This window comes from Lolium rigidum, chromosome 5 (assembly GCF_022539505.1).
Source record: "Lolium rigidum isolate FL_2022 chromosome 5, APGP_CSIRO_Lrig_0.1, whole genome shotgun sequence".
Taxonomy (NCBI): Eukaryota; Viridiplantae; Streptophyta; class Magnoliopsida; order Poales; family Poaceae; genus Lolium; species Lolium rigidum.
This window is the reverse complement of record NC_061512.1, coordinates 215,652,725-215,724,813: the sequence shown is the minus strand read 5'-3', so window position 1 is coordinate 215,724,813 and position 72,089 is coordinate 215,652,725. Positions and strand designations below refer to the sequence as shown.

Sequence of the window (72,089 nt, the reverse complement as noted above, 5' to 3'; positions counted from 1 at the left end):
ATCTTGCACTTGAAGCACACAATCTTGGCGGGGTCCTTCACATGCCCATGACCCTTCTTCCGCTTGTGCGTGGTGGACTTGTTCTTGTTGTTGGAGTTGAATCCGAGTCCACTCATGTCATTGGGGGATTGCTTCCCTTCATGACCCTTTACCAAGTCCTTCTTCAAAGAAGTGACTTGGGCCTCGAGCTCTTCGATTTCCCCTACATGGTTAGTAATAACACAAGTACTAGAGGAAGTGGAAGCTTCATTGTTAGAGCAACAAGGAAAGGTGTGTAATTCACCACAAGATATAGCAATAGCATGGGTGGGTGAATTACTAGCACTAGCACATGGATTTTTAGAGCAACAAGGCATAGAAGGTAGTTCACCACAAGATAAATCAATAGCATGAGTGGGTGAACTGAAAGCACTAGCACATGGCAAAATAGCATTTTGTGAGGTAGTGCTAGTACTCACATGAGGCTCACAAGATTTTACCTTTGACATGATAGCCTCATGAGCTAACTTTAGCAAATCATGAGAGACTAGAAGATCATCATGGGAGCTAGAAAGCTTTCCATGACTTTCTTCCAATTTCTCATAATTGCTTGTTAGCAAAGCAAAGTTGAGCCCTTAGCTCAACATTCTCCTTCAAGATGGATGCTTCACAAGAGGTAGAGTTAGTAGCACAAGCATTATCAATTATAGCACAAGGATAAGGCAACTTAGCAAGCTCTATTAGGTTGAGAGCGTTAAATTGCTCATGTGACTCGGTGAGTTTGATGAGCTCACTCTCAATGGTCCTAGAACCATTTTTGAGAAGCTCAAAATCCTCAAGGAGTTTAGCATGAGCAATTACTAGCTCATCATTTTTAATTTTAAAATCATGTGCCACCTCTAAAGCTCTATCATGAGATTCCTTTACTTTAGATAGCTCTAGAGTAAAGGTCTCCTCAAGAGATTCATTGGTGGTTTGTTGTTCTTCAAGAGCTTCACTAAGAGTTGCAATCTCGTTTGCATACTCTCGCTCATGCCCTTCCATTTTCTCAATAAGTTTTGTGCTCTCAATGGCAAAAGCCAAGATTTTTATGAAGTTAGAACAAGCAAATTTCTTATCATGGAGAGCATGGAATACCAACTCACCCATCATGTTTAAGGAAGCAACATTAAGTCCTTCCATATCATCATCCTCATCATCACTAGATATATAGGGTTCCAAGGAAGGAGATACCTTACAAGCCTTAGCCATAAGGCAAGTATAGGAACCGTGCGATGATGAAGAAGATGAACTACTTGAAGCTCCATCCAAGATCTTGTCTTGGCCCATAGTATCTTTGGTTTCCTCTACATTGTTAGTCACACAAATACTAGAGGAAAGCAAAGTATTTTCATTATGGCAACAAGACAAGGCAAGCATATCAACATGGGATGAAGACATGCAAGGACTATGAACACTAGCATGTAAAGCATTTATAGTGCTACAAGTGTTCAAGTCCAAAGATGAAACATTGCAATGAGATAGGGATGTAGAATCATCAATAGAAGGCTCACTATCAACAATGCAATGTTCATCACCACTCACCATATCATTACCTTGTGTCTTACCACACATTGCTGAAGTGGAAGGAGTGCGATCATCCTCAATGGTCTTGGACCCACCATATGTATCTCGAAGCTTTGTACAAAACTCATGAGCACTCAGGAAAGGCGCGATGGAGGAAATCACTACATGACTCACAACATGGCAAAGCACTTTAGTAGCTTGAGCATCTAGATAAGAGTTTTTCTTCTCCTCAAAAGTTGGATTTTGTGGATCCTTAGGAGGAGAAAAACCCATATCAAGAATTTGATCCACATGTGGGTGCATGCCCCTAAAATAATCAAGCATGTAGAATTTCCAAGCATCATAATTAGTGCCATCAAATGTAAAGGTGGAAATGTGCACTAATACGCTAGCCGACGTCATACTCTCTAGGCGGTGAAGCCCAACAAGATAAGAGAGCCCTAGCTCTGATACCAATTGAATGTACTAGGACGTCGCCTAGAGGGGGGGGTGAATAGGCGGTGTATAAAAACTTCTACTTGAGAGCTAAACTAGGCGGAATAAAACTACACATGTGTTTACTAGTTTAGCTCAAAGCCTATCAACTAGGGGTTTGCCTAAGAGCACCAACAACCTATGCTAGCATGATGAGCAACAAGGTGATAACAAGCTAGGTATAGCACATCAAGCAAGATAGATATAACAAGGTAAAGCGCATAGGTAAAGGAGCTCGGGTTGAGAATTAACCGGTGCACGAGGAGATGACGATGTATCCTGAAGTTCACACCCAAGGGTGCTACGTCTCCGTCTGGAGCGGTGTGGAGGCACAAAGCACTCCAATGAGCCACTAGGGCCACCGTATTCTCCTTGAGCCTTTCCACCAAGGGGAAAGCCTCGATCCACTAAGGGACCCTTGAGGGTGGTCACCGAACCCGTACAAGCTTGGACAAAACCCCAAGTATCAAGCTTGAGGCAACTCCACAACACGGAGGCTGTCAAGTACAAGGCCACAAGAGGCTACAACACGCCACACCGGCAACAAAGCCACCAAGACACCAACGCGCCACAACCGGCTCCAAAACCACAAAGGCTAACACACTCCACAAAGGCAACAACGCCACAAAGACGACAAGGCCACAAAGGCTACAACACCACAAAGGCAACAAGGCCACTAAGGCAACAACACCACTAAGGTCAACATGCCCTCTACGAGATCGAAACCCCGGAGAGAACCCAAACCGATGCACCTAATGCAATGGCTAAGAACACCACTAAGATGCCCAAGTTCTTCTCTCCCAAATTCCAACAAAGCTACAAAAGCTATTGGGCGAATAAGGGAGGAAGAACAAATATGTGGAGAAACACCAAATAACTCCAAGACCTAGATCTAGCAAGATCCCCTCACTTGGAGAGGGATTCAATTGGTGAAGCTCTAGATCTAGATCTCCTCTCTCCTTTCCCCCAAAAATATGCAAGAAATAGTGGGGGATCAAGAGGAGGAAGAAAACCTTCAAGGTCAACAATGGAGGAGAGAGAATGGAGGGGAAGAAGTAGTTGGGTCGGAGGTGGAAGAGAGGTATAAATAGGGGGTCCACAATATAGCTGTTGGAGGCAGAAAAATGGTCAGATTCGCGCCCGAGCAGTACTACCGCTTGTCAAAGCGGTACTACCGCTCGCGCGCAAACCGTGCGAAAACGGTCAAAAATCGGCCCAAAGCGGTACCACAAGCGGTACTACCGCTCGAGCGGTACTACCGGGTCGGTACCGGGTCAATACCGGACCAGATCCATTGTCTCACAGAGACCAAAGCGGTACCTGACCGGTACATGACCGGTACTACCGCCCTCCCCTTTTTTTTCTTTAAACTGCGATACGAAAACGACAATATCTTGAGCTTGGAAACTCCGATTGAGGTGAAACCAATTTTGCCGGAAAGAGGACGACGAGAGCTACCACTACACAATGTGAAAACATGCAAAAGAGTGAGTGATGATTTTCTCATGGTCATAGAGGTGTAACCTCTCAATATGGTATATCGGGAAAATCATCACCCTTGCACATGCAACATGCGATGCATCCGGAATCCGTTTCCGATGAGCTAGAGCTTGTCATGAGAATGAACAGAAGCTCTAACTTATCTCATGGATAAGAACCAAGAAGAACTAAGAAACACGATGCAATGCATGCAAGGTTTGAGCTCTCTCCGATGATGTGACCTACTATCCTATCGAGCACAAACCTTAACCTTGCGCGTTCCTCTCGAGTTGGCAAGCTCCGTCTTCACCCTCTTTGGCAAGCTCCGTCTTCACCCTCTTCATCATTGTACATGCCACCATCTTCTTCGATCTTGTACGCACATCACCGTCTTCATCCATCTTCTACGACGTCTTCATCTCTCTTCATCTTCAACACCGTCTTCATCTCTCTTCGACACCGTCTTCGTCATTGTACTCCATATTCTCCATCTTGAAACCTTGAGACCAACACATGGCTATGGACTCGACCTAAGATAGATTCTCAATGCAACCGTTAGTCCATGGGGATTGTCATCAATTACCAAAACCACACATGGGGGCTCCATGTTATTTCACTATCTTCGGCAGGCCCATTGGGGATGCCTATGTTAGTCGTGTAGTTGTCAAGCACAAGGTTTCACGTAAGTAAATAAACACAAGTAAAAATAAAGCGGGTAAAACTAGATGAAATAAAGTAACTAAGCAAAAACTGTAAAGGGGTTGATTATTTTTGGTGTTTTAGATGCAAATAAGAAAAATAAATATTTTTGTAATTTCAGACTAAAATAGTGTAGCAAATAGAAAACAAGATAAAAACAAGATAAATGTGTTTCTTATGATAAAAAGTAGACCGGGGTTCATTTATTCACTTGACTATTCTCTCTTTTAAGTTGTAGTGGACAAAAAGTAATTCATCAATGAGATATGAGATTGCAGAAAAATAATATGAGTATGATACACATTCATATGGACATCACGTCCTAACATATAGAGATGATGAAACACATCTCTCTTATACTCTACAAGAAAGGGAAAACTCCATGCAATCGTATATTAAGAATTAATTAACAGAGTATAGCCATAAGTACTTTGACATGATGTTTAAATATCAAATATGGTACCTTGACCAAACAATCATCACTTTTATCACATGAAGAACATATCACGTGCATTCACTTTATCCCTAGTGAGGTTGCAAAAGTAAACACAAAGCCATAATAGATCATGAATTTGTTGTCACTATTCAATCACTAAAACCATGCTGCTCCATCTAATACACACATCACCCCACACATTCTCTTGCATAGATGTTGGATCAGAACAAATACTAAAGAAACGTGATACATAATATGCATCTATCAATAAATCTTACACATAATACAATTAGATATCATAGCACAATATCATGAAATAAGGATCCACCACATAATTATTACAAATATGGCCATAATAATGTGAGGCAGCTCATATGACACTAAGAACTATGAAGAACATGAGAGAAATAGATCAAGTTACTGCCACAAATCCGTAGTCTAGAGGTGGACTACTCTCCCTTGATCATGGTGATGATGATGAAGACATTGGAGAAGGTGGAGATCCCTCCGGCGGTGATCTCGGCGGAGTTTCCCCCTTCAATCTTCTCTACTCAGCCTCCATTTTCGTGTTTATGTCTCTCTGCGCTGCTCTCCTCTCGAGAACTCTTCGGGGCCATATATATAGTGATGTTTAGGTCAAAATACATCGGTTGGCAAAAAGATCACGCGATTTGGATGATCGGTGACCGAAAGAGTGCAGGTGGCGTGCCCTAGATGTTTGGGCACGCCACCTGGTCTCTTTTGGGCCTCAGGCCCATCCAGGTGTGCTTCCAGGCCCCAGGGTGCTTCTCCCGATGAAAAAATGACACTCCAAAAATTCCAGGTCAATTTGACTCCGTATAGGTCTCTGAAAGTGAGAAATACACAAAACAAAGTTTTTCTGTTTTGCAGGGTTATAAACCAAATAAAGGGGATCATTGGTAAATCCCCATAAATCAATGTAAAACATGGTATTACCATCATATATGGTGCAAATATGTGGGAATTCAATATGATAAAGGACAAAGTTCATGTATGTATTTTACATGCATCAACATCCCAAGCTTAACCTATGCTCGTCCTGAGCATAAAGGTGATAAAATTAACATGAACTTTGGTGTTTATTATATATAGCTTCTAAATAATCATGCAAAGTATCACAAAGTTCAGTGAATAAAAAATGACAATAAGTAATATGAATTCATCAAGTGGTACCTCTTACATTCTACAAATAATGCATAATAGTAAATAACATTGTAAGAAACATGAATGATAAGTAGTATGAATCATAAAGCATGCATAGAAGAATCCTATAAAATTGTTGAAAGATTCTTTGTCCACTCTTTTTAGGAATATTTCTTTTGACTCTTGAACATAAGAAAGTAAGCAAGGAATGTATGTGCTAAAAATCCAACAAATAAAAAGTAGAGAGCATAAAACATGGTTTTTAGCTATGCAATTCATGTCAACAATAATTGTAAGGATGGTGTAACATCCTAGTTTTTAGATTTGGGTTTTGCATCATGCATATTTTGAAAAAATCATTTTTGTCAACTGAAATCTTCCAAATAGCAATTAGGCAATAGCCTAAAAAAATTATTTTTGAGTATTTACCTTGGACAGAGAAATAGTCTCGCATCGTCCTAAAATAGTATTTGGAATTTTACAAATCTGTAGAAATTTGTTTCAGTCAAATCAGACTTCTAAATCAAATTCTACAAAAGAAATAAGGAAGAGAAATAAACTAGAAAACAGAAGAAAAAAATTACCGCATGTCTGTTGATATGGGCTATGACTGAGCTTAGTAGGTTGTGGTAGTTCAAATCCATCGTGGCCAGAGATGTAGAATAGTGTAGGTTGGTACGGCACGTGGGCGATTTGTTCTACTACTTCTCCAAAAGCTTCGGCTTGGAATTCATCTAACCTTTAAACAAAATGCGTGTACTGGTAAACGTGGGTTGTCTGGGTCGTACGGGTAAAGAACACAAACCTCTCGAGAATGTAAAATCCGAGTACTTAGCCGTGTTCCCGGTTATGGACAATTTGAGCAATTAGACTTGGAGCTATGATAATTTCTCACTCATCCCAATTTCATAATTACTAAAATTTTGTGGTTGAACAATTGGGTAGGAGCACCTGATGTCTATCAGCGTGTCCATGTTCTCGTTTTGAAAATAAAATTGTTTATAAAATGATAGGATAAAACTATTGCTTTATGCAAATGTGCCTTGAACTCTACCTAGCCAAATAAGCATGTAGCTGCTAGGATTCCTTACAACTCTTTGAATAAGCACCCTTTCCAATACAATTCCAAAATGTATTGACCACTCGTGGCTGTAACCTTTTTATGTTGCAGGTTATTATTCTGAGTGATCGATTAGGGCGCGAGTCTCCACTCAACTCTGTTCGCCTGTGGCACGTTGAAGAATGGAGCCTCTTTTACCGTTATTTGCTTCCATTGTTTGATACTCTATTTGAGCTAGCTTTATGCTATGGAAAGTTGTAATGAATATTTTGGATCTTTCGTTAAATAATGATGCACTTGTTACTTTGATACCTATGGAAACTGTGTGTGCTGGTGAACTGATCCAGGGATTAGCACTATACACAGAGACACTCAACCTTATCAGGTCGTGTCGCATCAGATGGGATACCAAGTATCTCATGTATGAAGATATCTATGTGTCATGAGTTTGACCTCTTATCAGTAAGTGTCGCCTCATTTTTTTGAATGCTAAGGACTAAACCTCTCGTTTCACAACTTCGGGTTACCAAGACTTTTCAACATAATATTTCAACCAAATATCGCAATAGGGTACCTTCATGCCGCATGTACAAAGGACCAAAGGTCATGGTATCTGAAAAACATATCTCCTTAAGGGGTTTTGGTGTTGATCATAATGGTTGTGTTTAACTAACTATTTGTATAAGAATTGTAGGATTTTAGCGATGATAATAATTGAAGAATTATTGCTCAAACGGTTGAAGAGCTTTATATGTGCCTTGCTATTTCTCTCTATGTATGATTCATGACATGAGAGAATTATGTGGAATTCATTATTTTATATTCTAAAGTGTTATAGTTGGGCAATTCTATGTGCATCACTATGTCCAAGAGTGGAAGAATAAATGGGGAGGAAATGATAAGAAAGAAAGGAGATGTTGCGGGCGCAGGGAGCAGGGAGCACTGATACGTCTCCAACGTATCGATAATTTCTTGTGTTCCATGCCACATTATTGATGTTATCTACACGTTTTATGCACACTTTATGTCATATTCGTGCATTTTCTGGAACTAACCTATTAACAAGATGCCGAAGTGCCAGTTCCCGTTTTCTGCTGTTTTTGGTTTCGAAATCCTAGTAACGAAATATTCTCGGAATCGGACGAAATCAACGCCAAAGATCTTAGAATCCCCGGAAGCATCCAGAACACACGAGAGGGACCAGAGGGGGGGCACAGGCCCACCACACCATACCCTGGCGCGGCCTAGGGGGGGCCGCGCCCCCCTAGGGTTTGGCCAGCCCTTCGACCCCCTGGCGCCGCCTCTTCGCCTATAAGAAGCCCCTGGATCAGAAAACCCGATACGATTGACGAAAACCACGAAAACCTTCCAGAGCCGCCGCCATCGCGAAGCCAAGATTTGGGGGACAGGATCTCTGTTCCGGCACCCTGCCGGAGCGGGGAAGTGCCCCCGGAAGGCTTCTCCATCGACACCGCTGCCATCTCCACCGCCATCTTCATCACCGCTGTCTGCTCCCATGAGGAGGGAGTAGTTCTCCATCGAGGCTCGGGGCTGTACCGGTAGCTATGTGGTTCATCTCTCTCCTATGTAGTTCAATACAATAATCTCATGAGCTGCCTTACATGATTGAGATTCATATGATGATGCTTGTAATCTAGATGTCATTATGCTAGTCAAGTGAGTTTTACTTATGTGATCTCCGGAGACTCCTCGTCCCACGTGTGTAAAGGTGACAGTGTGTGCACCGTGTGGGTCTCTTAGGCTAGATTTCACATAATACTTATTCACTGTTGAATGGCATAGTGAGGTGCTTATTTATATCTCTTTATGATTGCAGCATGTTGTATCACAATTTATCTATGTGCTACTCTAGTGATGTGTTATTAAAGTAGTTTATTCCTCCTGCATGTGTGCAAAGGTGACGATGCGTGCACCGTGTTAGTACTTGGTTTATGCTATGATCATGATCTCTTGTAGATTGAGAAATTAACTATTGCTATGATAATATTGATGTGATCTATTCCTCCTACATATGCATGAAGGTGACAGTGTGCATGCTATGCTAGTACTTGGTTTAGTCTGTTGATCTATCTTACACTTAAGGTTACTAAAACATGAGCATTATTGTGGAGCTTGTTAACTCCGGCATTGAGGGTTCGTGTAATCCTACGCAATGTGTTCATCATCCAACAAAAGTGTAGAGTATGCATTTATCTATTCTGTTATGTGATCAATGTTGAGAGTGTCCACTAGTGAAAGTGTAATCCCTAGGCCTTGTTCCTAAATACTGCTGAGTTACTACCGCTTGTTACTCGTTTCACTGCGTTACTACTGCTGCGTTACTACCGCTACATTACTACCGCTTGTTTACTGTCCCGGGCAAAGCACTTTTCCGGTGTCGTTGCCGTTGCTACTGCTTATTCATACCACCTGTATTTCACTATCTCTTCGCCGAACTAGTGCACCTATTAGGTGTGTTGGGGACACAAGAGACTTCTTGCTTTGTGGTTGCAGGGTTGCATGAGAGGGATATCTTTGACCTCTTCCTCCCCGAGTTCGATAAACCTTGGGTATCCACTTAAGGGAAACTTGCTGCTGTTCTACAAACCTCTGCTCTTGGAGGCCCAACACTGTCTACAAGAATAGAAGCTCCCGTAGACATCAAGCACTTTTCTGGCGCCGTTGCCGAGGAGGAAAGGTAAAAGGCTCTCATACTACGGTCCCAGGTAAAGTATTTTTCTGGCGCCGTTGTGTGTGTGCTCAAAGCTATTTCCTTTAGATCCTGCAATTGCATCTTGTTGTTTCTTGTCTACACTAGTTTGGCATAATGTACAAGAGTGAGCTTCTTATTCTATTTCCTGATTTAAAACATGGATTGTTTGATGCGAAAATTAAAAAACCTATGAAATCTTCTTTGCATGCTGGTAGTAATATTAGTATGAACGCTTTGAACACCATTGTTGACAATAATATAGAAAGTTCTAAGCTTGGGGAAGCTGGTTTTCATGATATTTTTAGTCCCCCAAGCATTGAGGAGAAAATTTTCTTTGATGATACTTTGCCTCCTATTTCGATGATGATAATGATAGTAGTCTTTTTGTGCCACTTACTGCTGAGAGTAAATTTTGTTGTGATTATACTATGCCTCCTACACTTGATGAGAATAATAATGATAGCTACTTTGTTGAATTTGCTCCCACTACAACTAATAAAATTGATTATGCCTATGTGGAGAGTAATAATTTTATGCATGAGACTCATGATAAGAATGATTTATGTGATAGTTATATTGTTGAGTTTGCTCATGTTGCTACTGAAAGTTATTATGAGAGAGGAAAATATGGTTGTAGAAATTTTCATGTTACTAAAACACCTCTCTATGTGCTGAAATTTTTGAAGCTATACTTGTTTTATCTTCCTATGCTTGTTACTTTGCTCTTCATGAACTTGTTTATTTACAAGATTCCTATGCATAGGAAGCATGTTAGACTTAAATGTGTTTTGAATTTGCCTCTTGATGCTCTCTTTTGCTTCAAATACTATTTCTTGCGAGTGCATCATTAAAACTGCTGAGCCCATCTTAATGGCTAAAAAGAAAGAACTTCTTGGGAGATAACCCATGTGTTATTTTGCTACAGTACTTTGTTTTATATTTGTGTCTTGGAAGTTGTTTACTACTGTAGCAACCTCTTCTTATCTTAGTTTTGTGTTTTGTTGTGCCAAGTAAAGTCTTTGATAGTAAAGTAAGTACTAGATTTGGATTACTGCGCAGAAACAGATTTCTTTGCTGTCACGAATCTGGGTCTAATTCTCTGTAGGTAACTCAGAAAATTATGCCAATTTACGTGAGTGATCCTCAGATATGTACGCAACTTTCATTCAATTTGAGCATTTTCATTTGAGCAAGTCTGGTGGCCTAATAAAATCCATCTTTACAGACTGTTCTGTTTTGATAGATTCTGCCTTTTATTTCGCATTGCCTCTTTTGCTATGTTGGATGAATTTCTTTGATCCATTAATGTCCAGTAGCTTTATGCAATGTCCAGAAGTGTTAAGAATGATTGTGTCACCTCTGAACATGTTAATTTTTATTGTCCACTAACCCTCTAATGAGTTGTTTCGAGTTTGGTGTGGAGGAAGTTTTCAAGGGTCAAGAGAGGAGGATGATATACTACGATCAAGAAGAGTGAAAAGTCTAAGCTTGGGGATGCCCCGGTGGTTCATCCCTGCATATATCAAGAAGACTCAAGCGTCTAAGCTTGGGGATGCCCAAGGCATCCCCTTCTTCATCGACAAATTATCAGGTTCCTCCCCTGAAACTATATTTTTATTCGGCCACATCTTATGTGCTTTTTCTTGGAGCGTCTGTGTGCTTTTGTTTTTGTTTTTGTTTGAATAAATTGGATTACATCATGCTTGTGTGGGAGAGACACACGCTCCGCTGGTTCATATGAACACATGTGTTCTTAGCTCATAATATTCATGGCGAAGTTTCCTCTTCGTTAAATTGTTATATGGTTGGAATTGGGAAATGATACATGTAGTAATTGCTATAATGTCTTGGGTAATGTGATACTTGGCAATTGTTGTGCTCATGTTTAAGCTCTTGCATCATATACTTTGCACCTATTAATGAAGAAATACATAGAGCATGCTAAAATTTGGTTTGCATAATTGGTCTCTCTAAGGTCTAGATAATTTCTAGTAAGGTGTTTGAACGACAAGGAAGACGATGTATAGTCTTATAATGCTTGTAATATGTCCTTTATGTGAGTTTTGCTGTACTAGTTCATACTTGTGTTTGTTTCAAATAAGCCTTGCTAGCCTAAACCTTGTATCGAGAGGGAATACTTCTCATGCATCCAAAATACTTGAGCCAACCACTATGCCATTTGTGTCCACCATACCTACCTACTACATGGTATTTCTCCGCCATTCCAAAGTAAATTGCTTGAGTGCTACCTTTAAAACAATTCAAAATTTATTACCTCTTATTTGTGTCAATGTTTTATAGCTCATGAGGAAGTATGTGGTGTTTATCTTTCAATCTTGTTGGGCAACTTTCACCAATGGACTAGTGGCTTCATCCGCTTATCCAATAATTCTGCAAAAAGAGCTGGCAATGGGATTCCCAGTCCCAAATTAACAAACTAAAAAAGGTACTCCTTCATGGTATGAGATTGTTGGCAGGCACCCGAGGATTCGGTTAGCCATGGTTTGTGAAAGAAAGGTTGGAAGGAGTGCCATCCAAAAATAAAATAAAATGGGAGCCGCTCTTTGAAGGTTTGTCTGGCAAGGGGGTTAGAGTACCCGCTACCATTCGTTGACAACAACATACACCTCTCAAAACTTTACTTTTATGCTCTCTTTATGTTTTCAAAATAAAAGCTCTAGCACAAATATAGCAATCGATGCTTTTCCTCTATGGAGGACCATTCTTTTACTTTCATTGTTGAGTCAGTTCACCTATTTCTCTCCATCTCAAGAAGCAAACACTTGTGTGAACTGTGCATTGATTCCTACATACTTGCTTATTGCACTTATTATATTACTCTATGTTGACAATATCCATGAGATATACATGTTACAAGTTGAAAGCAACCGCTGAAACTTAATCTTCTTTTGTGTTGCTTCAATACCTTTACTTTAAATTATTGCTTTATGAGTTAACTCTTATGCAAGACTTATTGATGCTTGTCTTGAAGTGCTATTCATGAAAAGTCTTTGCTTTATGATTCACTTGTTTACTCATGTCATACACATTGTTTTGATCGCTGCATTCACTACATATGCTTTACAAATAGTATGATCAAGTTTATGATGGCATGTCACTCCGTAAATTATCTTTGTTATCGTTTTACACCTGCTCGGGACGAGCAGTAACTAAGCTTGGGGATGCCGATACGTCTCCAACGTATCGATAATTTCTTGTGTTCCATGCCACATTATTGATGTTATCTACATGTTTTATGCACACTTTATGTCATATTCGTGCATTTTCTCGGAACTAACCTATTAACAAGATGCCGAAGTGCCGGTTCCCGTTTCTCGCTGTTTTTGGTTTCAGAAATCCTAGTAACGAAATATTCTCGGAATCGGACGAAATCAACGCCAAAGATCTTAGAATCTCCGGAAGCATCCGGAACACACGAGAGGGACCAGAGGGGGGCACAGGCCCACCACACCATACCTCGGCGCGGCCTAGGGGGCCCGCCCCCCTAGGGTTTGGCCAGCCCTTCGACCCCCTGGCGCCGCCTCTTCGCCTATAAGAAGCCCCTGGATCAGAAAACCCGATACGATTGACGAAAACCTTCCAGAGCCGCCGCCATCGCGAAGCCAAGATCTGGGGGACAGGATCTCTGTTCCGGCACCCTGCCGGAGCGGGGAAGTGCCCCCGGAAGGCTTCTCCATCGACACCGCTGCCATCTCCACCGCCATCTTCATCACCGCTGCTGCTCCCATGAGGAGGGAGTAGTTCTCCATCGAGGCTCGGGGCTGTACCGGTAGCTATGTGGTTCATCTCTCTCCTATGTAGTTCAATACAATAATCTCATGAGCTGCCTTACATGATTGAGATTCATATGATGATGCTTGTAATCTAGATGTCATTATGCTAGTCAAGTGAGTTTTACTTATGTGATCTCCGGAGACTCCTCGTCCCACGTGTGTAAAGGTGACAGGTGTGTGCACCGTGTGGGTCTCTTAGGCTAGATTTCACGGAATACTTATTCACCGTTGAATGGCATAGTGAGGTGCTTATTTATATCTCTTTATGATTGCAGCATGTTGTATCACAATTTATCTATGTGCTACTCTAGTGATGTGTTATTAAAGTAGTTTATTCCTCCTGCATGTGTGCAAAGGTGACAGTGCGTGCACCGTGTTAGTACTTGGTTTATGCTATGATCATGATCTCTTGTAGATTGAGAAATTAACTATTGCTATGATAATATTGATGTGATCTATTCCTCCTACATATGCATGAAGGTGACAGTGTGCATGCTATGCTAGTACTTGGTTTAGTCTGTTGATCTATCTTACACTTAAGGTTACTAAAACATGAGCATTATTGTGGAGCTTGTTAACTCCGGCATTGAGGGTTCGTGTAATCCTACGCAATGTGTTCATCATCCAACAAAAGTGTAGAGTATGCATTTATCTATTCTGTTATGTGATCAATGTTGAGAGTGTCCACTAGTGAAAGTGTAATCCCTAGGCCTTGTTCCTAAATACTGCTGAGTTACTACTGCTTGTTACTGTTTCACTGCGTTACTACTGCTGCGTTACTACCGCTACATTACTACTCGCTTGTTTACTGTCCCGGGCAAAGCACTTTTCTCGGTGTCGTTGCCGTTGCTACTGCTTATTCATACCACATGTATTTCACTATCTCTTCGCCGAACTAGTGCACCTATTAGGTGTGTTGGGGACACAAGAGACTTCTTGCTTTGTGGTTGCGGGGTTGCATGAGAGGGATATCTTTGACCTCTTCCTCCCCGAGTTCGATAAACCTTGGGTATCCACTTAAGGGAAACTTGCTGCTGTTCTACAAACCTCTGCTCTTGGAGGCCCAACACTGTCTACAAGAATAGAAGCTCCCGTAGACATCAAGCACCCTGGCCGGTGGTACCTCCGGTAAAGGGCCGGTACCACCGACGGGCCTCCACCAGAGCAACCGCCCGCGGTACCGGCTGTGATACCGCTAAAGGGTCGATGCTTGCAGTACCCTTCCAGTATCCTGGGTCGCGCAGCCGGTACCATGGCCGGTAGTACCGGCCTCCCTCTTCCGTGGCTGCCTCGCCTCCCCTCAGTCGCTGTCGTCGGCCACGTCGACAAGGGGGGCGGTAGTACCGGTCCAACCTCACTGGTACTACTGGCCATGGAGTCTCCAACGGCAGGATTCTAAAGGGGGGTATAAAATGCCCCTTCTTCCCCAATGGAGTCAACTCTTCAAGAACATCTCTTTGAACTTCATTGCTAGATCTTAAATCTTCCAGATCTCTCTACCCCAACCCAAATTTCACCATATTTGACGATTTGGTAGTGGAGACCTAGATCTATACTTGCACCAAAGGGATTTGTGTTACATCATCATTCTTAGTGGATCTTTGTGAGGTGACATCGAAGCTACTCTTCGTGTGAAGCTTCGTGGTTACATCTTGGGAGCCTTCAATTCGGTTGTGGATGTGTGCCCCAAGCTTTGTGTAAAAGTGCCGGTTGCGACCTCAAGGCAACCACTTAGTGGAGCGTGAGCTAGGTCTTTGTGGCGTTGCTCACCAGAGAATAGGGTGAGGCCTTTGTGCCGTTAGTTGGCCTTCGTGGCACCACACCCCTCCAACCGTATACGTACTTCCCCTTACAAGGAAGGAACTACGGGAATCATACCCTCATGTTTCCGCGTGCGCCACCTCGGTTACCTCTATCCTTTTACCGCACTTTACTCGTGTATTTTGTATTGAGTATTGTTTGCTTATATCTTGTCATATAGGTAAATTCACATAGTTGCATATCTATAAAATTTACCTTTGTGGCAAGCCCAAATTGAAAAATAATTAAAATTTTAGATATCACATATTCACCCCCCTCTAGGTGTCATACGATCCTTTCAGTATCTCAACTATAGGCCATCCATACCGGAGCAACATGAACAACATACGGTGAGCATCCTCTCTAAATTCTCTCACTTTTTTCTCATACTATTTTTTATTTCTTTTTTCTTTTCTTTTCCACTCTTTTTTTCAAAACTCTTTTTCTCTTACTTTTTTACTCTTTCTATTGAGGATGCTTGTTGTTGAAACTTTCACCATGATTACGCATGGCTTCGGTTAGCGGCCCATTGCTGTTCTCTAACAATGTATGCATACTTACTCTTAAATAACCTCCATTCATTTCACAAGAGATAGACATCAATAAAACAAAAGAAATGATGATCAACGCAGAGTGCAATACCCCGAAGGTGCAATGTTGAAAGACTTCCCCAGTAACCATGGTTACGGTCTAGATCATTACTCATAAGCATTCAAACCCACAACATGCATAGCCGTATTCTCCTTCCACATCTTACTTTCTTATGAGCTTTAAATTATACAAAAAGATATTTTGAAAAGGTTGGAGACAAAAAAAACACACACATTATACTTGGAATAGCAAGTGCTATATAGGTAGGTAAAATATACATTGGATTTGAGTTGAGCTTGGAAACAAGTCTATGCTTGTGTAAGAATTCAAATATTTTGGCTAGCAAGAGATCTAAAAGCATGCAATAGTATCCATAGAATATTCATTCATAATCAAAAAATGATACTTAATATTAAAAATCTATGTATACTAGCAAGAAGTAGCACTGAATAAGGCACATAACAAATCATCACTCAATAGAGCATGTGAAACTTGAAATACCATACAGAAAATAAATTTCAGCTTTTATGCACTTCTCCATTTCTTTTATAAGCATGCAACTTATTTAACTTTTAAAATTCAGAGATAAAGAGTTTGGTATAGTAGCTCATGAATATGCATTACGAACACTCAATATGACGGTCCTTTCATTTTAAAAACAAAACTAGAGTCAAATAAAACAAGGATGTTTCAAGTTTTTGCGAAAATTCTATATTGCTTAAAATACAGAGTTTAGAGGTGCTCAAACCATGAGTTTTTGAATGAGTCCAGTGGGGTGTAATGGGCATCCCCAAGCTTATGATATTAATCATACTTGAATTATCCTAGTGTGATATATTCCTTCATTCCCTGTGAAAAAACTTCAACACAAACTTTTCTTCCCATTTTTTCTATGGGGTGACATTAGAGGTAAAAAAAAATCATGCTTGCTGCTACTTTTCTCAAAAATAAAATTATATATTAATGAATCAGAGAGAACATAATATTCCATTCATTCCAGAATATCAAAAGTTTCAAGTAAAAATAATTTTGATACTCAAAAGAATGGATCTAACAGAGCAAGACAGACTCTGTCCAGAATTTTGCTGCATCAAAACTGAATTTTTAGCACGACCTAGACACGTCAGAAATTTTAGAAAATTTACGTGCATATAGAGGATGAGAAGTTACAACTACTGTGATTTTAGCAAGATTTTAGAAGATACCAAAAAATATGAAAAATCATGTAATAAAAAGTGCAGCGCAGAAAACAACAATTAATATTATGTTTGCAACTTTAAACATACAAATGGGTAAAAGCTTGATACTTTATTTAAAAACCAGAGAGTAAACTAAAATAGAACTAATATGCTACAGAAATCATGAAAAAAATAAACAACCAAATAAAACATGTCGGGTTGCCTCTTGTAAAGCGCTTTCTTTATAGCCATATAGCTAGGGCTTACTTATTTGATTCAAGTGTCATGGTAATTGTGTGGTAGCATGAATGATGCTACCTCCTTATTTCTCGGAAACTGTTCCATACATTTCTTGTGTGAGAATTGAAACTTGATATTCCCTTCTTTAGAATCAATGATAGCTCATGTTGTCCTCAGAAAAGATATTCTAAGAATTATAGGACTAGAGGTATTTCTCCCCATGTCCATCACGATGAAATTAACATGCACATATGTCATATTCAATTTAACCATCACATCATTTACTTTACGTAAAGCATTTTTGGTCGAATCATCAATAAATAATACTCCCTCCGTTCCTTTCTATAGTGCCTATTGTATTTTGGCACGGAAATTAGCGCAAGCCATTTTTGACACAAAACCCCCTAGCGATCTTAGAGACAAAATAGGAAACTGAAATTAGATCTCTGAAAATAATCCTATTTCCATAACCGATCGCATCATGTACTCCCTCTCTCCTGCTATTCTTTCCATAATCAGATTGGTTTCCACATTTTCTGGATGGTAACATATTGGTTTCCAGATTTTCTGGACAGGAATAGATTCATTCCCAGATTTTCTGGACGGGAACAGATCGGTGGAAGGGGTTCTTTGTAAAAAAAACATAGCTTTACTCTTATATTCTGAAACAAAAGCGAAAAAACAATAGGCATTATAGAAAGGAACGGAGGGAGTATATTAATAGAGCATTTTTCCATATTTTTAAGATTAAATAATTCATATAGTTATTTTGATATGGCAGAAACACTAGATCCTAAACTAGAATTGCATGATGTGTTTCATTGTCAATAGATATTAAGATCCTGGAGATCCATGCATCCCCAATCTTAGGTGGTATCATAGCATCATCCCCAACACAAGTAAAAATAAAGCGAGTATAACTAGATGAAATAAAGTAACTAAATAAAAACTATAAAGAGATTGATTGTTTTTGGTTTTAGATGCAATTAAGAAAAGTAAATATTTTTGTAATTTCGGATTAAAATATTACAGCAAATAGAAAACAAGATAATAGCAAGATAAAGATGTTTCCAATCATAAAAAGTGGACCGAGATTCATGGGTTCACTTGGCTATTCTCTCTTTTAAGTTGTAGTGGACAAATAATAATTCATCAATGAGATATGAGGATGCAGAACAATAATATGAGTAAGACATGCATTCATATGGACATCATGTCCTAACATAGATATGATTCAATACATCTCTCTTATACTCCACAAGAAATGGAAAACTCCATGCAATCTTGTATAAAGAATTAACAGAGTATAGCTATAAGTACATTAACATGATGTTTGAATATCAAATATCCTAACTTGACCAAACAAGATCATCACTTTTGTCACGTGACGAACATAGCACGTGCATTCACTTTATCCCCAGTGAGTTAGCAAAAGAAAAGGCAAATTCATAATAGATCATGAATTTGTATCACTATTCAATCATTAAAACCATGCTAATCCATCTAATACACAAATTACCCACACACGCTCTTGCATAGATGTTGGATCAGAACAAATACTTAAGAACATGGTACATAATATGCCTCTATCAATAAATTTTACACATAATACGATCATATCTATCAATAATAAGTACCCACCACATATGTATTACAAATATAACCATAATCTTGTGAGGCAACTCATATGGTACTAAGAACTATGAAGAACATGAGAGAAATAGATCAAGCTACTGCCATAAATCCGTAGTCTAGATGTGGACTACTCTCCCTTGATCATGGTGATGATGATGAAGACGTTGGAGAAGGTGAAGATCCCTCTGGATGTTATTTTGGTGGAGTTTCCCCCTTCAATCTTCTTTGCTGCAGCCTCCGTTTTCATGTTTCTGTCTCTCTGCAACGCTCTCCTCCCGAAAACTCTTCAGGGCCATATATATAGTGATTTTTAGTGAAAATACGTCGGTGGGTAAAAAGATCACGCGATTTGGACGATCGATGACTAAAAGAGTGCGGGTGGCATGCCCTAGATGTTTGGGCGCGCCACCTGGTCTCTTTTAGGCCTCAGGCCCATCCAGGTGTGTTTCCACACTCCAGGGTGCTTCTCCCGATGAAAAAAATGACGCACCAAAAATCTCAGGTTAATTTGACCCCGTATAAGTTTCTGAAAGTGAAAAATACACAAAATAGAGTTTTCTTGTTCTGCATGGTTATAAACCAAATAAAGAGGATAATTGGTAAATCTCGATAAATTATTGTAAAACATGATATTATTATCATATATGTTGCAAATACGTAGAATTTAATATGATAAAGGACAAAGTTCATGTATGCATTTTACATGCATTAATATCTAGTCACTATTTTAGACACTATTTATGGAGCGGGGGGCATTACTTTTCAACTAATTTCAGTTTCCTGATTTTCATTATCTATTTGTCTTTTTAACCAACTAGGCTGTCGCCTGTGCCAAAATCACCATTACATCGCGAAGAAAAGTTGTTTGTGACTTGTGATGCAAGCAGTGTACGTGCAATGTAGTTGTCTCACAGAAGAATGTCTCTATCAGCAATTACATATTCATGAAAGGACATTGACTACTCTTGGTCTACTACATTTTGGTTTTTGATTCTTGACATGTACATGTGTCATGATAAACACACTAGGTGCTGATCGAACAAGGGATTTATTTTCGCGTCAACAAGTCAAATGTCATGGATGATTCATTCTTCATACTACATACCTAAATCTGTTGAAGATCTCTTTCGCGACAGCTGAAACTTCCCACAACGGTACAAACTTTGCATATATATACTCCTGGGATACAAGTTCTACATTTCACCTTATCGAGTCTAGTCAAGGTACAACTAACATTAACTGAATTAGGTATGCGTTAATTAATTCTTTGTTTCGCTATGGGAGGTGTTGAATGATTTGACCTGGCTCACCACGATTCTTGTGTTAGTACTTAGAACAAGAACGCAGGCCCGACAATTTTATTTCTTCTATCTTTGCCTGCACTAGTATTTGCTCCATATGTAGATCTTCCAGATGTGTTCAATCTTATGCATGTGTAAACTCTACTTGTGTGTATGTGGTTGTGATCTCGGTAATTAAAATCACTCGGAAAATGTGTAATAACCTAAGTTCCTAGTCTTCCGTTTCATGAGGAATGATGCTTTTTTTTTTTGCGAAAATTCCACCGATCTATTAATAATCATCAATAGTAGTACAAACATATCCAAAAGTAATAAAAATTACAAATAGGTCTTCCACGTTTAGCCCTTTTTATTTTATTTTCCACTGGGCCTTGCGAGTGCAACTACGGAAAGTTCTTAATATGAAACCAACATTTTACAGATGAAATTCTGAAAAAACACATCTTTACTGCAACATGATAAAATGTGACCACTACGTACTAAAACCAAATTGACGATGAATTGACAATATTTGTAACTAGTGAGACCTAGTTGCCAGTGCCAATTTCCCGAGGTGGAATGGGTCCCACTTTTAGCCCAATTAAAAATCAAAACAACTAAAATAATAAATAGATAAAAAAAATCTCCATCTCTATCTTCTTCCTTCAATCTTATCACCCCTCTCCCTACCATGCCCGAGGCCACCACCATCTCTGGCCGCCAAACATAGAGAGCTTCGAGCTTGGCCGGACATAAAGGTCATTGACCTGAGAGATGTCCCATCCCCACTTAACCATCCTCCACCACAACCACTGGCTCTCGCGAGGCGGAAACTGGTGCGGGGGTGAGCGAGCAGAAGCAACCAGTGACCCATCAACCGTCGAACCCTACGTTGTCTCGAACAGTCGTCCGCCGCACCTCGGAAGGGTGGTGTCTGCCATCTCAGGTTGTGTAGTGAGAGCCAAGCCGAAAGATGCAGGATGCGCCCACGAACACCACTGACTCCTTCCTCCGGGGTAACGCACGAGAGGTGCTCCGTAGATTTCGATCGGCCATGACGGGCTCGGGGCGGGGTCTGTAAATAGTACACCTGGGCAAAGTTCGGGCCAGGCCTAAAACAGTCCGGTGGTAAAAAGTCAGGCTCAGCCCGACCCAACTATCGGGCCTACAATTATGGCCCGAACCTAGCCCAAATGAACAAAAAGCCCAGCCCGACCCAAGAAGCCCAGCCCGATCCCATCTAAAACACGTAAAATAGAAAGCCTGAGCCCGGCCCGGCCCAATGTCTGGGCGCGAATATCAGGCCCGAGCCTGGCCCGAAGTGCAAGCCCGACCCGGCCCGGCCCGGGATTTTCAGCTGGGTCTGGCCCGGTTGTCCGGGCCGGGCTGCCCATGCCCAGCTGTAATAAATAGGAACCCCTTCTTCCCAAAGAAAGCTTCTTTCTTCTCTCCTTCATTAATGCAAGTCTTGGTAGATCTCCCTCTTTTGTTAACTAATGAAGACCCCATTTGGAAATCAGAAATACTATACCTACGAGATTTTTTTATACGGGATTGGCTTATGGGAGGACGTGACTGTGGTGGATTTGTAGAAAATCGGTTAGGCCCCGTGATTTCAGGCCGGTGATGGCTCCACAGATCCACACCTCAACCCGTAAGAAAATTGCGTAGGATTCTTCCCATAAGTGTAATGTTATTGTTTGGAAATCGAAACCAAAGGTATTTGAATTTCCCTTTGAGTCCATTGTGAAACTTGTAACTCTATGTCTTCATAGTAGAGAACTCTTGTTGAGAGACCATTCGCAGGCTTTCTTAGTGTTTGTAAGAGCTTGAAGATGGTGTTGGGATCCTCCAATTGAATTGGGGAGTGAGCCAAACCTTTTATGAAGATTTATTTGCCACCTCGACCGACACCGCCTAGTGGAGTGTGGATTCACCTTGGTGGTGGGTTCACCGGAGAACAAAGTGAAGGCTTTGTGGCGTTAATGGTCTTTGTGACGCCACACCTCTCCAACGTAGACGTATTTACTCTCAAAATGAAGAAACTATGGAAACCAAATATTGCGTTTCGTGTCCACTTCGGCAGTTACATCGAACCTTTGCATTGCATTAAAGAACTTTCTTTTCGTGTTGAGCCTAAATTGAAAATGACTACAAATTTTCTATTCAGCCCCCTCCTCCTAATCGCTCATACCGGTTTTTCGAACATTATGTGGGTAAAGTGGTAGTTTCATGCTAAGAACTTAATATGGACAGTATTACCCATCCTAAGTAGGAACCGAAAGTTAAGATGCGTGCATATACAATACTGCACCATTTGCTTAATCAAACCTACTTGCTCAACTTGTAGTAATTATTCGATCTGATATCAACTAGAGGGGCTAATTTAATCAACCTGATTACGATTTAATCCCGAGGTCAACTCGACGAACTTCGACTACACAAGATTGACCAAACCAGGGCAGATACGGAGTTACATGCATACTCAGTCACTGGTTTCTGTTCGACGTGCCTGGTCGACTCTTAACTATCGCCAGCCAGTCTACGTAGGTGTACTTGTTTTACTTGAAACATCGAGTGTAGTACAGATGCATGTAAACATATTGTTATACGGATAGTACGTATACACGACGCAAAAATTAACAAAATGTTTACGGACGACTACACTACAGGCGTGGACTTTTAGGGTTGATGAAGTTATTACACTAGAGGCGGCTATGGGAGTGACCAAAATGATCATGAATGAATCACGATCACCAGCATTTTTCTACTTATCTGAAATTATGTGATGAGTGTGGCGGCGAGTGCAACAGCAACGCAACGCAATGATGCCACATGGCGCTGGGCAGTACAGATCTTGAGGTGCATGGATTTGGATGTAAAAATGGGCGCGCGTACGGACACCGGCGCCGGTGGATGGAGCTATCTACCCTTCAACTTGATCCACGTCTCGCTGTCTTGGGAAGGAGAGATGTAGCCAGGCGTATGTAAATATCCGTATACTACATGAAATGAAAAAGTCTAAGAGGATGTATAAGGTCGATATAGGATGTATCTACAGAGGAGACGTACGTTTCGCTGTCGTGGTGTCCAAGAGCACGAGCGGCGCCGGCAGGACCGGGAGGAGCGGTAAGAAGATGGACCAGAATTAATCCTCCACGGACTCACTCGTACTACTACCTTTATTTACCATTTTGATTTTGACAAGTCATCGTTATGGTTACTCAAAGTCAGAGAAGAAAGAAAAATAATAATTCACCGTCTTGGAGACCATTGTAATCCGATGCGTCCGACGTGGCAGCTAGATCACCGGCGTTGCCACGTGCACCGACTGATAGTCAACGGCGATCAGCGTGTTGGTGGCGATCCCCAAACGACGACGGTCAAGCGAAGGAAGCCGGCCGCCGGCAGGCACCGTGGGCAGCTAGGCTAGCCAGTAGCCACACGACACGAATCTTCCCTTCCGTTTGGGGAGAGCTGGCTGGCTAACCACGAATCGGGCGTACGGTCTGCTTCGCCTTCGCGCACGGCACACGGGTTTCACTATACCAGGAGGATTAAGCTGGAGTATTTTATTACTTGGAGAGTGTATCATACACATTTATATCGTCAAGCACGTTGAGTGGACCGCTGGGAGTCCATGCTCAATAATCCGCGCCAGCTAGTTCTGATTCACAAAGCATTTTTTTGGGCTGACGTGACATGCTGATTGTTGATGCCAATGTGATTTTCTTTTAAATATGGATGTATCCATGTTACTTCCTCCATACCGGTTTACAGGATAATTACGTATTTTGAGAAAAAATTAACTACTAATTTAGTTAGTAAACAATGGTATAATTTTTGTGGCATATATCTTATATTTTGTTAACTAAATATATACTTAATTTTGTTTCTCAAAATACATAAATGCCCTGTCAATCGGTATGGAGAGAGTACTGAAAATACGTCTAGATATCTAGACAACGACGAGGGCATACCAATTTTGTGGGTGCAACTAGGACAGAATTAGGGTAAAATACAAAAGTTAATGCAAATTATACACTAAAGATGGCAGAGGTTACTTTAATATTGACCCACTTGCATTCCTATGTAGTACTATACAGCTGCTAAAACATACTCTGGCTGGGATATGTCTTTCAAGCTCACTCATAAGACGCCAAAATCCAGTCCAAACCCTCATCATGGGGATGGAAGTCTAATTTCACAAAAGGAAGAACTATGCTGAACTAGCTCTAGAGGCGACTAACATAGTACAATGCTGAATATATCCTACACCACTGTTCGAAATATTCTAGAAATATTCCATGTAGACAAGGAGCCCTCGAATCTCACATTTCCGGACTAGGGTAAAATGTGGTGTGAACGACACAAACAAGATAATGCCGGTGCAATAGGCATGAGAAAGGGCACATAAGACATCAATCCAATGGTAGAAACACGCCAGACAAGAAACCATCACTCATGCCCTAAACACCACACCACCACGACCACTACATGTGTAACGAACATCCAACCTACCAATGTTGCATGCCCACCACCGGATGGCACATAACCGCCAGGGAAAGACCAATGGTCAACCTTGCATTGATGATACGCTAAGACACCGATCCAAGCCACGTCTTCAGATGCTACACCATGAGCTCCTTCTGCCGCTAACAAAAACACATGCCAATGAAGATCTATATACAAACCATATCAGGTCGCCAATGTTCCAAGAGATTGCTTCTACGTTTCGTAGCCAAGACGTAAAAACCCTCGTGTTGCATACACATGGGAGCCTCATAATGCTTGCTCCTGCCCTGGAGTCATCCTAAATCAATGGTTGCCAAACATCGCTAACCTACCCAACAACTTCTATGTCCACACATGCGCACAACCTCCATCTCTCCCTCATTTTTCATAGAGACCAGTGCTTGCGCACGAGTATGCTCTACTCCCACCAACTCATGGCACAAGCCTATCCTACCGGAGGAGTGATCCAACTGCAAAGACTTGTCTGCGCCTCCCAAAGTCTAAGGCATAATGATGGCACACGATACAACAAAATCATATGAAACATTATTCGTTCAGTCAGAGCTTCGCCACATGGAACGATCATGCCACCTAGCCATTCCCTACTTGGTCCTTCACCCATTTAATTCTATGGCCCTGCCGATCTTTGCGCATGCTTGAGGCTTGACATTTAACCGTGGTAGAACGAGAATAGCATGCTTAAGCCCCTACAATACCAAGCCATGGAGAGCCAATCAACATTGCGGGACATACATTTTTTTTTTTTGCAAAAGCACACCTAGAATTAGCACCAACCGTAACATAGTGGGAAAGTGAAAATAACGTGACATACAAGTTGGCGATCAAAGCAAAGAGTTGTGGAACACACACCATGCTCCCTAGGCGAGCATATAACGAACCTAAGGGTACAAGACAAAACCCTCATCATCCATGGAGATGGGGGGCTGTTCTCTAAATTCCTTTCGTTGATATGGGAGGCACAACTTGGGCACAACCCTTTCTGATGTGTCCCTCATTGGAAATAGAATTCGACCATTCTTGAATGGCGACGTAGTCAACATAGGAGTCGATGCTTCAGCCTCGACTATGGTTCTTGAGGCCATAGTGCACAAAGAGACTTTTGTCTAACTGTGTGCATTAAGGTCACGTAGCTGACAGTTGCTTAACCGCCACCTGCTTAACAGCTCAGTCCGGAGAAACTTTCACATTAACCTTGTCACATCATATTTCAGGTAAAGACTTATACTTTCACAACAAAAATAAATCTCAAATTAAGTTCATTCATATTGTGTAGAAAACACAATTCATATGTCCACACTAACAAACATGAATATCGCTATCATTCATTGAAATGACAGTTCGAAAAATAAGTTGCAAATATTAAAAGTTGTTGATTTGTTGGTCATGTCGATGCACACACGTACCACTGTTTCTAGAACATCCTTCCGGTCTCTCCTTACAGGATAAACGAATAGGTTATCAGGTGACCACACAATGTCAGCACCACACTAAATGCCGGGAGGCAATCCAGCAGTAGTGTCTGAACATGAGCACCAGTATAAGTGCATGACTAAAGGCAGAAGTCTTGAACTTGTCGCAACAAGGCAACAATTTGATTTGTCTGCAAAAAGTTGAACACCATCTCCCAAAAGAAAAGGAAGTTCAAAACTACACGTACAGGACAACACACAGGTGGAAGGAAAGCACCCCTTCCTCTCTTGACCCGCTCTCCCGTGTTCAAAAAGGCGTTCAAGGAAACTAATTCTAAACCCACTTGCGACTTGAGTAAATCATGCACTCGACCAGCTCATCTCCTCTCTATTTAAGCACCCCCTTTCTTCACACTCATCCTTCACGACCACCCTGATCCATCCAAGGACGAGCAAAGAACCCATTTTCACACCATCGAGCGCTAGCTCCTAACCTCATCGAGCCGGCTACACATGGCGGACCAGCAGCTGCTGCCTGCGGTGCCGAGGTGGAAGCCGAGCCCGCCGCGGCGGCAGAGCCAGCCGGACGACGCTGCCGGCGACGAGGCGGCGTCCGACCTCGGCAGCTCCCTGCGCAGCACCGACGGCGCCTCTTTCCCCTTCGGTAGCGGGAGTTCATCGTTCCCGCCGCCGTCGTTCGTGCCTGTGCTGCCGAGCTCCTCGCTGGAGATCAGCGTGGAGAACGGCGCGGACGGCCCAGGGCGCGGCGTGGCCCGCGAGCCGTCGCTGCGGCGAGTGGACCAGGGCGTGGTGCTTTCTTGGGAGGACCTGTGGGTGTCGGCGGACGGCGGCAAGGCCGGCCGCGTCCCCATTCTCTGCGGCGTCAACGGCTACGCGCGCCCCGGCGAGGTCCTCGCCATCATGGGGCCCTCCGGCTGCGGCAAATCCACCCTTCTCGACGCTCTAGCAGGTATACATGCACGAGAATCTTAATATACTCGTGTCCGAGCTGGTCTTCCGATCAGCTTCCATGATAAACTAATAGAGAGATTTTTGTTAGCTAGCGAGCTAGCGTACGTAGCGAGATGATCTGATATTCTTGTACTCTACCTGTTTTTCCTGGTGAGGAGATGAAGAATTAACTAATTCGTGCGTGTTTTCTCTGTGGAACACAGGACGGCTAGGCTCCAATGTTAGCCAAAAGGGAGACATCCTGATCAATGGCCGGAGACAGAAACTATCCTACGGAACATCGGTAAGCCTAGCTAGCTAGTCCATGTAATCATGCATACAACTACAACTATATATATAGTTCGGAGAATCTCATTCTAATTAGGTTAATGCTTCGTCCAAACTACTATATCGTTCGGAGAATCTCATTTTCATTAGATTAATGCTTTATCGATCGTGAATCAACAAAATGTTTTCTGCGAGGGATGAATGAATCAATAGTAATTTATCCAACGTGTACGCGTGTATGTGTGCAGGCGTACGTGACGCAGGACGACGTGCTGATGACGACGCTGACGGTGCGCGAGGCGGTGCTGTACTCGGCGCAGCTGCAGCTGCCGAGCTCCATGTCGGCGGCCACCAAGCGCGACCGTGCCGAGGAGACGCTGCGGGAGATGGGGCTGGAGGGCGCGGCGGACACGCGCATCGGCGGGTGGATGCACAAGGGGATCAGCGGGGGCCAACGGCGGCGCGTCAGCATCTGCATCGAGATCCTCACCCGCCCAGCGCTGCTGTTCCTCGACGAGCCCACCAGCGGCCTCGACAGCGCCGCCTCCTACCACGTCGTCAGCCGGATTGCCAGGCTTGCGCGCCATGAGGGGATGACCGTCGTCGCCGCCGTGCACCAGCCCAGCACCGAGGTCTATGGCCTCTTCCACGGCCTCTGCCTCCTCGCCTACGGCAGGACCGTCTTCTTCGGCCCCGCCTCCGACACCAACCAGGTACGCCGGCTATACGTATATACTCCTACATACGTTTGTATCACGTGCGTATATGTGAGTAATATACGAGCACAGTACTGCTGTTGATGCTTGATTGTTGTTGTTGCTATCGAGTTTTTTAGGGATTGTACCTTGTTGCTATCGTGTCTCGTCAGCGGCCGTCAAGTATTAGACGTGTTAGGACTTTGGACATGCATGGTTGCCGTCCTAGCAAGTAGGGTCTCGCACAAACGGGTAGGCAAGTCGCATCATGTACACATAACACATCTAGAGTCCTTTTTAAGTCCATAATATACCTGTTCACTCCTTAATGCTACTACTAGCTAGTTGTTCAAGTCCAATTTGCATTTCAAGTTATGTTCTTGGTCATATGTTCTAGGCACCCCTGTACTCCTAATGGGTGATAAGGGGTACACATTTTTTGGCGGGGATAAGGAGTACAATTCAAATTTAGCCTTTGAATAGGCTTATAAACGACTTGCAGATTAAGTGCATCAGATTCAGATTTTTTTTCTATCTCGAATGGATAGTCCTTCTTAAGTCCATAATACACCTGTTCACTTCTTAATGCTACTAGTTATTCAAGGCCAGTTTGATTTTCGGGTTATTTTCTGGTAATCTTTATGCCGTCCTCTCCAAACGTGCGATGAATTTAGGTATGCCCCGCTAGGCGATAAAAAGTACAATACAAATCTTGCCATTGAATATGCTTGAGTGAGACGTCATCTATATGAAAAACGAAAATATTTTAGATGGAGTGGTCATTATCCATGAGATGTCTCTTGAGCTTAGGAGAAGGAAACAAGAGGGGGTCATACTAAAGATAACCTTGAAAACAATTTTTTTTTGCAAGAGGCTTTGTTAAAAAGGGTTTTATTTAGTGAGAACCTAGTGGAGAGGTTGGATTAAACAAGTGATAAAAGGAGGTGCATTCCGAATGTCAAATGTCAATACTAACGGACAGGTTGGCCTATATTTTAATAGCCACAAAGGATTGAGACATTGATATCTCACCTCTTGGCAAACTAGAAGTTCGCATGGACACTCCAATGAGTGTGTCAAACGTGCGGAAGCAACGTTTTAAAGTAGGCCAAAATAAAATTTTCTCAGAGATTTTTATTTTCGCGGCATATGAACAAGTTAAACACCACACTGTGGATAATATTTGTTTTTAAAGAAGACGTTTTGATATGGATTGAGAAATAATATTGTCTTAGTCAAGTGAGACATACACATATTGTTTATCTATAAAACATGGGTCATCACTTTTTAAGTTAATTTGTAGATTATTCTATGAACATTTCATTGCCTACCACACTATTAGTGAATTTTTTCTTCGTGCAACCGCTGGGAGCTCTGGATATTTTGCAAGAATAAAGCATTCATCCACTTTATAAGGAAAATCAGATAAAAACCACACTCTTTATCGAAAAAAGATAAAAACCACACAAACTTCGGGGGACAAGAAGAAGAAAAAGCCCACATGACATGTGACTATTACAAAAAAAGTTTAAACAACAAGACAACGGGTCTAGAGATGCTAGCACCCACAACACGCCACTTCTATGAACACTCGACGCCTAATGGCCTAAGTCGCAGCATCACGTAAATGCCCACGTCGACTAGCGGCAACTTGAGGGAGACAAATCAGCAATAACAATGATCACAACAAGTTCCACACCAAAAACTCAATCTTTATTTTTGGACATACATAGATGCACATATTTTATCACATACACGCACTCACGGCGTCTACTTAAGATTGAAGTTCTATCCGCGAAAATGTCGATCTCCGCTAAAAATTCCATTTTTTATCTACATCAAACCTATGATTTGATCCTTAGTAGGTAGGTTAAAAATACCACACACTTCTAACTATCCAATAATTAGTTGGTTCAACTATTAGTTAGTATTATAGTTAAGACCAATTCACTTACACTTTATATTAGATGAATCCATGCATGAGGTCTCTCTTAGTCATACGCTTTTTTTTTGTGAGAAACACAGTACAAACGCAGATACTCACATACACACGCGTATACACTCATCCCTATGAATGCATACACGCACACCCTATCCCTACGAGCACCTCCGAAAGACTGAGCCGGTGGATTGGATCTTAAAATTGACGAAATCACAATAGACACCTCGTTGTCAACGGAAACATCTTGGGTCTATACGTTATATATATTGTCAGTTATTTGTAAATCTTCTGTACGACACGTCGGCACCTAACTATATACTTGAAAATGAGTAGAAAACGGAGAGCAGATTTGGTGCACCCAGGTGCCAGTGCTCCTGATTTTTGTAATATTTTAAAAATATATTTATGTGTTTCAAAAAATTATAAACTTTATTCCACAAATACATACACATGTTCTGAGTACTCGTATAAATTTTTGGTAGAAAATGCCTTGTATTTTGAGCTGAGGAAAAATAACAAATTTGTAGGGATGGAAACTTTAGATTTTTGTCAGAAATTTGTCTTTTTCGTATAGCTCAAAATACAACATATTTTCATCCGAAATTTACAGCATACCTTCGGAATGTTTATAAATATGTACGCATTTAATTTCAGATTTTTTGGAATTACAGAAATATGTTTTTCAAATACTGGGATCACTGGAGCTCATGTGCCAAAGAGACTTTTCGTAGAAAACGTGCATAAGCAACGCATGCACGAACGTAGTAGTACTCCGTGTAACGATCACACTTAATCAGTCGGCACAAAACTAGCACTGTAGTGACCAAACAAGAACTGTAGTCAAGTCACTGGTAGGTACAACAGCCGAATGGAGAACACTGCACACAATCCCATCGAAGACTGGATTACATACAAGCACGGGGAACATTCGTTTTGGCATCAACACATTTATTTATGACGCTAATTAAGCTAGCTTACTTACTTCCAGAATCAACATTAGCAAATGTCGCTAGCTGCGTGCATCGCGATCTTTGCCGCTTAATTGCGTTTGACTTGGTGCATGTACGTGTTGGCTCTGCCGGTGCCGGCTATGACGCGCAGGCCTGCGGCATCACGTTCGTAGTACAGTACCATGTACAGAGATGAAGATGCGCTCATTTAGCAGTTTTTCAGTGCTGACAGCTGAGGCTGAAAGCTCAGTTTTTTTATTTTTTATTTTCTGAAAGCTAAGTTTGGAGACGGCTCGGCCCTGCAGAGATCGTATAGTCCTCGTAATAGGTAAACCACTGTGCAAAGCAAGTCCTGATACAACACAAACTAGAGTGTCTGATTATATCGGGAAGTGCATATTAGGTTACCCGTATGAATAAGAAAGTGATTTTATGTGGCAACTAATTGACCACCCCGTTTGAGACTTTGAAGTAGGCGTATAAGCACCGAAGAGAAAACAACAAAACATGCATGTCCTGGTCGGTCAGTGTTTGAAAAAACATCTAGCATCTTAGACTTGCTTGAGTTCTACAGTCGGATTACAACGATCATGTATAGAAGTACAAAACAAACTTTTATTTGATTTGGAGTACTGAATTTTGTTCACTTCATTTTATTTCCACAGTTCTTTGCTCTGAGCGGGTTCCCTTGCCCGTCACTGATGAACCCATCTGACCACTTCTTGAGGACCATCAACAAGGACTTCGACAATGTGAGCACATCACCACTATTTGCCTTCTTGACTGTCTATATGAAATATTGATGAATTTAAAATCCTAACCACAAACTCCATCAATTCCTCAGGACATTGAAGAAGGCCTTGGCGGGAAGAAGACGACCACCGCCCAGGCCATCGACACGCTGGCGACCGCATACAAATCCTCCGTGCACATGGAGAAGGTGACACGACAGATCGCTGACATACGCAGCACCGTAAGTGGCCTGCTGCCCACCACATTCCGAAGCTTCTGATTGGAGAACTGGATTTTCCCGGTTTTAACTATGGCGTGTGTACATGATCTGTTTTGTTTCAGGGAGGAGATGTGGTGAAGATGGAAGGTCAGCAGCCGAGCTTCCTCACGCAGTCCTTCGTGCTGACCAAGAGGTCCTTCGTCAACATGTACAGGGACCTCGGCTACTACTGGCTCCGGTTTGGAATCTACGTCGCGCTCTGTCTCTGCTGTGGCACCATTTTCTACGACATCGGACACAGCTACGGATCCATCCAGGTGACTCTCCACAACCATACACAAGTGTAGTGCACGGGACAATTGCCGCCACATTCAAATTGCTTTCTTGCTTTGCGATTCGTGTCGATAAGTAGTATTAAGATTTGTCAAGTTTCAGATATCTCTAACGTATTGGAACGCAACGAAACAAAGTTGTTTCATGCACACGATGTCCCTTGCACAGGACAAACTCATTTCTCTTGGTTCTAATGCTGATCGTGGAAATCTCTGCAGGCTCGTGGCTCCATGCTCATGTTCGTCGCTGCCTTCCTCACCTTCATGGCTATAGGAGGTTTCCCATCTTTCGTGGAGGATATGAAGGTGAACCTTTTGTTCTCGAGTTTAGCAAGCGGCCGGTCTATCTCAAGTTCTCAACTGACAATACAATGTACATCGATCTGATGTTTGTGTGCATCCGCAATGCAGATATTCGGGAGGGAGAGGCTGAACGGGCACTACGGCGTGTCGTCATTTGTGATCGCCAACACCGTGTCGTCGACGCCCTACCTGCTGCTCATCTCCGTGGTGCCGGGTGCGCTGGCCTACTACCTAGTGGGCCTGCAGAGAAGCTTCGACCACTTCGCATACTTCGCGTTGGTGCTCTTCACGACCATGATGCTGGTGGAGGGCCTGATGATGATCGTGGCCAGCGCGGTCCCTGACTTCCTCATGGGCATCATCACCGGCGCCGGCATCCAGGGCGTCATGATGCTCAACGGCGGCTTCTTCCGCCTGCCCCACGACCTGCCCAAGCCCGTGTGGCGGTACCCAATGTACTATGTCGCCTTCCACAAGTACGCCAACCAGGGCTTCTACAAGAACGAGTTTCTGGGCCTCACCTTCCCCAACAACCAGGCCGGCGGCGCCGCCACCATCACCGGTGGCGAGATCCTCAGGGACTACTGGCAAGTGGAGATGGGGTACAACAAGTGGGTGGACCTTGCCATCCTGTTCGGGATGGTTATACTGTACAGGGCGCTTTTCTTGGCCATCATGAAGACTACCGAGAAGGTGAAGCCCATGGTTAAGGGGCTCAGGTTCAGGAGCACCCAGCCATCTGTCCACGTCGCCCAGAATGGCTCTGGTAGCCCATGATGCAAAGATCTGAGAGAGCACGATGGTTTTGTATGCAGAGGAGCTCACTTTAGAAAATGAATGAACTGAGTGTCATGCAGTCTTAGTGTTCGGCGGTGTATTTGAGTATGAAATCTTGTCAAATTCGCATTGGCAGAACGATGTGATCATTATTCTTTACAGAAATGTAATTAGTTTGTAGGCTGGCCATAAGCTACATGATTTGTCAATATATGTTCTAGCAGTGTCGTGCAGTTTGTAGTGGACATGTGCAATATTCACAGCTAGTACTACAATCAATGTTTTTGAACTCGTCACTAATACACAAAATGCTTACACACATGGCTAAAATAAACCGTCGCACATGATTTACCGAACCGTCACCGGACGCCTCCGAACCAGCAGACGGGTACGGGTAGGTGTATTCCTGCTTCCTCATGGCGGGCATGGTGTTGCCGCTCTCTGCGTTCATGGTGGCAGTCCTGGGGGAGTATGGCCTGCTCCTGTCACACCTCCACCCGGACGGCCTCCTACCGATGTCGGTGTTCCAACATCTCTATGAGGCTTGCGTGTGGATTATTCCCAACATGGCCTTATTTCGACACTACTTCATCCCCGCTTGGTTAATCACGTTGTAACCGTCGATGTCACCTTCACCCTCCGAGATGCCAAAGAGTACATCTCGTGGCCGGTGGCCGAATGGCCCCACATGTGGTGCTTTGTGATCTTCTCCAAGGAACTGAGAGGCTTCGGATCTCAAAACAACCAATTGAACTATCTTGTTTATCACGCTTTCAGCCGGCCTCCCATGGCCCCCGTTGCAGCTAAATCTGGGCACAGTTTGGTCTCAAACCGGCCTCAAAACCGCGGATGCACAGGCTTAGTTGCAGCGTATCTCCCAGGGTGCTTTTTTCTTGTGCGAACATGGTGTTTGACTTGTAAGAGATTTAAACAAGTTTATTCTTTATTGAATAACCAAAAGGGCTATGGCGTTAACCGTTACAACCACTTGGTCCACCATAATAGAAAATGTAGCCCTTATTAATTTCCACTGTAAAGTCAGTTTCATTGTAGCAGTCTTCCCTGTCAACTAAAGAGATCATGCGAGTTGTAATTGGGTCCCAAGCATGACCTTTAGCATCGTAGATCTTAATATGCTTAAAGTATGCACATTTCTTGTCATCTTCGTCATCCGGAAAGTGTCCGCTACCCATCGGAGGACCATGTGTGTTCCTTAGGTAATTCACGAATCCAGTCAATGCCTGTATTCGCAATGTTCCCGGGCAAAGCTGACTTCGAAAATGCCCCAAAAATGACGGTGCTTCTAAATCATGCCGGTACAATACCCAGTCTCCAGAGTTTGGATCCTATATACAATCAACAATGGCTCATGGTCATAACCAGATATTTTGATATGATAGAAGTCTAAAGAATGAGATTATTAGGAATAAATTCATGATCAAAGTTAAAGATCCTTACCATCCATGTACTCATAGTAAAACACACCATAAGCTATTAATTAGCATCCATCTAATTATGTAAATTAATACATAAGTTTTTATTTTTCTGATAAAGCTCCACGTTTAGGAATTTAATTGTCACATAATTAATTGTGAATTCCCGTTTTTACCCCTTATTTTGTTTGTTTTTTACAGTAATTACCTCATTTAACAACTATTCATCATAGTTACCCCATTTAGCAAAAGGTTTGCCAAGTTTTATATACTTGATGATTTCCCGCACGTTGTTGCGGGGACGCTTGTAAACATGTAGCCATGGAATACTTTTACTGTATGCCCAGCAATAATTACAGAATTGATAGAAATTCTTTATGAAAAATTAATTTAGTAATCAGTAATAAACACCATTTTGTCAAGCATCTGTAAGGCAGAAGCAACATCAGGACGTACTACACCAATGTAGGATACCAAAATTTAATGATGAGCATCAACCATGAAGGTGAATGGGTATGCATTGAACTTTTACCAAGCGACATTTTGTCAAGCATCTGCAAGGCAGAAGCAACATCAGTAGCATAGCACGTACTACTGCAATCTACAATACAGAAATTTAGTGTTGAGCATCAACAGCATCAACCATCAGGGTGAATGCGTATGCATCGGATATGGATGAGTCGCCTGAATGAGTCACAATATGGACAAAAATAACAGACTACCTGGTCATGCACGCTGAAGAAAAAAAAAAGAATAGATGTGCGAAGGCACTGCTAGACGATGACCTTGGAGAAAGGAGCTGCACCATGGGCAGGCCAGTCCGGGAGCAGATGCCCTCTTGGAGCCTAGCAGGATGCTACCAACCCTGTTACTGACGATTTCAGGGTCAGCGATGATGTTTTTTACAACCAGAGATAGGCGGTAAGATTGGCCTTATAAGCGTCGTCCCCAAACCAATACCTGAGCAGTAAGCACGACAACATAAACTTCCAATCGTAGCGGAGTGGGGAAAAACTCGGATCTCTTGCTTGAGAAGACCACGGGAAGAGGAAGGAATGGAACGCTAGAGCAGCTTCTATATATAGAACAATCCCCTCGGTCCTCCTGGGAAGACGAAAGGAAGAAAATCCATGAATGCTCCAGTAAATGGAGGCCAAAGGTAAGTAAATGGAGGCCAAAGGCAACTGAAGATGGTGCGTTGGAAAAAAGGAGAAAAAAACATAATTTGATGACGCCACTATCCTTCCGCATGTCCGTCAGTTAGGAATCAGTTTCTTTTTCAAATTAGTAGTGGAAAGATGTATTGTACTTAATGCAAACATGTGGTCGTAGAGGAAGGAGATCAATGGGACTTTGAAGTGAAAGAAACTGAATTGGACCAACTGATGACCTAGCTTAAAAGCATGACGTGGAAGATTGATGAGGTGGCATAGCTGCATGCTGAGAGAATTACCCTTAATGGGTTGCTCTCATTTAGTTATTATAGATACCCCTCCTAATAAAGATTTTAAAGCATATCAAACGGTTGGTCCCAACAGTCTGGTCGGTTTGCGAAGTTTTATATACGGGCCCTCCTAAGATCTTAGGGCACGTACAATGCGGTGATGTCAGCCTTCTCTTAGAGATGCCACAATTTTTGTTTAGTTGGGGATAGAAAATGAAGAGAGAAGGTTGTCTTCCCTTAGCTAAGAGCATGTCTAACATGTCCCTTACTTTTCTGCCCCGTATATCGCGATTATTTCGCCCCGTATAAAAAAAGTGCTCGTTGATACACCGTTCCGTCTAGCAGACCCCGTATTTCACCCCGTAAATTCGTAAATTTAAAACCCCGGGAAACTTTCATATTCATAGTTCGTCGATCATACATACGGATCAACGCTTGTACATCCAAAATGTGCGATCCTAAATGGATCGCGACTTTTACTCGGAGAGGTCGACGATGTACGAGTCCGCCTCCGCCTCCGCCTCCCGCAACTGCGCCTCCTTCACGGCGGCGATGGCCGCCGCCTCCTCTTCCTCCTCCGCCCTCTTCCTCTCGGCGTCGTCCTTGAGGGACTCTCGTATCGCCTTCAACAAGTCGGGGTCCTCCTCCTCCTCGCCCGATGCTCGCGTTCCAAGCCGCCTTCGCCCAGCGTCGGCGCTCCCACTCGGCGTGCCACTCGTCGAACTTGGGGCCGCTCATCGGCTTCATCGGCGGATCCTGGTTGTACCAGCGCCCGCCCGCCGCGAAGTCAACGAGCTTCGGCCGGACGTACGCGGCGCCGGCGTACCTGCACGCAGCACGCCGGCTCCCGGCGGCGGATCTCTTGCATTGGAGACGCCACGCATTCTCCACGTTGTCCGGCGAGCGGGATCGCTTCGATCCGCTCGCCGGCGAGGCGGTACTGCGGCGGCGTGCGTCCATGCCGAAGCTGGGGTGAAATGTGGAGGTAGGTACTGAGGGATTGCTCGCCGGAGCAGGATGGAGGAGGCGGCGGCGCACGGCGGAGCTAGGGTTGCGAGTGAGGGGTTATCCCCTCACTCGCACCTGCGCCCAGTGTAAGTAGGGGGCGGCGGGGCCGTTTTCCTGGGCCCCGTATTCCGCCGAAACGGGCCGGCCCGAATATGGGGCCTGCTAGACGCTCCAAATCGCGCCTGCCCCGTATCCCGCCGGCATTTTACGGGGTGGGCGGGTTATACGGGGCCTGTTAGACATGCTCTAAGGGATCATCTCTTGAAACCTTAACAAGCGAAGGAAGCCCCCCGCTACCGTCGCCCCCCCCCCCCCCCCCGAGGCGGCCGGGGCGCCCCTACCCTCCCCTCCAGCCGTCCCCCGTCACCCCTTTCCCCCGCCAACGCCGCCGGCGTGAGCCGCCGGGCAAAGCCCGCACGGTGCCGGCGGCGGTGGAATCTCTCTTCCCCGCGCGCGAGACGGTCCAACGGGGCGGCTCCCGATCTAGTGGTGGCGAAGTTCGGCGGAGTGGGCTTCAGCAGCAGCTCCTCCGGCCGTGTAAAGTGGCCAGCCCGATGGCTGCGACAGCGGCGCCTCGGGCGCGCCTCTGGTCTCCCTTTCCCGCGCATAGGGCGGGCCCGTCGGGGCGGGCCGCGACCGCACGGCGGCGCGGTGGTTCCTGGCCGTCGCGGTGGCGGCTGGCCAGCGCGGAGCTTCTCCGTCTGGCCGCTGGGCGGGGGCGGGGGGCGCCTGGCGTGTCGTGGCCGCCGCTGGCTGTGTTGGTCCGGCCGGATGGAGGCTGAGCGCCGGAGGCGTGCCGGTCTCTCCCAACCCACAAGGTGTGGCTTGTTGTGCGCCATCACCCACCACTACTACGTCACGGTCACGTTCGACCAGCGAATGGATCCCCACTGGGATCATGACAACGACGCGACTTGGGACGCTTTCTTCGCCAATCAGCAGGAGAGTAAGCTCACCAGGTACGAGGGGGATGAACCACCTCTTGTGAACAACAACGAGGTCGGCGCCGGCTATGGTAGGGTGGTCGGACTCTCAAGAGCGTGATGGACCAGATCATGGCGGGCGATTACCCCCGCCTGAGCTACCCTCAGTTTCAGCCGAGGAATGGTGGCAGCAGGCGCGACAGCCTTGACATCCGGGAGCCCTCGCCTCTACGCATATATCTTTGGCTCGTGTGGCTACGACTGGAGTGGCAGGTTCCTCCGGAGTACGCCATGGCCGTGCACCATTACAGACCACCGGCGATCCGGAGGTGTATCCGGGCCAGCGTGCTGCCATACGCATCTCCCTCGAATCCAATTCACCGGCGCCGGTGGACTACGCCCGGTCATGGTGGGAGAAGGTGGAGCAGGCCTACCATGCACGCAGTGGCAACCACGGTCAAGGTTGTAGCCTCTGCGGTCACAGGTCCCTACAGCGTGCACAACAACAGTTGCAGCTTGCGCAACCGCTGCCTGAGAGGTTTCAGCTGCGCGCGCCAAGCGACAACCGTGACTACGATGACTTCGAAGACATGTACTACAGAGTACGATTAGTTTTTAAAATCGCATATACAATAAAATATTGTTTAATTTTTCGATTGTATGGGGGCTAATGAGGCTCGCTAATTGAAAACAAATTCACGTCTTTTCCTCTCGTCTCTCCTCTCAGCCGCCGCCTCAACCCTAGCCGCCTCCAGTTCATCCTCCTTCATAGATTGGTTCCCCCTCCTCCGGTCGGCTTCGCCGGCGTCGGGAGGAGTGGGGAACCCGATCTATGCGTGGAGTTCCGAATAAAAGTATTGTTTTTATTAGATTATGTTAGGATTTTGGTAGTCGTCTTCTTGTTGGTTTCCCCTCAATGGAGATGGCATCGTCTGCAATAAGTGATCTTCGGCCTTTCGTTCGGCGACGAGATCTTCTTCCCGGCGTCAATGGTGGTGTTGAACAATCACAATTTTCTAGGTATGGGTCTTCGGATCTTGCTTCGCCAGATCGATTTTGGATCTTTTGTCGTTGTTGCCGCGAGGAGGATTATCCTCGCAGTTGTTGTCCCGGCTGCTACGTTCTCGACAATGGTGATTCGTACTCTCGGCTCTCCATCGACGACGACAAAGCTAGTCGGTTATTATTCCCCGACATACCTGGTGTTGGTACTCTTGCCGATGTTGTATGACTGCTTTAATGGTTGCGTGCGTGCACACAGCCTTGGCATTGCGGCTCAAAAAATTATGGGAGAACTTTCATCGGTATCTACAGGTCTATGGTTCGTTATCTATCTTTGACTGCCTTCAGAAGAGTACAAGATTGTGTTCTGGAAGAAGAAAGAAATTGAAGACCTCGAAGATTTGTTACTATCTTTTAGACTTTATTTTGTAATCGTTGGAGTCAGTTCATGTATCTCTACCATGTACTATTTGTTGCTATGAATATACGTGGTATTGATTGTCAAAAAAAAATATGAGCCGAAAAATGAGTGGTGTCGGACGCCATATGGGGTCTAAGTGGAGATGCCCTTAGTTGCCGTGAGAAAAACCACCGGGAATAAAGCTACTAGGAGAAAAAATGCTAACGATCGGGACTCAGTTGTGCACAAAATTTACAAGGGGTAAAAACTGCACAACTTTCGCTAATGCATACATTCCGAATGCAAATTCGTAGATTGTCTCGTTGGGGAAAAGGAGTACCTTGTTCAGGCTAAGCCTGATGTAGCGGTCAGCTTCACCATACGTTGATTGAGGTGCAACGGCTTGGCCAGGCCGTAGAGCAGCTCCAGTTGCAGGAACAAATCCTGCGCACTCTAGGTTGTAGCAGCCTGCTGATTTGGTGTCCTTCTGAGAAATGAGAAATGGAAACTTGTGTTGTATTATTGACTTATTGTGGACGTACAAAGGTCCGTATTTAGTCTAGCAATGACTTCAAGGAGTAAATAAATAAAATAAAAGATGATTGCATGGAGACCTCTAGAGAGTGTGTACGGACTACGGAGTACTTTATTAGAGGGGAGTCGTGAACACTTACCGTTGAGTATGTAAAGAAGCGGACATCTCTGTTACGGTACAAAGAAGGAGAAACCTGCAAGGTAAACCACAAGTTAAAAAAATATATATAGCATCATCTGGAAAAGCAGATGAGTTTAACAAAAACAACTGATATGTTTGTACGTGATATCCAGCTTCGATTAAGCTATATTTTCCTCCGTCTGAACAATAGATCTGTATGGCAGCTCCAGATTCTTGAGAGTATTCTTGATTTGGGGAACCCCATATACTCATTTCAGCTCGAAGACCATAAACCTTGCCTAGCTCTGTGTGCCACATTGCATACTAGTGATACACAAGTATAGATTAAATTAGTGAATGATCAGAACATAATACATTAAAATTTAATTAACAAGCTGATGACTCGATGCATGTAGTAAAGTTAACGCCGCAGGTGACAACTGTTATACTCCAAATGCAAATCTGTAGATCGTCTCACTATCAATGTCGTGAGATTTTGTCATTCAAGCCAATACAACGCCAACCCTCCCAATACATACAACAAAGAAAATGCTCATTCTTTGTTAGTAGATGTTAGAAACGATAAACTTATGGAAGTCTCTGGAATGGACTTTGACATCTGTGAGACATCAATGCTAGCGACGAATCAATAAGCATTACCCAAATCAAGGGAGATACATAGAGGGATGAAGGGAGAAAGAGAGACTGGGGTGGGTGGGGGATTACATGTGAAATAGTGGTACCCATATCATCTGCAAACTTGTTTCTTTGTGCGAAAAATAAAGGTATGGATCTTGAAATAGTAGTATTCTGCAAAAACAAGTTCTAGATAGTTAGCATAACTTTTATGTGAAGATCCTGGAAGATAAGAAGTTAACATGTTTCAATAATCTTTCATTGGGCACATAATTCAGCATGAATAATTATGACTGGATTCAACATTGATAACTATTAGGATTAATCGATTAAGTGGTCAAGTGGATACAATAACATGGTGGAAAAAACACAAATTTAGAAATACTGTATGTGTGTTGAAAGCGCTAAAGGTAGAGTTTTTTACCTTGCCATTCTTTCGTAATTTGCCACCAACATATGTTGAATCGACAAAAGTGAGGTACCACGGTGCCAATGACAAACAAAGAAATATTGATATCACAACATAGCAACAACCCATGAACACAACGAAGCGTCTTTCTTGAAAAAAAAGAATTATGTGGTTCTTTACTTCCTTGGTTACTTTAATGTGTCTGGATAACCAATATATAGATTGGAGCATCTCCTATATATAGAAATGTTTAGAATGCATCTTGAAAATGGATAAGTCAACATTTAATGCATTGATTTTTGCTTATATATGTATCTTCTATATACGGATGTATACCAATTGTTCCATCAATGTTCAATAATAATGAATGGCCATGTGATGATATTTTTTATATGGATACGAATAAATTGTCCATTGAAAAACCATAATTAATGAAATTAATTGACATACAATCAATGTTCATTTTTTATTTAGTATATCATTTTACATGTATGTGGATAAATTAGTAAATCAATGTTCACAATACTCCCTTTTGTTCATGAGAGTAAGGCATGTAATTGTTTTTCAGATGTGTATTTTTTTTAAGAAAAAAACAGAGCACGTAAAGTTTGACCATGTGTTTAGATAAATCCGTTAACATATACAGTACCAAATCGATACCATTAGATGCATCAGGGAACATATTTTCATACGATACCAATATAATGCCCATTTGTTTCTATTTACCCTACGTTTTATGTTTGGTCAAAGTCAGCCTTTATAAATTTGACCAAGTATGTAGCAAAAAATAGAAATATTCCTAATACCAAATTCATACAATGTGAATAAATATTTTATGATTATTCTAATAATACTAATATTGTATTTTAGGTGTCGGTATTTTTTTTACGTATTTGATCAATCTTGCCAAAGTTTGACTTTGACTAAACCAAGAACGTATGGTACTTGTTTGACTTGTTTGACTTGTTTGACTTGTTTGACTAAACCAAGAACCATGTTTGACTAAACCTACGCACAGGGAGTATAGTTATTGATCATTTTTCTAAAACATGGTAAAACTTTAGTTTGACTTTCGAAAAAATTATAGGCCTAAGAGCATCTCCAGCCGCGTCCCCCACGTCCTCCAAAGGGATTTGAGGCACGCCGGACAAAATTTCGTTCCCAGCCGCGCGCCCCAAAGGCTCTTTCCGTCCGGCGCGGTCCGATACGGTGTCTGGCGTCCTGATCTCGTCCCCGCTACACAGGGAATGCTCTGGGCGCGCTGGACACAACGAAAAGCGAGACGAGGAGACGCGGGCTCGACGAGTCAGCGGCATATAAAAATTCGACCCCCTCTCCCGCCAAATCGCGCCTTTCCCGCCACATCGCGCCTCTCCCGCTGCGCATTTCTGCCCTCCCAACATATTTCACCGCCTATCTCACCGATTCATTTCTCCCTCCCGCCGACTCTGTCCCTCCCGCCGCCACTACCCTCTCCTCATCCACCAAGCCGACGGGTAATGAGACGAAAGGGCCGAAGGTGCCCTTTGCGAAGCCGCGGAAGGCGCCGGCTGCGAAAAAGAAGCCGGAAGGCTAGACCGAGGATCAGTGCCAGCACGACTGACTGCGCCGCAAGCTGTCGACGGTGGAGCGGAGGGGATGGATGGTGGCTTAGCTGGAGAAGAAGACGGTGGTGGCATGTGCGCACCAGCACGCGCTGCCGCGGCCAGCAACGTGAGCCCATGGAGTACGTCGGGGCCATCATACATTCCGGGAGTGATGTCCCCGTCGACATCCGGCTTCTCCAACGACGGCCCCTACACCACTCCCGTGTGCGTGACGCCAAAATTGTTGCCGCGGTACGAGGATACCCTGCTGCACGGCAGCTTCAACCCCAACACTGTGTTCTACTCCCCGGCATACGACCAAGCGCCCCAGCGCGAGCTAGGCCCCGGTGCGGACGGTGCCCCGTTCACTGGCCGCAGGGGTCCTCTCAAATTCGAGGGCGCCGGTGCTGAGAAGGGGGAGGAGGAGGAGGAAGGGGTGGAGGACGACGATGATGAGGACGAAGAGGGGGGCGACAAAGAGGACGACGAGGACGCAGGTGCCGTGGAACATGTAGATGATCTCGTGGAGGTTGACGCGGGCGGCGTGAGGAAGAAGAGGAAGAAGAAGGCCTGTTATCACCAGATTTTGGCTAAATCAGGAGGTGGGCCGCGATCAGGATGGGCTTGGAAGATTACACGTGGAGGATCTCTGAAGCGGCCCTGTTCGGTGAAGTTGGGCCAGATTGCCCATGTATCTTTAATTATAGTAGATTGTATCTAGATTAAAAGTTAGAGTTTATCTCGTGCACGGTTTAGTGCACGCCCACATTAGAAAGTCCGCTGGACTATAAATATGTACCTAGGGTTTATGGAATAAACAACAACCAACGTTCAACCACAAACAAATCTCGGCGCATCGCCAACTCCTTCGTCTCGAGGGTTTCTACCGGTAAGCATCATGCTGCCTAGATCGCATCTTGCGATCTAGGCAGCACAAGCCTGCCTACGTTGTTCATGCGTTGCTCGTATCGAAGCCTTTTTGATGGCGAGCAACGTAGTTATCTTAGACATGTTAGGGTTAGCATTGTTCTTCACGTTACATGCTTTCGTAGTGCAACCCTTGCATGTCTAGCCGCCCTTACACCTATCTTAGGTGTAGGGCGGCACCCGCTTGATCATAGTTTAGTAGATCTGATCCGTTACGATTGCTCCTTGTTCTACAAGGATTAGTTTAATATCTGCAATAGTTAGGCCTTACAAGGGGTCGGAGGATCCAGCGGCGTGTAGGGTGGCGTTTGCTAGTCCTAGAACGGATGTTCCGAGGATCAACCTCGTGTTGGTTTTTAGGCCCCGTCTAGGATCGGCTTACGATCACCGTGCGCGAGCGCGAGGCCCAATCCTGAGTAGGACGATCCGATTATGCGGTGAAAACCCTAAATCGTCGTAGATCTCATTAGCTTTACCTTGATCAAGCAGGACCACCATATATTCGGACACCCCGTTTGAATCATGGGTGGATCGGCTCTTTGAGCCGATTCACAGGGATAACCCGAGAGCCGATCGAGGCTCGTATTTAACGTTTACGTGTGTGCCCCTGCAGAAACTAAGCGAGGCATCATCCACACCTTCCCGACCAGGTATAGGTCAGGTGGCACGCCCTTGTGATAAACATCGGCGCGTGCGACCAGGGAGGCTTTGCGGGCCGTCGCTCGAGAGGACCAGGGCCAGCCGCAGCCCTAGTTGTTCCCGGCTCTACCGTGTTGCCCGTCTCTGCCCGCCAGGGGGTTTCTGACGTCAACACATTCTGGCACGCCCGGTGGGACGCCCTTCGACATCCGCAACATCGCCATCTACATCCGAGATGGCGGAAGACACTCCGGTCACGTACGAGGATCTGCCTGATGAGCTCAAGAAGAAACATGACGAGATCAAGGCAACCCTCGAAGCCGAACTCATCGGCTCCTTCCACCGAACCCGCTCCCATGGCGTCGGGTGGAAGGGTTTCGCACTCGATGGGGTGGATTCGTCCGCCCCGTCAGAAGAACGCACCAGGTCACTGAAGTACGAGGATCTGCCCGAGGAGCTAAAAAGGAAACATGACGAGATCAAGGCAACCCTCGAAGCCGAACTCATCGGCTCCTCTGAGAAGGCCCGGCCGCACGATATCAAGCTCGGTAGGGACTCAGGTCCGTCGCCTGGCGTCAACATGGTGGATCTCAGCCACTCCATAGGCCGGCCAAAGTGCTCCTTTGGTGTCAACATGGCAGGGCTTGCAAGCCGCCATGACAAAGATGAAGCAGAAAGCAGCCACTCCCGTGGTAAGGATGAAGAGGAGGCCGATCCACGCGACCGGCCCCAAGATGGTGACAGGCGGTACACGGCGGGGAGGGAATGAGAAGCGTGCGGTATCAACGTCCACTCTCCGAGCGCCTCCTCGACAAATATGAGCAGCAAGCACGACCGACGTCGACGCTACGACGTAGATGATGAGAGGAATTGTCGGTCTGATGCAGAGGTCGGGAGGTACCGTCAACATGATAGAAGCGACGACGGGTACAATCGTCGCACTGAAGGAAGGGCAAGGGGGCAGGATAACATGGATAGGCACTCGGAGCTGTCCGTTCTTCAAACATTGCTTGGGACTCGGGAATGAGCCGATTGCCAACAATCGAGAACCGCCCGTAATGCAAACGAAGAAGAAGGACGCCGCTAACGTGTCCGTGTTCGAGCGTCTAGGGCCTCTCCCACCTCGGAGCAAGTATGCTGAGCCCGCTCGGGTAGAAGATCTCGAGGAACTAGAGGACGATGATGAAGAAGATAAGTATCATCGGCCCGGTGGTGCCCCGATGGGCTCGGCCGTTCCCAAAAGCGAAGGGTTCAGCGTCTGCGTGGGTTGGAAGAAGCTGAAAGATTGTACCTGCGCACGCTAAGGAAGGCACGGCCTGATCTGGCTGCCAAAATCCGGCGAGCCCTGGATGAAGAGGGTCGGCCACAAAGAAAAGAGTGGCGCCCCAAGCAGAGGAAAGCCGATGATGATACATCGGCTGGCACAAACATGGTCTTCATTCTTCCAACGGAGTTTAGCGCTCCAAGATTGTATGAAGCACCTGTGGCGCAATTAGACTGCGGCCCACGGCCGGTCATCTTTGAGAAGCCAAAAGAAAGAAGTTACGGGCATCCGAAGGCCCTGTACTTGCGAGGCTACATCAATGGGCAGCTTCGTCAACAAGATGTTGGTAGACACCGGAGCGGCAGTCAACATTATGCCATACTCCATGCTACGTCGGTTGGGACGCTCCAGCTCGGATCTGATCAAGACCAACGTAACGCTGAGCGATTTCAACGGCCAAGCATCTGACGCGCAAGGTGTTCTGAATGTGGATCTGACCGTAGGAAGGAAAACTGTCCCTACGACGTTCTTTATCGTCGACAGCAAGAGTACCTACGCTGTCCTACTAGGGAGGGATTGGATCCACGCCAATCGTTGCATTCCATCCACGATGCACCAATGCCTGATACAGTGGGATGGAGATGAAGTTGAAGTCGTCCGTGCAGATGATTCGATCGAGGTTTCAACGGCCGGCATGGACATTTGGGAAACATCGGGCCAAGAGCCGCTCTCGGGTATCAATTTGGACGACCGTGAGCGCATCGACGTGACAAAGAACGGGGTTAGGCTGGTTTTATCCACCGGCCTGACCGTGTAACAAAAGCAAATGTCGATGGATAAACGTGGCGAGACCGATCCTTGTGATCGGCCCCAAAAGATTTGTGAAGGGACATCACAAAACCTTCACCGAGAAAGCAATGGGAGGCCGATTCTAGCGATCGGCCAAAATTATCCTCAACATCCGATGCCTGCCTGGGTTCAACATGTTATCCAACAGAGCCGACACCATCAATTCTCTTGACAGAATCGGCTCCGGGGGGCACCCAGGTGGATAAAACACGAGGATATGTAGTAGAAGCGTCTCATCCTTTGATGATGGGTATTGGAGTATGGGGGCCGATACACAAGTCGGCCGAAAAAATTCAAAAAAAATTCGAGCATAGCCGATGCGCAGACATCGACTTAAGAATCAATGGAGCAGGGGGTGGATCTTCCCTTCAAGGACCCCTAGTTCCCATTCGCAAGTCTCCAAGATCGGCGGCGTTAGCAGCAAGGAACGTGACATCTTCTAAGACCCCGATCGAACGGCAAGGGCAGCATAAACGTACAAGTCGGGGTAGGGGTGAGCCTGACGAAGGGAGCATATCTCTTCCAAGACCGGGAGAACCGCCGATGACGAAGCCATCGGCCGTCACGTGTTGACTCAGCAAGCTGTCACTTCGGGGGATGTTGCGCCCGGGTTTGGAGGGCGTCGAAATGCGGGGACATCTTCACCGGGAGATTGCTGCAGCCCGCCGAAGATAATGAGCCGATCTGATCAGCAAGGCGCAAGGGTTGAACTGAAGAAGCTCGGGGGGCAGTTTGCCCTGAAGGATCCTTTGCTACAGGAAGCCGATTTTGTTGATTCAGCGACAAGCCCAGGGCTCTGTCGTGGACACCTGCCTGAAGCTGGTAGATGGGCTGGTTAGAGTCATGATCAGGATCAACGATCCTTTTTGAGGCGTGTCATGATGCAGAGCCAATGCACGGTCATCGACCTTAGTACAAGTGCGCAAAGTTGCCAAGTCGCCAGTTCAGCAGCACTATCAAAGGAATGTTGGCATGCAAATCAGCCGTGACCATGGAGCTGTGGGTAATCATCTACCGTATCGACTGTCAACGGAAGAAAGGTGATCGGCTGGTGGCCCTGCAGGATAGCTCTTTTGGACGTGATTGAGCTCGCCCCGAAATATCAATGATCTGGGGAACCGATTTGTTGGAATCGGCAGATGCGGCACCACAGTTGGAAGCTGGTGATGGTCCATGCTTTATCCTCGCCTTGGCTAAGGCTCGGGGGGCAGCTCGCCCTCGAAGGCTTAGCCGATTTTATCGAAATCGGCTCACTCTTCATAACAGCTCGTTCGAAAGACAGTGGATTGTTGCAGAAGGAAGCTGCCGGGGCTGAGCGAGCGGAATGCGGAGAGGATGATGCGGCAGAAGAATGTCTGAAGTTTAAAGTTAATAAGGAGACCGGACATTATTTCAGGAATTTTGCCGCTAGTTTTAACATGCCATCTTGAGAGATCTGCATTTGCAAGTCCTAGGATTTGCGCGATTATGGCCTGGCCTTGTTCGACGAGGGGTTTGGGTCCGGGTGGATCCATCTCGAAATTTATCGTGAGGAACCGACACGCTGCCGTCGGCTTATTGGGCATTGACCAGATTGACGATCGGCAGAATCAGTACGAAGGACAATCGGCTAAATTATCTTAGAAGAAATCGGCAAAATCGAATTGGGGAATTTCTTCATTAATGTACCAGATTTCTTACACCAAAGAGCTGATTGCTCTCAAAAGGGAGTGCTAAGGGGATACATTGCCCCAACTACTGCTACTGATCCTAGCTAGGGGTCCTATCTACGGGCTGTCACAGCCCTCATCATCGCCTTCATCGCCGCCATCGGAGCTACTCCCGGCCGGCTCGTCGTCGCTGCTCCAGCGGCTGCCGGCAGGACCTTCGTTGTCCTCATCCTCCTCGTCGTCGTCGTCGCCGTCGCTGTCGAAGTCACTCAGATTCCCCGGCCAGGGGCAATGGCGCTTGGCCGGCGGCTCGTCGGGGAGGCTGTCGTCGTCATCTTCCTCCTCTTCCTCCTCCTTCACCTCTTCGGAGGTGGTGAAGTCTGCCCAGGAGAAGCGATCGTCATCGCTCTCCTCCTCTGGTTCCCCGTCAGCAAGGAAGCGGAGGTCGCTCTCCCCGTCGGTCGGGGATTTGTCGTCCCTCGGACCAGGCGGAGGAGTCGTGGTCCTCTTTGTCCCACGCCGTTGGGGCGAGGATGTCGTACGCCGCTGCGTACCCCACGAGGGCGTCGACTCCCGGATGGGAGAGGACACGTGGGAAAGATCCGATGAAGAAGAAGAGGAAGAGGAAGAAGGCATGGTTGCAGAGGAGGGTTTTTTGGAGTGCTAATGCGGAAGGGGTGAAGAGGAGAACTGTTCGATGCGGTTAAATAAAAGGGGATGGGGGTTTTTAATTTTCGAGCAGTTGTCAAGGACATGGTGCCAAAACTGTCAAATCGTGCAGAGAAGTGGGGAAGGCAAGTCGTCATGATGAAACATACTGCGACGGTTCTGCTCTGCCACGACATGACCCTTCGAAGGAAAAGCGAGTGGTTTTGAAATTATCATTACCAAAACCAGGGGGCATGTGTTATCACCAGATTTTGGCTAAATCAGGAGCTGGGCCGCGATCAGGATGGGCTTGGAAGATTACACGTGGAGGATCTCTGAAGCGGCCCTGTTCGGTGAAGTTGGGCCAGATTGCCCATGTATCTTTAATTATAGTAGATTGTATCTAGATTAAAAGTTAGAGTTTATCTCGTGCACGGTTTAGTGCACGCCCACATTAGAAAGTCCGCTGGACTATAAATATGTACCTAGGGTTTATGAAATAAACAACAACCAACGTTCTTACCACAAACAAATCTCGGCGCATCGCCAACTCCTTCGTCTCGAGGGTTTCTACCGGTAAGCATCATGCTGCCTAGATCGCATCTTGCGATCTAGGCAGCACAAGCCTGCCTACGTTGTTCATGCGTTCCTCGTACTGAAGCCTTTTTGATGGCGAGCAACGTAGTTATCTTAGACATGTTAGGGTTAGCATTGTTCTTCACGTTACATGCTTTCGTAGTGCAACCCTTGCATGTCTAGCCGCCCTTACACCTATCTTAGGTGTAGGGGCGGCACCCGCTTGATCATAGTTTAGTAGATCTAATCCGTTACGATTGCTCCTTGTTCTACAAGGATTAGTTTAATATCTGCAATAGTTAGGCCTTACAAGGGGTCGGAGGATCCAGCGGCGTGTAGGGTGGCGTTTGCTAGTCCTAGAACGGATGTTCCGAGGATCAACCTCGTGTTGGTTTTTAGGCCCTGTCTAGGATCGGCTTACGATCACCGTGCGCGAGCGCGAGGCCCAATCCTGAGTAGGACGATCCGATTATGCGGTGAAAACCCTAAATCGTCGTAGATCTCATTAGCTTTACCTTGATCAAGCAGGACCACCATATATTCGGACACCCCGTCCGAATCATGGGTGGATCGGCTCTTTGAGCCGATTCACGGGATAACCCGAGAGCCGATCGAGGCTCGTATTTAACGTTTACGTGTGTGCCCTGCAGGAAACTAAGCGAGGCATCATCCACACCTTCCCGACCAGGTATAGGTCAGGTGGCACGCCCTTGTGATAAACATCGGCGCGTGCGACCAGGAGGCTTTGCGGGCCGTCGCTCAGAGGGACTGGGGCCAGCCGCAGCCCTAGTTGTTCCCGGCTCTACCGTGTTGCCCGTCTCTGCCCGCCAGGGGGTTTCTGACGTCAACAAGGCCTCAGGCACACGAGGCCCCAAGTGGACGGTTCTGGAGGATGAATGTCTCAGCGAGTCATGTTCGACGGTGAGCCATGACTCCATCATCGGCGCTAACCAAAAGTACGGGAAGTATTTGGCGAGGATCAAGGCAGAGTTCGATGAGCGCAAGCTAGTCAACAACGATTACAGCAAAGTGACAATGAAGAGGAGCCAAAAGGCAATGTCGACGCGATGGGCCATCATCCGTCGGTGAACATGTTCCATGGGTACCATAACGAGGCCGAGACCAGAGGTGACAGCGGCACGAACATCAGCGACGTGGTACGCCTCTTTCTACGATAATCTTTAGCGCCTAGTTTGTAATCATGATCTGATTGCGCTTCCTTTGATTAGTTCGACAAGGCCATGGCGATGTACCGGAAGCACTCGGAACGGAATTAGTCTTTCGCGCTGATGCATTGCTATAGCAAGCTCAAAAAGAACAAGAAATAGCGGTTGATGCGTCATTCATTATCGAAGGGGAAAGATGCCATTGATCTGGATGTGCCACTTGCGACATCGGGAGGGCGCCCTATCGATAACAAGGCTGCCAAGGCCGCAGTGGCCGACGATGCGTCGAACGAGAAGACGCAGGGGTCGATCACGCAGTGCCTCGGTGAGGTTCCTCGACCCTACTCTTCCGCGACAAAAAGACCGACAAAAGGTGGGTGGTGCTGCTATAGAGGCAAGAGGAGAAGATGGAGCTCAAGAAACGGAAGGAGGACATGTCCCTGCAGACCGCGTCGACAGCTGGAATGTCTCCCCGAACACGGGCGGCGCACAACTTCTACAAAGGCATGATCCTCGATGACATTGAAGCCAAAATGGCAGCGGCCGAGGCAGCGGTAGAAACCCCGCCCCCGGAGCAAGAGCCGGCACCAGTAGACGCGTGTGTGACAGTGTCTGTGTTGGAGATATGCCCAAGAGGCAATAATAAAAGTGGTTATTATATATCTTTATGTTTATGATAAATGTTTATATACCATGCTATAATTGTATTAACCGAAACCTTGATACATGTGTGATATGTAAACAACAATGAGTCCCTAGTAAGCCTCTTAACTAGCTTGTTGATTAATAGATGATTAGTTTCATAATCATGAACATTGGATTTTATTAATAACAAGATTATATCATTATATGAATGATGTAATGGACACACCCAATTAAGCGTAGCATAAGATCACGTCATTAAGTTATTTGCTATAAGCTTTCGATACATAGTTACCTAGTCCTTTCGACCATGAGATCATGTAAATCACTTATACCGGAAAGGTACTTTGATTACATCAAACGCCACTGCGTAAATGGGTGGTTATAAAGGTGGGATTAAGTATCCGGAAAGTATGAGTTGAGGCATATGGATCAACGAGTGGGATTTGTCCATCCCGATGACGGATAGATATACTCCGGGCCCTCTCGGTGGAATGTCGTCTAATGTCTTGCAAGCATATGAATAAGTTCATAAGAGACCACATACCACGGTACGAGTAAAGAGTACTTGTCAGGAGACAAGGTTGAACAAGGTATAGAGTGATACCGATGATCAAACCTCGGACAAGTAAAATATCGCGTGACAAAGGGAATTGGTATCGTATGTGAATGGTTCATTCGATCACTAAGTCATCGTTGAATGTGTGGGAGCCATTATGGATCTCCCAGATCCCACTATTGGTTATTGGTCGGAGAGAGTTCTCACCCATGTCCACATAGTTCACGAACCGTAGGGTGACACACTTAAGGTTTGATGTTGTAATAGTAGAACTTGAAATATGGAATGGAGTTCGAAGTAATTGTTCGAAGTCTCGGATGGGATCCCGGACATCACGAGGAGTTCCGAATGGTCCGGAGAATAAGATTCATATATAGGAAGTCATATTCCAAGTTTGGAAATGATCCGGTGCATTTATGGAAGGTTCTAGAAGGTTCTAGAAAAGTCCGAAAGAAATCACTTTGGAAGGCGGAGTCCCGGAGGGACTCCACCACCCATGGCCGGCCAACCCTAAAGGGGAGGAGTCCCAAGTGGACTCCCCTAGGGTGGCCGGCCACCCTCCCAAGGAAAGGTGGGAATCCCACCTCAAGTGGGAATCCCACCTTGGGTAGGTTTCATGTCATATGGAAGGTTTTGGTTTGGGGTCTTATTCGAAGACTTGTAGACCAACTCTTGGGTGTTTCACCTATATAATGAGGGACAAGGGGAGGGGGCCGGCCACCACAAGCCATAGCTTGGCCGCACCCCTCAAGTAGTCGGCCACCCCCTCTCCCAAACCCTAGCCGCCCCACCTCCTCCACCTCTCCTGCAACGCTTAGAGAAGCTCCACCGGAGTTCTCCATCGCCACCGCCACCACGCCGTCGTGCTGCCGGATTTAAGGAGGAGCTACTACTTCCGCTGCCCACTGGAACGGGGAGAAGGACGTCGTCTTCATCAACACCTAACTTGTGACCGAGTACGGAGGTGCTGCCCGATCGTGGCACCGTGATCAAGATCTTCTACGCGCTTTTGCAAGCGGCAAGTGATCGTCTAGCGCAACAACAAGAGCCTCATCTTGTAGGCTTTGGAAATCTTCAAGGGTAAGTCTCGATTATCTCCTCGTTGCTCCCATCTTCTAGATTGCATCTTGGCTTGGTTTGCGTTCTCGCGGTAGGAAATTTTTTGTTTTTCTATGCAACGTATCCCTACAGTGGTATCAGAGCCGTGTCTATGCATAGATGGTTGCACGAGTAGAACACAATGTTTTTGTGGGCGTTGATGCTTATGTTGTCTTTAGTTTGAGTACTTTGCATCTTTGTGGCATAGTGGGATGAAGCGGCTCGGGCTAACTTTACATGACCGCGTTCATGAGATTTGCTCCACGCTCGACATGCAACTTGTATTGCATAAGTGGCTTTGCGGCTGTCTGTCTCTCCTACTATAGTGAAGATTCAATTTACTCTTCTATTGACAACACTAGTATCACCGTTGTGGTTCATGTTCGTAGGTAGATTAGATCTTACTCGAAAACCCTAAATCACGTAAAATATGCAAACAAAATTAGAGACGTCTAACTTGTTTTTGCAGGGTTTGGTGATGTGATATGGCCATAATGTGATGATGAATATGTATGAGATGATCATTATTGTATTGTGGCAACCGGCGGGAGCCTTATGGTTGTCTTTAAATTTCATGTTGAGTAGTATTTCAAAGAAGTTGTAATAGTTGCTACATGGAGAACAATCATGAAGACGGCGCCATTGACCTTGACGCTACGCCGACGATGATGGAGATCATGCCCGTTGATGATGGAGATCATGTCCGTGCTTTGGAGATGAAGATCAAAGGAGCAAAGACAAAGGGGCCATATCATATCACATATGAACTGCATGTGATGTTAATCCTTTTATGCATCTTATTTTTCTTAGATCGCGACGGTAGCATTATAAGATGATCCCTCTCACTAAAATATCAATATAATAAAGTGTTCATCCTTAGTAGCACCATTGCCAAGACTTGTCGTTTCGAAGCATCTCGTGATGATCGGGTGTGATAGAATCAACAAGTGCATACAACGGGTGCAAGCCAGTTTTGCACATGCGGATATTAAGGTGGCCTTGACGAGCCTAGCATGTACAAACATGGTCTCGGAACACGTGATACCGAAAGGTAGAGCATGAATCATATGATTGATATGATGAACACTTTGAGTGTTCACCATTGAAATTACATCTTGTCTCGTGATGATCGGACTTGATGTAGTGGATTTGGTTCGTGTGATCACTAAGACAATGCGAGGGATATTGTTTTGAGTGGGAGTTCACCTAGATTTTTAATTTTGTTGAATTAAAATTTGAACTCAATTTGCCATAAACATTAGTCAAAACTATTGCAAATATATGTTGTAGATATGGCGTCCTCAATCAATTTTAACCAGTTCCTAGAGAAAGAAAAGCTTAAGAACAACGGTAGCAACTTCACCGACTGGTTCCTTCATGTGAGGATCTTCCTCAATGGTGGAAATCTGCAATATGTGCTTGATGCACCGCTAGGTGACCCTCCTGCAGAAACTGAAACCGATGAAGTAAAGAATGTTTACGAAACTCGGAAAACTCGGTACTCTCAAGTTCAGTGTGCCATCCTGTGCAGTCTGGAAGCCGATCTTCAAAAACTTTTTGAGCACCACGATCCTCATGAGTTGGTCAATGAGCTGAAAGCTATCTTTGAAACTCATGCGGCCGTGGAATGCTATGAAGCATCGAAACACTTCTTCAGTTGCATGATGGAAGAAGGCAGCTCCGTTAGTGAGCACATGCTCACCATGACTGGGCATGCGAAGAAACTCAGTGACTTGGGAATAGTGATTCCTAACAGACTGGGGATTAATCGTGTCCTTCAATCACTGCCACCTAGTTACAAGAACTTTGTGATGAACTACAATATACAGAACATGAACAAAGAGTTACCTGAACTCTTTGCCATGCTAAAATCTGCTGAGATTGAGATCAAGAAAGAGCACCAAGTGTTGATGGTCAACAAGACCACCAGTTTCAAGAAACAGGGCAAGTCTAAGGGAAAATTCAAGAAGGGTGGCAAGAAAGCTGCCACGCCTCGTGTGAAACCTAAGACTGGCCCTAAGCCTGATGCTGAGTGCTATTACTGCAAGGAGAAGGGACACAGGAAGCGTAATTGCTCCAAGTATTTGGCGGATCTGAAGAGCGGCCTTGTCAAGAAGAAGAAAGAAGGTATATCTGATATACATGTTATAGATGTTTATCTTACTCGGTTCTCGTACTAGTACACGGGTATTTGATACTGGTTCGGTTGCTCATATTTGTAACTCGAAACAGGAACTAAAGAATAAACGAAGACTACTAAAGGATGAAGTGACGATGCGCGTTGGAAATGGATCCAAAGTCGATGTGATCGCTGTCGGCACACTTCCTCTACATCTACCTTCGGGATTAGTTTTAAGCCTCAATAATTGTTATTTTGTACCCGCGTTGAGCATGAACATTATATCTGGATCTTGTTTAATGCAAGACGGTTATTCATTCAAGTCTGAGAATAATGGTTGTTCTATTTTTATGAATAATATCTTTTATGGTCGAGCACACGAAAAGAATGGCTTATTTCGTTAGATCTCAATAGTAGTGATACGCATATACATAACATTGATGCTAAGCGAATTAAATTGAATGATAATTCTACTTATATGTGGCACTGTTGTCTTGGTCATATTGGAGTGAAACACATGAAGAAACTCCATACCGATGGATTACTTGAATCACTTGACTTTGAGTCACTTGATAGATGCGAAGCATGTCTAATGGGAAAAATGACTAAGACTCCATTCTCCGGTATTATGGAGCGAGCTATCGACTTATTGGAAATCATACATACCGATGTGTGCGGACCAATGAGTGTAGCATCGCGCGGTGGTTATCTTTATGTTCTAACCTTCACGAGATGATCCGAGTAGATATGGGTATATCTATTTCATGAAACATAAATCCGAAACTTTCGAGAAGTTTAAAGAATTCCAAAGTGAAGTAGAAAATCAACGTAACAAGAAGATTAAATTTCTACGATCCGATCACGGAGGTGAATATCTGAGTTATGAGTTTGGCATGCATTTAAAGAAATGCGGAATACTTTCACAATTGACACCGCCGGGAACACCTCAACGAAACGGTGTGTCCGAACGTCGTAATCGAACTCTCTTAGATATGGTTCGTTCTATGATGTCTCTTACTGATTTGCCTTTATCATTTTGGAGTTATGCATTAGAGACAGCCGCATTCACTTTAAATAGAGCACCATCAAAATCCGTTGAAACGACACCGTATGAATTATGGTTTAATAAGAAACCTAAGTTGTCGTTCCTAAAAGTTTGGGGTTGCGAAGCCTATGTAAAAAGTTACAACCGGACAAGCTAGAACCCAAAGCGGAGAAATGCATCTTCATAGGATACCCTAAGGAAACTATAGGGTATACTTTCTATTACTGTTGGGGGGATGACCCCCGGTATGCCAAAGGCATGCCAAACCGGATGGTTTGAGCCATCAGGATACCGGTTAGACGTTCATGCCGGAGTCTAAGATAGGCGTTTGGCTGAACGAGCAAGCCGGTATCCTCATAAGAGGGATACCGAAACCGGATAGAAAAGGTACCGGGCCACCGGAAGGAAGGGCTTGTCGGCAAAGCTGGTCAAAGATTCTCTCCAGAGCTAGAAGACAAAGATGAGCTAAGCAAAGTAACTTTAGACGAAGGGCTGACGATAAAGAGAAGGATGACGGTCAAAGAAGCCGGAGGACGTCAGCGTCTCTGATTAAAGAGGACTCCGGTGTCATCTATGATTAAAGTAGCTTTGTAAAGTAGTTTGTCCAGTCAAAGATGCCATTAGGGTTTCTTCCAATGTAAGCCACCCTCTCCCCTATATAAGGAGAGGGGGTACTGCCTCCTACAGGCGCGAGACCGCAGAGATAGAGAAAAACCTATAACTTGTAACTTGTGTGAATCAATGAACATGGTGATCTAGAGCGAGTTCTTCCTTGTGTCTTTCTTCTTCAACCTCTGGCCCTGGCCAAGTTCTTGAGGAAACCATCCGGAAGTTCATCACACCTGATCACAAACCCTCCCCCGAATCCTCATACGTCCATTCGGCCCCAACTTAAGCCATCCTATGGCATCTGCTCGTTCACCACGACGACAATTACAAATCCGAAGGCAAATTCTTTGTTGCTAAGAACGGAACCTTTCTTGAGAAAGAATTTCTCACTAAAGAAGTGACTGGAAGAAAAGTAGAACTCGATGAGATTGATGAATCTTCACTTGTTGATCGAGTAGCGCAGATGCGGAAGTTGTTCTCGTGCCGCCTACACCGGCAACGAGAGGAAGCTAATGATAATGATCATGAAACTTCAAATGAGATAGCTATCGAACCTCGCAGATCGACAAGGGAACGTGCCACTCCTGATTGGTATGATCCTTGTCTAAATGTCATGATTGTGGACAACAATGATGAAGACCACTGCGATGTATGAAGAAGCGATGATGAGCCCAGATTCCAATAAATGGCAAGAAGCCATGAAATCCGAAATGGGATCCATGTATGATAACAAAGTGTGGACTTTGGTAGACTTACCTGATAGCCGCAAGGCTGTCGAGAATAAATGGATCTTCAAGAGAAAAACAGATGCTGATGGTAATATTACTGTCTTTAAGCTCGACTTGTCGCAAAGGGTTTCCGACAAATTCAAGGTGTTGACTACGATGAGACTTTCTCACCTGTAGCGAAGCTAAAATCTGTGAGGATTTTGTTAGCAATAGCTGCATTTTTCGATTATGAGATTTGGCGTGATGGATGTCAAAACGGCGTTCCTTAATGGAGACATTGAGGAAGAGTTGTATATGGTACAACCCAAAGGTTTTGTCGATCCTAAAAATGCTGACAAAGTATGCAAACTTCAGCGTTCAATTTATGGACTGAAGCAAGCATCGAGAAGTTGGAACCGACGCTTTGATAAGGTGATCAAAGACTTCGGGTTTATACAGGGTCATGGAGAGGCCTGTATTTACAAGAAAGTGAGTGGGAGCTCTGTAGCATTCCTGATATTATATGTAGATGACATATTACTGATTGGGAATGATATAGAACTATTAAGCAGTATAAAAGGTTATTTGAATAATAGTTTTTCAATGGAAGACCTTGGTGAAGCATCGTATATATTAGGCATCAAGATTTATAGAGATAGATCAAGACGCCTAATAGGGCTATCACAAAGTACATACCTGGACAAGATTCTAAAGAAGTTTAGAATGGACGAAAGTAAGAAAGGATTCTTACCTATGTTACCAGGCAAGGTCTTGAGTAAGACTCAAGGTCCAGCTACGGCAGAAGAAAGAGAAAGGATGAGTCAGATCCCCTATGCCTCGGCAGTAGGCTCTATCATGTATGCCATGCTATGTACTAGACCGGATATAGCACATGTTGTTAGTTTAACTAGCAGATATCAAAGTGATCCAGGAATGGAACACTGGACAGCGGTCAAGAATATCCTGAAGTACTTGAAAAGAACTAAGGATATGTTTCTTTGTTATGAAGGTGACCAAGAGCTCGTTGTAACAAGTTACACCGATGCAAGTTGGAACACTGATCCTGATGACTCTAAGTCACAATCTGGGTACGTGTTTATATTGAATGGTGCTGCGATGAAGTGGGCAAGCTCGAAGCAGTGCACGGTGGCGAAGTCTTCAACAGAATCGGAGTACATAGCAGCTTCAGAGGCTTCATCAGAAGCGGTATGGATGAAGAGGTTCATTGTAGAGCTCGGTGTGGTTCCTAGTGCATTGGACCCACTAGTCATCTATTGTGACAACATGGGTGCCATCGCGAATGCACAAGAACCAAGGTCACACAAGAGGTCTGAAGCATATCAAGCTGCGTTATCATTCGATTCGCGAGTACATCGAAGATGGAGAAGTAAAGATTTGCAAAGTACACACCGATCCGAATGTAGCAGATCCGTTGACTAAAGCTCTCCCTAGGGCAAAGCATGACCAACACCAGAATGCCATGGGTGTTAGGTACCTTACAATGTAATCTAGATTATTGACTCTAGTGCAAGTGGGAGACTGTTGGAGATATGCCCAAGAGGCAATAATAAAAGTGGTTATTATATATCTTTATGTTTATGATAAATGTTTATATACCATGCTATAATTGTATTAACCGAAACATTGATACATGTGTGATATGTAAACAACAATGAGTCCCTAGTAAGCCTCTTAACTAGCTTGTTGATTAATAGATGATTAGTTTCATAATCATGAACATTGGATGTTATTAATAACAAGATTATATCATTATATGAATGATGTAATGGACACACCCAATTAAGCGTAGCATAAGATCACGTCATTAAGTTATTTGCTATAAGCTTTCGATACATAGTTACCTAGTCCTTTCGACCATGAGATCATGTAAATCACTTATACCGGAAAGGTACTTTGATTACATCAAACGCCCACTGCGTAAATGGGTGGTTATAAAGGTGGGATTAAGTATCCGGAAAGTATGAGTTGAGGCATATGGATCAACGGTGGGATTTGTCCATCCCGATGACGGATAGATATACTCTGGGCCCTCTCGGTGGAATGTCGTCTAATGTCTTGCAAGCATATGAATAAGTTCATAAGAGACCACATACCACGGTACGAATAAAGAGTACTTGTCAGGAGACGAGGTTGAACAAGGTATAGAGTGATACCGATGATCAAACCTCGGACAAGTAAAATATCGCGTGACAAAGGGAATTGGTATCGTATGTGAATGGTTCATTCGATCACTAAGTCATCGTTGAATGTGTGGGAGCCGTTATGGATCTCCAGATCCCACTATTGGTTACTGGTCGGAGAGAGTTCTCACCCATGTCCACATAGTTCACGAACCATAGGGTGACACACTTAAGGTTTGATGTTGTAATAGTAGAACTTGAAATATGGAATGGAGTTCGAAGTAATTGTTCGAAGTCTCGGATGGGATCCCGGACATCACGAGGAGTTCGGAATGGTCCGGAGAATAAGATTCATATATAGGAAGTCATATTCCAAGTTTGGAAATGATCCGGTGCATTTATGGAAGGTTCTAGAAGGTTCTAGAAAAGTCCGGAAGAAATCACTTTGGAAGGCGGAGTCCCGGAGGGACTCCACCACCCATGGCCGGCCAACCCTAAAGGGGAGGAGTCCCAAGTGGACTCCCCTAGGGTGGCCGGCCCCCCCCTCCCAAGGAAAGGTGGGAATCCCACCTCAAGTGGGAATCCCACCTTGGGTAGGTTTCATGTCATATGGAAGGTTTTGGTTTGGGGTCTTATTCGAAGACTTGTAGACCAACTCTTGGGTGTTTCACCTATATAATGAGGGACAAGGGAAGGGGGCCGGCCACCACAAGCCATAGCTTGGCCGCACCCCTCAAGTGGTCGGCCACCCCCTCTCCCAAACCCTAGCCGCCGCACCTCCTCCACCTCTCCCGCAACGCTTAGCGAAGCTCCGCCGGAGTTCTCCATCGCCACCGCCACCACGCCGTCGTGCTGCCGGATTCAAGGAGGAGCTACTACTTCCGCTGCCCGCTGGAACGGGGAGAAGGACGTCGTCTTCATCAACACCGAACGTGTGACCGAGTACGGAGGTGCTGCCTGATCGTGGCACCGTGATCAAGATCTTCTACGCGCTTTTGCAAGCGGCAAGTGATCGTCTACCGCAGCAACAAGAGCCTCATCTTGTAGGCTTTGGAAATCTTCAAGGGTGAGTCTCGATTATCTCCTCGTTGCTCCCATCTTCTAGATTGCATCTTGGCTTGGTTTGCGTTCTCGCGGTAGGAAATTTTTTGTTTTTCTATGCAACGTATCCCTACAGTCTGCTAGTACACCAGCGTCAGCGACATCGGCATCTGCCTCGCCGTCGGTGATGGAGCAGGCACACTGGGCAGAGCACGATGAGGTCGTCGTGATCGACGGGCGTACGTCGACTCGGGGTGCGCTTTCGGCGTCGCCCAACCCCTTCTTCTAATTTACGTCTTATTAGCTTGCACCACCGGTCTGTAATATGATCACGCGCCTACTACCTTGATCTTGGCTACTCTGATCGCGGCAACTTCGGCGGGAACGATCTCTTTTGAATGTAAACTATTTGAATATCTGTATGGGGGCGGTATTTGGGAGGCGCGGCTGGAGCGACGTCCCCCAAACGTGGCACGAAGGAAACACGTCCCCCAAACGCTTGATCCGGCACCGTTAGGGGGCCGCGTCTAGAGATGCTCTTACTTCCAGGAATGGAGGGAGCAATAAGTCTTACATTGTTCAGGAGCCCGCCGGATGGTTTGGGGTAGCTAGAGCATCTCCACCAGAGATGCCTCGATAACAGCCCCGATAGCTATTCGGGGGCCGACGCGGTTTTTAGGCTGACACCAGCGCGCCTCAAAAAGCGCCGGCGTGGTTTCGAGCCCAATAGAAGCGTCGGCAACCTGTGTCGGCCCCTTCGCAAAGGGCACGAATCGGGCGCGCCGGCGCCAAGCACCACGACGGTTATCGTGGGTGGGGCCACCTTGGCAGCGATAGGAGGCGGTGGCTCGCATTAAAAACGATGCGTACTGGACGGTCGTTGGCGTCAATTGCATCGCTCGAAAACTGAGGCGACACGAAGGCGGTTATGACTAGGAGGCGGCTGGACACACAGCGTCAAACCACCTCCCCCACGCGCCTTCAATGCACGTCCGCCGACCTTAAAAACCACCGACACGATGTTCTTCTCCCCCGTCGTCCAACCCTACCCTCTTCCACCACCAATCTCTCAAATGCCGCGGAAATGGGCTCCGGTCGCTGCAGCTTAGCCTCGACGACGCCGACGTCCTCTACTCGCAGCACATCCCAGTGCCGGTTCAGTTCAAGTTGCCGCATAGGTGGCACATCTCCAATGCCGGCTACGCCTTGCCACCGCCACCGCCGCCTAGTGTAATATCCCAGAATATAGGACCAACGAAGGGTAGATTTAGAAATGGGATGTGCATTTCATCGCAAAACGGGGGAAATTTTTGCGCCTTATTGCATAAAACCTAAGAGGGATCGAGGTTTCTCTCTCGTTGCTATTAGGATTAGAGCAATGTGAGTGCTATGAATTTTGACATGACCTCTTTTGAAACTTAGGGTTTTGGGGAGAATGTTTGATTTGGCATTTCAAATTTGAATTCAAACAATAGAAGTATAAAGTGATCAATATATAAGTGAATTATGAATTCATAATTGAAAAGCACATCACATTTACACACATAATTCATAAGTGAATATCAAATTTATATAAAATCTCATCAACAAAACCTTGAGCTTTATTGATCATACACACACATTACATTGTCATTACAGAATTCTTTATATTACAATAAATGTAATATATGAAACAGAAATAAGAAAGAAAATGAAGATTACATCAATGAACTGTTCTTATACTCAATTCTTCATCAAATCTTCATTATCCAATTTGAAACCTGCATAAGAGCAACAAATAGAATGGTTTTGTCCAGTAACAAGTGTCATTGACACTTGGCAGTAAAAATAATCAGAAAGCATGAGATAAGCCATGGCAGGGGGATCAAGGCCCAACCAAAGCCAAAGTGAGGCCCAGCAGCTTTTCTCCATCATGAGCAAGGGAAGAAGGGCTGGACAGCACAACACACACACACACACACACACACACAAGTGCTGTCGACCAAGGAGAGCAGCTCCCTGTGCTATATATAGCACAGTGGTTTAGAGATAGGGTTGGATCATTCATCACAGCAAGAAGAACAGCAAGAACAACTCAAGAACACACCAGTAGAGCATTTCCATAGATCATCCAGAGAACAAACCCCAAAACAAAACCAAACCATCCATAGATCATGGTGATCTAAGGCAAGATCATCCAGGAGCTAGGAGGTGAAGGGATGTTGATCAAATCAACAATCCAGAAGCATTGCACCAACACAAAATATCTATCTAGGAGCTGGAACAATGTATAAATCATACCTGGATTGAACTTATGATCAAATCCATCATAAGCATGCTCATACACACACTTGGTGTGGAGCAGATGCTCTACAGGGTATGTCATCACTTGGTATTTACCAAGTGATGCTAGGAAGAGGAGGCCAGACCAAGTACTAGGGACCTAGTTACTGGATATGCATAAGTAGATCTAGTACTAGCCATCCAAGACACTAGAACAGTGGCCAACTAGTTAACCTAGCACCATTTGGTGTATTAAACCATCAGATCAACCCAATTTTTCATCAAAATCATCCACAGGGCATTCATATAAATGATTCCCAAATGTGGATATTGTTTATCTTTTCATAACACCCACCAGATAGCCAAATAAGATGCAACTAGATGCAGTAGCAAGCTACTGAGGTCACAACACTAGCCTAGCAAGAAAACTAGCCACACAAGCAAGTTTGTCTTCATTACCATGATGGTTCAGACAAACAAATTCATTCCAAAGTATACTGGAATCGGTATAAGCAACTGTTAATGCAAATGAATCATTACCAACACATGGTTCATCAATTATAACTGACAGAAATCAACACATGAGAACAACATGACATGCACATGAGGTTAACTGAAGCACCAGTGATACGTCCAATTTGCATCACTATTTTATATCATAATTTACTGTTATTCATTGATATCTTTTCATATTTAGAGATGATACTTATGTTATTTCATCTATTTTGTATGTTTCATGATTATTGGAGAATCGCGCACCGGAGTCAGGATTCTGCTGGAAAAAGCACCGTCAGAATGCAATATTTCGGAAGATCAACAATTGACGGGAATTATACTGAAAATCCTATTTTTCCAGAAGACGGAGGTAGCCAAAAGGAGGAGCCGAGGAGGGCTGCCATGGGACCCCCTCATAGGCCGGCGCGGGCCCTACCCTGGCCACGCCGCCATGTGGGGAGGGGGCCCACAGCCCCCTCTGGCCTCCTCTCCTTCGCGTACTTCTTCGTCCCGAAAACCTAAGCTCTAGAGGATAGTCGCGAAGAGTCACAGCCGCCTCTGCGGGGCGGAAAACACCAGAGAGAAAAGAGCTCTCCGGCAGGCTGAAATCCGTTGGGGAAATTCCCTCCCGGAGGGGGAAATCGACGCCATCATCATCGTCATCGAGCTGGACATCATCTCCATCATCATCGTCATCATCTCCATCATCATCACCGCCATCTCCACCGCTGCACCTCGTCACCGCTGTAACAATTAGGGTTTGATCTTGATTGTTTGATAGGGGAAACTCTCCCGATGTTGATTTCTACTTGTTATTGATGCTATTGAGTGAAACCATTGAACCAAGGTTTATGTTCAGATTGTTATTCATCATCATATCACCTCTGATCATGTTCCATATGATGTCTCGTGATTAGTTCGTTTAGTTCTTGAGGACATGGGTGAAGTCTAAATGTTAGTAGTGAATTATGTTGGTTAGTATTCAATGTTATGATATTTAAGTTGTGGTGTTATTCTTCTAGTGGTATCATGTGAACGTCGACTACATGATACTTCACCATTTATGGGCCTAGGGGGATGCATCTTGTATTCTTTTGCTAATTGCGGGGTTGCCGGAGTGACAGAAACCTATACCCCCGTTGGTATATCGATGCAGGAGGGATAGCAGGATCTCAGAGTTTAAGGCTGTGGTTAGATTTATCTTAATTACTTTCTTGTATTTGCGGATGCTTGCAAGGGGTATAATCACAAGTATGTATTAGTCCTAGGAAGGGCGGTGCATTAGCATAGGTTCACCCACACAACACTTATCAAAACAATGAAGATTAATCAGCTATATGAAGCGAAAGCACTAGACTAAATTCCCGTGTGTCCTCGAGAACGTTTGGTCATTATAAGTAAACAAACCGGCTTGTCCTTTGTGCTAAAAAGGATTGGGCCACTCGCTGCAATTATTTCTCTCGCATTTTACTTACTTGTACTTTATTCATCTTCTATACTAAAACCCCCTGAATACTTGTCTGTGAGCATTTACAGTGAATCCTTCATCGAAACTGCTTGTCAACACCTTCTGCTCCTCGTTGGGTTCGACACTCTTATTTATCGAAGTACTGCGATACACCCCCTATACTTGTGGGTCATCAAGACTATTTTCCGGCGCCGTTGCCGGGGAGTGAAGCGCTATTGGTAAGTGGAATTGGTAAGGGAAACCTTTACCGTACGTGCTGTTTTTATTTCTGCATGCTCGCTATAATTCATTATGGAGGGGTCTTCTCTTGAATTCCTCTTTGGAAAATCTACTACTACCGCAAAGGTAGTGGATGAGGCGCCAGGTGAGAAAGAGGTTCCATACAAAATACCTATGAAAATTATTGAACGTGTTGTGGATAACCGCTATGAAGGGGATGGAACTGTCCATCCTGGTGATCATTTATCGTTTTTACATGAATTATGCGGGTTATTCAAATGTGCGAGTATCGCTATGGATGAAGTTAGGAAGAAACTATTCTCTATATAGCTGTCTGGTAAAGCAGCGCACTGGTATAAATTGCTGAAGAATAGGGATTCTCTTGATTGGGAGGACATTGTGCCTTTATTTTATTCCAAATTCTATCCTCCAAGTGAAATTCACAAAGATCGGAACCGCATATATCATTTCTGGCCTCATGATGGAGAAAGTATTGCCCAAGCTTGGGGGAGATTGAAGTCTTTAATGCTCAAATGCCCCATTCATGAGCTTCCTGGTAATATTATTATTGATAATTTCTATGCAAGACTGTCTTTCAAGATAAGACTTTGCTGGATACTTCTTGTTCTGGATCATTTACACGCAACAAAGAAGAGTTTAAAAGGGACCTTCTTGATCGGATCCAGGAGAATACTGAAGGATGGGAGAACGACAAAGATAGAGAGTCGGTATAAACTATGATTATAAATGCATTGAAATTTTTATGGATACTGATAAATTTCGTAATATGAGTGCTACTTATGGTCTTGATTCTCAAGTCATTGCAAATTTTTATAAAGCTTTTGCCTCTCACTTTGAATTGCCTAGGAAGAATTTTGACAAGTATCATGAACCATATAAAGATAAAACTGATTCATCTATAAATAAATGTGCTATAATTGAAACTGTTGATCATATTCTTCCTGAAGCTTATATTGAAAAAACTCCTTTCCCTGCTAAAATGAAGGAGTACTCTGTTATATCTAGTGCGGTTAATAAAAGTGCAAAGAAACCTATAGAACCTGAAGAACAAATAAAGGTTGAACCAGCTGTTGCAATAATTAAAGATCTTGTGACTGAAAATGTAGAAGATGGTCATATTATTTTCTGTGAAGATGCTTCTAATATTGTTTCGCATCCTAATAAGTCTAGGAAAGCCGAGTGTTCCTATGCTCTCTGTTAGAATTGGTGATCATTGTTATTATGGTTTATGTGATATTGGTGCAAGTATTAGTGCCATTCCTTGTGAGCTTTATACGGAGATCATGCATGAAATTGGTTCTTGTGAACTTGAAGATATTGATGTGGTTATTCGGATAGCTAATAGAGAAACTATCTCTCCTATTGGTATTGTTCGAGATGTGGAAGTTCTATGTGGTAAGATTAAATATCCTGCTGACTTTTTGGTACTTGGTTCTCATTGCTAGTAAGTATTGTCCTATTATTTTTGGTAGACCTTTCCTAAATACTTGTGGAGCTGTTATAGATTGCAAGAAGGAAAAAATTATGACTAAATTTGCTGGTGAATCTTATGAGTTTAATTTCTCTAAATTTGCCAAAACTCCTTATAAAGCTGATTTGCCTAATAATTATTTTAGAGTTGAACAAGTGTGCGTCTATTGCTCTTGCTCCTAATAATCCTTTGCAGCAACATTTGGAGAATAGTGAGAGTGAAGTCTTTAGGGAAGAAAGAAATGAGCTTGATGAAATTTTCCTTCGTCAACCTATTCTTAAACATGACTTGCCGGTTGAAGATTTAGGTACAATGATGTCTACGGGAGCTTCTATTCTTGTAGACAGTGTTGGGCCTCCAAGAGCAGAGGTTTGTAGAACAGCAGCAAGTTTCCCTTAAGTGGATCACCCAAGGTTTATCGATCTCAGGGAGGAAGAGATCAAAGATATCCCTCTCATGCAACCCTGCAACCACAAAGCAAGAAGTCTCTTGTGTCCCTGATGGCGTGTATTTCACACGTTCGTTGGGCAACCCCAAGAGGAAGGTATGATGAGCACAGCAGCAAGTTTTCCCTCAGAAAGAAACCAAGGTTTATCGAACCAGGAGGAGCCAAGAAGCACGTTGAAGGTTGATGGCGGCGGGATGTAGTGCGGCGCAACACCGGAGATTCCGGCGCCAACGTGGAACCTGCACAACACAACCAAAGTACTTTGCCCCAACGAAACGGTGAGGTTGTCAATCTCACCGGCTTGCTCGTAACAAAGGATTAACCGTATTGTGTGGAAGATGATTGTTTGCAGAGAAAACAGTAAAAACAAGTATTGCGGTAGATTGTATTTCAGTAAAGAGAATTGGACCGGGGTCCACGAGTTCACTAGAGGTGTCTCTCCCATAAGACGAACAGCATGTTGGGTGAACAAATTACAGTTGGGCAATTGACAAATAAAGAGAGCATGACAATGCACATACATATCATGATGAGTATAGTGAGATTTAATTGGGCATTACGACAAAGTACATAGACCGCCATCCAACCGCATCTATGCCTAAAAAGTCCACCTTCGAGGTTATCATCCGAACCCCTCCAGTATTAAGTTGAAAAGCAACAGACAATTGCATTAAGTATGGTGCGTAATGTAACTAGTGACTACATCCTTGAACATAGCACTAATGTTTTATCCCTAGTGGCAACAGAACAACACAACCTTAGAACTTTCTGTCACTGTCCCAGGTGTCAATGCAGGCATGAACCCACTATCGAGCATAAGTACTCCCTCTTGGAGTTAAAAGCATCTACTTGGCCAGAGCATCTACTAGTAACGGAGAGCATGCAAGATCATAAATAACACATAAGCATAACTTTGATAATCAACATAACAAGTATTCTCTATTCATCGGATCCCAACAAACGCAACATATAGAATTACATATAGATGATCTTGATCATGATAGGCAGCTCACAAGATCCGACAATGATAGCACAATGGGGAGAAGACAACCATCTAGCTACTGCTATGGACCCATAGTCCAGGGGTAGACTACTCACTCATCACTCCGGAGGCGACCATGGCGGTGTAGAGTCCTCCGGGAGATGATTCCCCTCTCCGGCAGGGTGCCGGAGGCGATCTCCAGGATCCCCCGAGATGGGATCGGCGGCGACGGCGTCTCAGTAAGGTTTTCCGTATCGTGGCTCTCGGTACTGGAGGTTTCGTCACGGAGGCTTTAAATAGGCGGAAGGGCAAGTCGAGAGGGGGCACAGGGGCCCCAGATGACAGGGCGGCGCGGCCAAGGGGGCCGCGCCGCCCTAGGGTTTGTCTCCCCCGTGGCCCCACTTCGTTTCGTCTTCGGACTTCCGGAAGCTTCGTGAGAAAATAGGCCCCCGGGCTTTTATTTCGTCCAATTCCGAGAATATTTCTTTACTAGGATTTCGAAACCAAAAACAGCAGAAAACAGACAATCGGCACTTCGGCATCTTGTTAATAGGTTAGTTCCAGAAAATGCACGAATATGACATAAAGTGTGCATAAAACATGTACATAACATCAATAATGTGGCATGGAACACAAGAAATTATCGATACGTTGGAGACGTATCAGCATCCCCAAGCTTAGTTCTGCTCGTCCCGAGCAGGTAAAACGATAACAAAGATAATTTCTGGAGTGACATGCCATCATAATCTTGATCATACTATTTGTAAAGCATATGTAGAGAATGCAGCGATCAAAACAATGTGTATGACATGAGTAAACAAGTGAATCATAAAGCAAAGACTTTTCATGAATAGCAATTCAAGACAAGCATCAATAAGTCTTGCATAAGAGTTAACTCATAAAGCAATAATTCAAAGTAAAGGTATTGAAGCAACACAAAAGAAGATTAAGTTTCAGCGGTTGCTTTCAACTTGTAACATATATATCTCATGGATATTGTCAACATAGAGTAATATAATAAGTGCAATAAGCAAGTATGTAGGAATCAATGCACAGTTCACACAAGTGTTTGCTTCTTGAGGTGGAGAGAAATAGGTGAAGCTGACTCAACATTGAAAGTAAAAGAATGGTCCTCATAGAGGAAAAGCATCGATTGCTATATTTGTGCTAGAGCTTTGATTTTGAAAACATGAAACAATTTTGTCAACGGTAGTAATAAAGCATATGCATCATGTAAATTATATCTTATAAGTTGCAAGCCTCATGCATAGTGTACCAATAGTGCCCGCACCTTGTCCTAATTAGCTTGGACTACCCGGATTATCACCGCAATACATATGCTTTAACCAAGTTTCACAAAGGGTACCTCTATGCCGCCCTGTACAAAGGTCTAAGGAGAAAGCTCGCATTTGGATTTCTCGCTTTTGATTATTCTCAACTTAGACATCCATACCGGGACAACATAGACAACGGATAATGGACTCCTCTTTTAATGCTTTAAGCATTTGACAACAATTAATTCTTTTCTCATTAGAGATTTGAGGATATTTGTCCAAAACTGAAACTTTCACCATGAATCATGGCTTTAGTTAGCGGCCCAATGTTCTTCTCTCACAATATGCATGCTCAAACCATTCAACTCAGTGTAGATCGCCCTTACTTCAGACAAAACGAACATGCATAGCAACTCACATGAAATTCAACAATGAGTTGATGGCGTTCCCCGAGAAACATGGTTATCGCACAACAAGCAACTTAATAAGAGATAAAGTGCATAATTACATATTCAATACCACAATAGTTTTTAAGCTATTTGTCCCATGAGCTATATATTGCAAAGGTGAATGATGGAATTTTAAAGGTAGCACTCAAGCAATTTACTTTGGAATGGCGGGAAAATACCATGTAGTATAGGTAGGTATGGTGGACACAAATGGCATAGTGGTTGGCTCAAGTATTTTGGATGCATGAGAAGTATTCCCTCTCGATACAAGGTTTAGGCTAGCAAGGCTTATTTGAAACAAACACAAGGATGAACCGGTGCAGCAAAACTCACATAAAAGACATATTGTAAACATTATAAGACTCTACACCGTCTTCCTTGTTGTTCAAACTCAAAACTAGAAATTATCTAGACCTTAGAGAAACCAAATATGCAAACCAAATTAGCATGCTCTATGTATTTCTTCATTAATGGGTGCAAAGCATATGATGCAAGAGCTTAAACATGAGCACAACAATTGCCAAGTATCACATTACCCAAGACATTTATAGCAATTACTACATGTATCATTTTCCAATTCCAACCATATAACAATTTAACGAAGGAGAAACTTCGCCATGAATACTATGAGTAGAAACCAAGGACATATTTGTCCATATGCTACAGCGGAGCGTGTATCTCTCCCATAAAGTGAATGCTAGGATCCATTTTATTCAAACAAAACAAAAACAAAAACAAACCGACGCTCCAAGAAAAAGCACATAAGATGTGGCCGAATAAAAATATAGTTTCAGGGGAGGAACCCGATAATTTGTCGATGAAGAAGGGGATGCCTTGGGCATCCCCAAGCTTAGACGCTTGAGTCTTCTTGATATATGCAGGGGTGAACCACCGGGTGCATCCCCAAGCTTAGAGCTTTCACTCTCCTTGATCATGTTGCATCATACTCCTCTCTTGATCCTTGAAAACTTCCTCCACACCAAACTCGAAACAACTCATTAGAGGGTTAGTGCACAATATAAATTGACATATTCAGAGGTGACACAATCATTCTTAACACTTCTGGACATTGCATAATGCTACTGGACATTAATGGATCAAAGAAATTCATCCAACATAGCGAAAGAGGCAATGCGAAATAAAAGGCAGAATCTGTCAAAACAGAACAGTTCGTATTGACGAATTTTAAAATGGCACCAGACTTGCTCAAACGAAAATGCTCAAATTGAATGAAAGTTGCGTACATATCTGAAGATTATGCTCGTAAATTGGCGTAATTTTCTGAGCTACCTACAGGGAGGTGGACCCAGATTCGTGACAGCAAAGAAATCTGGAACTGCGCAGTAATCCAAATCTAGTACTTACTTTTCTATCAACGGCTTAACTTGGCACAACAAAACTCAAAACTAAGATAAGGAGAGGTTGCTACAGTAGTAAACAACTTCCAAGACACAAAATAAAAACAAAGTACTGTAGGTAAAAACATGGGTTGTCTCCCATAAGCGCTTTTCTTTAACGCCTTTCAGCTAGGCGCAGAAAGTGTGTATCAAGTATTATCAAGGGGTGAAGCATCAACATCATAATTTGTTCTAATAATAGAATCATAAGGTACCTTTATTCTCTTTCTAGGGAAGTGTTCCATACCTTTCTTGAGAGGAAATTGATATTTTATATTACCTTCCCTCATATCAATAATAGCACCAACAGTTCGAAGAAAAGGTCTTCCCAATATAATTGGACAAGATGCATTGCATTCAATATCCAAGACAACAAAATCAACGGGAACAAGATTATTGTTAACGGTAATGCGAACATTATCAACTTTACCCAAAGGTTTCTTTGTAGAATGATCAGCAAGATTAACATCCAAATAACAATTTTTCAGCGGTGGCAAGTCAAGCATATTATAAATTGTCTTAGGCATAATAGAAATACTTGCACCAAGATCACATAAAGCATTACAATCAAAATCTTTAACCTTCATCTTAATGATGGGCTCCCAACCATCTTCTAGCTTTTTAGGAATAGAGGCTTCGCGCTCTAGTTTCTCTTCTCTAGCTTTTATGAGAGCATTTGTAATATGATGCGTGAAAGCCAAATTTATAGCACTAGCATTAGGACTTTTAGCAAGTTTTTGCAAGAACTTTATGACTTCAGAGATGTGGCAATCATCAAAATTCAAACCATTATAATCTAAAGCAATGGGATCATCATCCCCAATGTTGGAAAAAATTTCAGCAGCTTTATCACGAGCGGTTTCAGCGGTTTTAGCGAGTTTCGAGCAGTTTTTCGCGCTTTGCATTAGAAGTGGAAACATTGCTAACACCAATTCTTTTATTAGTATGAGTAGGAGGTGCAGCAACATGTGTAGCATTAGCATTACTAGTGGTGGTAATAGTCCAAACTTTAGCTATATTCTTCTCTTTAGCTAGTTTTTCATTTTCTTCTCTATCCCACCTAGCACGCGAGTTCAGCCATTAATCTTATATTCTCATTAATTCTAACTTGGATGGCATTTGCTGTAGTAACAATTTTATTTTCAATATCCCTATTAGGCATAACTTTTGATTTCAAAAGATCAACATCGAAGCAAGACTATCAA

The 72,089-nt window shown here is 44.3% G+C and overlaps 2 protein-coding genes across 2 annotated transcripts; one reads left to right on the top strand and one right to left on the bottom strand.

Moving 5' to 3' along the window:
• Nucleotides 1-26,546: 26,546 nt before the first annotated feature.
• On the top strand, nucleotides 26,547-33,456 carry LOC124658296 (ABC transporter G family member 1-like). The gene is made up of 8 exons (XM_047196664.1): nucleotides 26,547-27,003; nucleotides 27,209-27,288; nucleotides 27,521-27,985; nucleotides 31,525-31,611; nucleotides 31,704-31,832; nucleotides 31,934-32,128; nucleotides 32,363-32,449; nucleotides 32,555-33,456. The coding sequence occupies exons 1-8, from the start codon at nucleotides 26,547-26,549 to the stop codon at nucleotides 33,221-33,223; spliced, it is 2,169 nt and encodes a 722-aa protein (XP_047052620.1). The 3' UTR covers nucleotides 33,224-33,456.
• Nucleotides 33,457-34,194: 738 nt separating this feature from the next.
• On the bottom strand, nucleotides 34,195-40,406 carry LOC124652927. Its single transcript, XM_047191973.1, has 4 exons — nucleotides 40,251-40,406; nucleotides 40,108-40,161; nucleotides 39,774-39,920; nucleotides 34,195-34,569 (listed from the first exon to the last, which is right to left on the bottom strand). The coding sequence occupies exons 1-4, from the start codon at nucleotides 40,404-40,406 to the stop codon at nucleotides 34,195-34,197; spliced, it is 732 nt and encodes a 243-aa protein (XP_047047929.1).
• Between the last annotated feature and the right edge of the window lie 31,683 nt (nucleotides 40,407-72,089).

What these genes read in the sequence shown, in the direction of transcription:
- LOC124658296 (XM_047196664.1), top strand. Translation starts at nt 26,547, where the DNA reads ATGGCGGACCAGCAGCTGCTGCCTGCGGTGCCGAGGTGGAAGCCGAGC. An exon ending in TCGCTGACATACGCAGCACC is followed by an intron (nt 31,833 to 31,933) that starts GTAAGTGGCCTG and finishes GTTTTGTTTCAG; the next exon opens with GGAGGAGATGTGGTGAAGAT. An exon ending in ACAGCTACGGATCCATCCAG is followed by an intron (nt 32,129 to 32,362) that starts GTGACTCTCCAC and finishes AAATCTCTGCAG; the next exon opens with GCTCGTGGCTCCATGCTCAT.
- LOC124652927 (XM_047191973.1), bottom strand. Translation starts at nt 40,406, where the DNA reads ATGTGGCACACAGAGCTAGGCAAGGTTTATGGTCTTCGAGCTGAAATG. An exon ending in TAATCGAAGCTGGATATCAC is followed by an intron (nt 40,162 to 40,250) that starts GTACAAACATAT and finishes TTTACCTTGCAG; the next exon opens with GTTTCTCCTTCTTTGTACCG. An exon ending in GCTTCTTTACATACTCAACG is followed by an intron (nt 39,921 to 40,107) that starts GTAAGTGTTCAC and finishes CTCATTTCTCAG; the next exon opens with AAGGACACCAAATCAGCAGG.